Raw genomic sequence first — 72,089 nt, forward strand, 5'->3', positions numbered from 1 at the left:
GAGTAAATAGAATTTGATGTACAATCCATCAACATACTTAAATATCTTAGTGGTTCCAGTGTATGTTTACTCCACAATACAAAGTAATCAGAGGACATATTTAGAACTGGAAGACACTGAGGTGTGATCATGCTTTGCTCTCCTCATCAGGTGCTGGAATACTAGTCCTCCCTTTTTCCTTTGATCTCATCCTTGCAATTTGAAAGCCAGAGGAATGATAAATGGCCATGAAATGCAGACAAAGATTCCTTTTGTTTGTCCCACAGAATAGGAAGATGGTCAAATTGATCAGCCATCAAGGTATAAGGACCTAAAATAAATACCGGCCTCTTTGATGTCCTTAGGATGCCAGCATCACAGAAAGAGATGATTCTTGTGACTTCCACATAATTGAGTGATTATGTCTGTTTGTGAATGGGCTGCCTTAATTGCTAACTGGTAATTTGGCATCCTGACATGAGTGTATGGGAAATGTGATCCCTCACCCTACACAAGGGAGAGAAGATTTAACTGAGAGGCATGAATGGAAAGAGAGGCCTCCAAATTAGAAGTAATTGGAGCAGAGAGCAGGTGATGAGAAAAAGGCATAGAAGTTACACCACCTTCCATCAAAGAAATGACACTGATTCATTCGGGCAAGGCCATAGTCGCAATCGCTGACAGATGTGGATTTGTTTTTAGAAAACACCAAGCAAAGACTATAGCTTAGGGGATGTTTCCATTTATAAAAAGGATAAAACCTGAAAGGGCTTTACCGTCCTGATGTGGTGGACGCATTAAAAGCCACCTGACTTGCTAAGTGCTGGGCATCTGAAAAAGTCAGGAAATACAAAAGAAATATTAAAAAAGAAAAAAAAATAATATATTGTAATACTGTAAGTGTTATTTCTAGCAAATATTGTTTTGGGGACCTGATACTCTTATTTATTTACTGTTCTACACTGGGCAAACTAGTTAGCTTTCTAAATCCATCTTCTTTCTTACTCCCAAAAAGATGACGATGGGACACAACTGGACCAAGCCTATGAAAGTGGTGCTTCCCAGGAAAAAGTACTAAGTGGCTGCTAGTTCTTGCCCTTCTCACCTATCATTTAACTCCCAATGATTGAATGTTTGCAGTGTCAACATTTTAGCAACCCTTAAAGGCCAACCGGTAATCCCCACTTATTCATAAATACTCTCTTGGGGTATTTAGTCTTCAAAACATGATAAGCTTCATTTGATTCATGTTATTTCTTGAATTTCAGGCACATAAGTGTGATCATTTCAGACTTTGTAGCTTTTTATAAACATACTTCCTGATCCTTATCTCTATTCCCATCATCTCACTATTATTTGAACATTTTCAAACTTAGAGACCTTAGTGATAATACACATACAAACTAAAACTACATTTTTTCCAGCCATTACTAAGTATCGTCCATGAAATTATATATTTGGTTTATTTACACATTTGTCCTCTGATTAACCAACCCCAAATAGTTTTGCAGTACGTTTTAATGTGCCAGTAACTGCAAGGCACAGAATGAGGTCCATTTCCTACCTTTATCAAGCTTACTATCCAAAGGAAAGTCTAAAGAAATATATTACCATAAAAAGAAAATTGTGTTAAGATCTATGAAATAAAGTTAAAAGCTATCAAGTGGACATTTGATAGGGAGAACTTCTGTGGTATTTAGGGGTGACTTCTTTACATAAAGGATATGTGATCTGTAAGGTTTTTTTTTTTCTTTTTTTTTGTGTGTGTGATGATATGAAGACAATGCTGATGTTGCCCCAGGCAGAAGACTAAGCTTGTGCAAAGATTCTATAACTAGAAGTAAGATGATATATTCAAGTGAAAAATGGATCAGCATGGTTAGAAAGCAAGCTGCTGAAAGGATTATGGGAGGAGATGAGGTTGGTGACATGAAACAGATCCTCTCTGAGACCCCTTTTCCTCCTCAAGTGCAGGTGACTGACAGTGACACTCGACGACTTCCTCTCCCTTATCCTCTGGGCACTGTTACCAAGATCTGTATAATGTGCCTATGATGAGCCTCTGAACCTTTCTTGTTTCTCTCCACCCACCTTACTATTTCCTCAAACATTTGCCCCAAATTAGATATAATTGGAATAAAGACCAGGTGATGATGTACAGCATAATGGGTCCCCTTCCCTTCAGCCATTTCCTGGCCTCGATTTTCATGCAATCGACCTAGTGGAGTCATTGTCTTAAGAAACAAACAAAAAAACAAAAAACATGCTAGAACTATCATTTTGGTGCCTCAGACAAAATTCTCAATAGCACTTGAGGTATTAAAGATAGAGGCATGAGAGGAGAGACAGAGGCTTCTTCCTAAAACTGGATACAATTAGAAAATTTAATTGGCACAACTAATCCTGAGAGAGCAACAGGAAAGAGGACTGCATCAGACTACACACACCTGGAGAAAAGAGCAGATCTCACCGAATGGGGTAACGTACGAGAGCTGTGGCTCCGTGGGACCCGAGCCCTTCCCCCACCCCAGCTCACCAGTGGGAGGAAGAAAAACGGAGCAGGGAGGGAGTGGAAGGCTTGGGAGTGCTGAATACCTATCTCCGGAGATCTGCGCTGGGAACACAAATCTACATTTCATGGTGCTTTCATGAGACTCGCATGACAACCGGGTTGGAAAGTTAATACAGGCAGAGTTCCTGGGGAGACTGGGATTGCAGCTGCTTGTGGAAGCAGAGATCCATACCAGCTGCTCTGGGACAAAAACTTATACCTGTGTGCTCGGCCCACTGGCTCAGAAAATGGAGACAGGCACAGCAGCCAGGAGGTGGGGAACAGCTCTTTCCTACCCCCAGGCACCAGTACCACTCACCTGCGACCCCTGACATTGCTTAAGGGACTGAGCAGCTCCATAATAGAGATGCACTAGAGGGCACCATATACAAACATGAAACGCCAAAGGAACCTTGTCCAGAGTAAAATTATTAAAACAACTCCAGAGAAAGATTTAAATGATATGGACCTCGTGACTCTTCCTGAAAGGGGGTTCAAAATAAAAAATCATCAAAATTCTAATGGAGGTATGGAAAGACATCCAAGAACTCAGGAATGAATTCAGGTCGGAGATCCAATCATTGAAGCGCACGATGGAGGGTATTAAAAGCAGGTTGGATACAGTGGAGGAGACAATAAATGAAATAGAAACTAGAGAAGAGGAATAAAAAGAAGCTGAGGCACAGAGAGAAAAAAGGGTCTCTCAGAATGAAAGAATATTGAGAGAACTGTGTGACCAATCCAAGCAGAACAATATTCGCATCATTGGGATACCAGAAGAAGAGAGAGAGAAAGGGATAGAAAATGTCTTTAAGGAGGTAGTTGCTGAAAAATTCCCCAATCTGGGGAAGGACATAGTCTCTCAGGCCATGGAGATCCACAGATCTCCCAACACAAGGGACCCAAGGAAGACAACACCAAGACACATAGTAATTAAAATGGGAAAGATCAAGGATAAGGACAGACTGTTAAAAGCAGCCAGAGAGAGAAATAAGATCACATACAAAGGAAAGCCCACCAGGCTAACATCAGACTTCTCAGCAGAGACCTTACAGGCCAGAAGGGAGTGGCATGAAGTACTTAATGTCATGAAGCAGAAGGGCCTGGAACCAAGATTACTTTATCTGGCAAGATTATCATTTAAATTTGAAGGAGGGATTAAACAATTTCCAGATAAGCAAAAGCTGAGAAAATTTACCTCCCACAAACCATCTCTACAGTCTATTTTGGAGGGACTGCTATAGATGGAAGTGTTCCTAAGGTTGAATAGCTGTCACCAGAGGTAATAAAATCACAGTGAAGAAAGTAGAAGAGCTAATTATGAAGGAAATGCAAAATTAAATTAGCTATCCTCAAAGTCAATCAAGGGATAGAAAAAAGTACAGAATTTGATACCTAATATATAATATATAAAGGAAGAAGAAAAAGGAGGAGAAATAGAAAAGAATCTTTAGATTATGTTTGTAACAGCATACTAAGTGAGTTAAGTTAGACTCTTAGATAGTAAGGAAGCTAACCTGGAACCTTTGGTAACCACAAATCTAAAGCCTGAAATGGCAATAAGTACATACCTATTGATAATCACCCTAAATGTAAATGGAATGAACACACCAATCAAAAGACATAGAGTCAGTGAATGGATGAAAGAACAAGACCCATCTATATGCTGCTTACAAGAAACTCACCTCAAACCCAAAGACATGCACAGACTAAAAGTCAAGGGATGGAAAAAGATATTTCATGCAAACAATAGGGAGAAAAAAGCAGGTGTTGCAGTAGTAGTATCAGACAGAAAAGACTTCAAAACAAAGAAAGTAACAAGAGATAAAGAAGGACATTACATAATGATAAAGGGCGCAGTCCAACAAGAGGATATAACCATTATAAATATATATGCACCCAACATAGGAGCACCAGCATATGTGCAACAAATACTAACAGAAATAAAGGAGGAAATAGAATGCAATGCATTCATTTTAGGAGACTTAAACACACCACTCACTCCAAAGGACAGATCCACCAGACAGAAAATAAGTAAGGACACAGAGGAACTGAACAACACACTGGAAAAGATGGACCTAATAGACATCTATAGAATGCTACACCCAAAAGCAACAGGATACACCTTCTTCTCAAGTGCACATGGAACATTCTCCAGAATAGACCACATACTAGGCCACAAAAAGAGCCTCAGTAAATCCAAAAAAGATTGAAATCCTACCAACCAACTTTTCAGACCACAAAGGCATAAAACTAGAAATAAATTGTACAAAGAAAGAAAAAAGGCTCACAAACACATGGAGGCTTAACAACATGCTCCTAAATAGTTAATGGATCAAAGACCAAATTAACATGGAGATCCAGCAATAAATGGAAATAAATGACAACAACTGCACAATGTCCCAACTTCTGTGGGACGCAGCAAAAGCAGTCTTAAGAGGAAAGTATATAGCAATCCAGGAAAATTTAGAGGAGGAAGAACACACCCAAATGAATAATCTAATGTCAGAGTTATCAAAATTGGAAAAAGAAGAAGTAATGAGGCCTAAAGTCAGCAGAAGGAGGGACATAATAAAGACCAGAGAAGGAATAAATAAAATTGAGAAGAATAAAACAATAGAAAAAAAATCAATGAAACCAAGAGCTGGTTCTTCGAGAAAATAGGCAAAATAGATAAGTCTCTAGCCAGACTTATTAAGAGAAAAAGAAAATCAACACACATCAACAGAATCAGAAACTAGAAAGGAAACATCATGATGGACCCAACAGAAATACAAAGAATTATTACAGAATACTATGAAAACCTATATGCTAAGAAGCTGGAAAACCTAGAAGAAATGGACAACTTCCTAGAAAAATACAACCTTCCAAGACTGACCCAGAAAGAAACACAAAATCTAAACAAACCAATTACCAGCAAAGAAATTGAAGTGATAGTCAAAAACTACCCAAGAACAAAACCCCCGGGCCAGATGGATTCACCTCGGAATTTTATCAGACATACAGAGAACATATAATTCCCATTCATCTTAAAGTTTTCCAAAAAATAGACGAGGAGAGAATACTCTCAAACTCATTCTATGAAAACAACAGCACCCTAATACCAAAACCAGGCAAAGACCCCACCAAAAAAGAAAATTACAGACCAATATCCCTGATGAACGTAGATGCAATAATACTCAACAAAATATTAGGAAACCGAATTCAAAAATATATCAAAAGGATCATACACCAAGACCAAGTGGGATTCATCCCTGGGATGCAAGGATGGTACAACATTCGAAAATCCATCAACATCATCCACCACATCAACAAAAAGAAGAACAAAAATCACATGATCATCTCCATAGATGCTGAAAAAGCATTTGACAAAATACAGCATCCATTCATGATAAAAACTCTCAACCAAATGGGTATAGAGGGAAGTACCTCAACATAATAAAGGCCATATATGGTAAACCCACAGCCAACATCATACTGAACAGTGAAAAGCTGAAAGCTTTTCCGCTGAGATCGGGAAAAAGGCAGGGATGCCCACTCTCCCCACTATTATTCAACATAGTACTGGAGGTCCTAGCCACGGCAATCAGACAAAACAAAGAAATACAAGGAATCCGAATTGGTAAAGAAGTCAAACTGTCATTATTTGCAGATGACATGATATTGTACATAAAAAACCCTAAAGACTCCACTCCAAAACTACTAGAACTGATATTGGAATACAGCAAAGTTGCAGGATACAAAATTAACACACAGAAATCTGTGGCTTTCCTAAACACTAACAATGAACAAATAGAAAGAGAAATCAGGAAAACAATTCCATTCACAATTGCATCAAAAAAAACAAAATACTTAGGAATAAACCTTACCAAGGAAGTGAAAGACCTTTACCCTGAAAACTATTAGACACTCTTAAGAGAAATTAAAGAGGATACTAACAAATGGAAACTCATCCCATGCTCTTGGCTAGGAAGAATTAATATATTCAAAATGGCCATCCTGCCCAAAGCAGTATACAGATTTGATGCAATCCCTATCAAATTACCAACAACATTCTTCAATGAACTGGAACAAATAGTTCAAAAATTCATATGGAAACACCAAAGACCCCGAATAGCCAAAGCAATCCTGAGAAGGAAGAATAAAGTTGGGGGGATCTCACTCCCCAACTTCAAGCTCTACTACAAAGCCACAGTAATCAAGACAGTTTGGTACTGGCACAAGAACAGAGCTACAGACCAGTGGAACAGAATAGAGACCCCAGATATTAACCAAAATATTTATGGTCAATTAATATATGATAACAGAGCCATGGACATACAGTGGGGAAATGACAGTCTCTTTAAGAGATGGTGCTGGCAAAACTGGACAGCTGTATATAAGAGAATGAAACTGGATCACTGTCTAACCGTATACACAAAAGTAAATTCGAAATGGATCAAAGACCTGAATGTAAGTCATGAAAGCACAAAACTCTTAGAAAAAAACATAGGCAAAAATCTCTTGGACATAAACATGAGTGACTTCTTCATGAACATATCTCCCTGCACAAGGGAAACAAAAGCAAAAATAAACAAGGGACTATATCAAGCTGAATAGTTTCTGTACAGCAAAGGACACCATCAATAGAACAAAAAGGTATCCTACAGTATGGGAGAATATATTCATAAATGACAGATCCGATAAAGGGTTGACATCCAAAATATATAAAGAGCTCACACACCTCAACAAACAAAAAGGAAATAATCCAATAAAAAAATGGACAGAGGAGCTGAACAGACAGTTCTCCAAAGAAGAAAGTCAGATGGCCAACAGACACATGAAAAGATGCTCCACATCGCTTGTCATCAGAGAAATGCAAATTAAAACCACAATGAGATATCACCTCACACCAGTAAGGATCGCCACCATCCAAAAGGCAAACAACCACAAATGTTGGTGAGGTTGCAGAGAAACCCTCCTACACTGCTGGTGGGAATGTAAATTAGTTCAACCATTGTGGATAGCAGTAAAGAGGTTCCTCAAAAAACTCAAAATAGAAACACCATTTGACCAGGAATGCCACTTCTAGGAATTTACCCTAAGAATGCAGCACTCTAGTTTGAAAAACACAGGTGCATCCCTATGCAGCACTATTTACAATAGCCAAGAAATGGAAGCAATCTAAGTGTCCATCAGTAGATGAATGGATAAAGAAGATGTGGTACATATACACAATGGAATATTACTCAGCCATAAGAAAAAACAGATCCTACCATTTGCAACAACATGGATGGAGCTAAAGGGTATTATGCTCAGTGAAATAAGCCAGGCAGAGAAAGACAAGTACAAAATTATTTCACTCATATGTGAGTATAAGAACAAAGAAAAACTGAAGGAACAAAATAGCAGCAGAATCACAGAATCCAAGAATGGACTAACAGTTACCAAAGGGAAAGGGACTGGGCAGGAGGGGTGGGAAGGGAGGGATAAGGGCAGGGAAAAAGAAAGGGGGCCTTTCTATTAGCATGTATAATATGGGGGGGCATAGGGAGGGCTGTGCAACACAGAAAAGACAAGTAGTAAGTCTACAGCATCTTATGCTGATGGACAGTGACTGTAATAGGGTTTGTGGGGGGGACTTGGTGAAGGGGGCATTTAGAAAAAAAAAAACTTCTCAATAGCTTTAATTTAAAATTGCAATTTCTACACCAGAACATGGGCCATTTCACAATCCTCCTACTCCTTCTACCAAAAGAACTAAATAAATGTGCCTTAGGTGAATGTATCAGTTATCTCCAACTACCTCTTCCCCCTCTTACTCCCAGGTACCTACTACCCGTGGTTCTCAAACCATGGGGTTCTTCAGAATATGCTTTGGAAGTCATTATATTCAACTATACAGACTTCTATTTTTGAATTTTATGTGTAAAGTCAAGTTTAGGTCCAACAATAAGAATGTTTCACAAATGTATTCTCTGTTTGCAAACCAAAATTTGAAAACTAGTGCACTATGTGGATTAACAAACTCTTGTGCTTTCTGAATGAGAATTTGACCTTTGGTTGACTTTCTCTGCTCTCTTGGAGATTTGATAAAGTTAGATTGTCTAGTGTGTTATTAGGCAGTGTTGCTTATGGTAAAACAACCCCTGATTATTAGATTGTGTCTGGATTGGATTTCTGTGTATGGATGATAAAAATTTGATGTGGAGTGATAGCTGTAAAATTTCATAAGGAGGAAACTCTTGTAACTGGCGTGTCTCATGAAGGGACCTGGAAGCTGTCCTAGGACATGGTTGCTAGATACTGGCTCCTGCTGGGGAAAAGGGTTCTAAACTAGGATGGATCTTGGACCTGCAAGATAGACGGTTTTTTTTTTTTTTCTTTGACTTGAGTTTTCACTTGGTAGAGATAAGGGGAATGAGCAGAAAATAGCTCCTGGTTAACTCTGTGAACAAGTACATGAGCTTCTGCAAGGACACATTGACTGACTGGTATATTCCTGACCTAAATCCTTCTGAGTAGCTGGAACCAGACATGGTCTGTAATAGTCTTGTAAATCTTAATATTTATTTGAAGCTGAGAAGAAAAGCACCTGATGAGTATTGTCCCAGACAATAATAAGTGTGCTTTCTCCAACTGTGTGCAATTTCATGCCTTCACATCTTTGCTAATAGCAGTGTCTCCTCCTTAGGAATAGTTCCCATCCTTCTCCACTAGATAAGACTCAACCCATGTCACATCTCAAATATTCCTTCTGGTTCTTCCGCAAAGATGAATGTCTGTTGCCTTCTCTATGCTCACACAGCACCATGTTTATGTTCTTTTTTTATTAAATTATCACTGATATACAGTCTTATGTTGCTTTCAAATATACAACACAGTGGTTCAACAGTTACCCATATTATTAAATCATCATCCCCACTAGCGCAGTGACTATCACTGTAGTAAGATGTTACAGAATCTTTAACTGTATTCTCTGTGCTGTACTACTGTCTCCATAAACAACTTACATTGTGATTGGAAATTGTTGTGCCCCTTTATCCCCTTATTTTAGTAGTTACTATCTGAGTTGCACACATCTTTGAAGTGTGTATGTCATCCATCCTCTTGGGGGCACAGCGTGTCTATGCATTTTGCATATCTGCTGTCATGCATAATTATTGGAAAAGAAGAAAATGATCAGCTGTTGGCTAAACTCCACTAAATCTCAGGGATGGAGATGGATGTCTTGGGATCAAGTATAAATTATATCACTTCTTCAAGATTCAAGCAATACCTAAATTCTTCCTTAAGGGATTATTTTCCTAAAACTTTTTATGTGCCTCCCCACTTGGGATTTAGTCTCTGTCTTCTAATGACTGATACTATTTTCAATTGTTGTATGGTTAGATTACCATCATGACTGTACTTGAATAAATTATTATGTGCCTAATTTTGTCCCTTCAGAATACTGTGCTCTTGAGAGAAGGAGCTCTATGGTTTAAAATAACAAAAATGAGAAGTGAGTGCAAAGGAACATGCAAAGGAAAGTTTGTTAAAATACATTAACTGTAGATTTATAACTTAATAATTTAGATTATTATTGGATGGGAATCTGCTTATGTAAGTTGTTAAAATGGGTCTGATATTAGTGACTTTAAAGAAACATTTTGTTTTGTGCTATAATCATTATTCCTATTTAAGTATCAATTTGCAGTTCACAAACCACTTTTATGTGCATTATGTCATCTGATCCAGATACTAGTACTTTATAAATATGTAGAAGGTGCAAAATAAAGGAAAACGTGCTCATTTAGAGCCACACAAAACTGTGTTCAAATCTGACTCCAACACTTGGACAAGCCATGTAGTTTCTCTTGCAGTTTAGTATGTGAAATGAAGGTAATAAAGTTTGCTGTTATTGATAATATTGTAAAGTTCTGTCAGTGGTTATCTTCTTTTAGAAAGTAAGCAAAGAGGACCATATTTCAGCCTACTTACAATTACAATTACTTGGATGAAAGGAAAAATAATAGACATTGCTGACCACAAGAATGTTTGAGTCCCTGGTGTTAAACAATGGTGTTCTGAGCATCAAGGAACTTTAAAAAACAGGAATTAGAGTCCTACTTCTATTATGCAAACTTGAGATCCTAAGTAGACAAGATCACAGCACTGTTTTGTGAGATGACATTCTTGGAAGAGGGACCCTAATGAGGAGGAGAAGAACCATACTTCAGTTGAGAAGCATCAGAGTTTACACTGTCAGATCCAGTCCTAGGTACTGGAAAGGACTCTTAGTTACGATGATCCTCTGAGATCCTCTGAGATCCTCAGATCCTCTGAGGGGAATTCAAGACCCCTAGCCTTTCCCTGTTAACTTCAGCTGAAAATGGAGATTTAGAATTCGCTATTCAGCACACCCTTCATTTACAAAACTAACTATGCTTAGAAAATTAGAGTATCATGTCTACAGTATAAAAATGAGAGATTAGGTGGCCCAAATGGTAGATGTTATTTCTATCTCCTATGTTCAATTCATCACAAATGAAAAAAAATATTTGAATTTCAGAATCTAGTGTGAAGAATGCATAATGAGAAAGAACACCTAATTTGATGGGCCCATGTGGGTAGGCAGTGAGAAATAGTAATGCCTGTTTCCCCTACCACTCTACCCCTGAAGCACCTGTAATTTACACAGATAGGTAGATGCATAGGCTGGCAGGTAGCTAGCTAGCTAGCAAGGACAGACAAATATAAAGCAGCTGCCAGAGTCATTGACTTTCCCTCCCTGATGGTCTCCAAGCTGTTCATGTACCAGTACCTTGACCCCTCTCACACACATACACTCCAGCCTTAGTGTTCTTGCTTCATCTCTGTTACTGTTGTGCCCCTCCCCCACATGCTTCCTGGTTTAGAGGGTGCATCATTGCTCTAGGTCAGTTTGTTTATCAGTTTGAATATAGCTCCATGATTCATCCTTTAACATTTAAATAAATGTGAGCCAGGCAGGAGGGAGATGACTTCAAGCAGGTTTTTATTCCACCATCTTGAAACAACTTTGCTATTTTCATAATCCACACATTTGTAATTAACAAGTATGAAAAGTAACAACCTCTACTTATCACCCTCTGCAGATTTCTCTATAGATATTGAAGATTTATTTATTTATTTTGTTGGGTTTCCTACTTGTGGTTAATAAAATATTTCCCTTTGCAGTCCCACAAAAATATGGAAAGTAAATTCTCTCAGTAGTCCTCCAGCTGAGAAGTACACAATGCTCTCTTCATGTACATTGAACTAGTCAATTATCTGTTTTCTGTTCTCATTTAAATTTATATAGCTAGTTTTTTTTTAGATCTGAGTGAATCTAAAGTTTAAGATTTGATTAAATGTATTAAACATATGTGTAAGATGTTCCTTCAGTTCTTTAGTGTTTAAGAAAAGAAAAAAATGTGTGTTTCACAAAATGATACAGGAGTAATGTTAATGAGTGTATTATCTACTGCTTGCTTTAATTACAGCTATCCTTTTTTCCTTTTTAACTTCAAAGTAATTTGTATCAATGATAATTAATTGGAAAGGCCATTGTAATTCTTCCAGACAGAGAAATGGAAAGGAGATTTGATTTAAGTTTTATCTCTTCATTGGAATTCAAGTCAACAATTTACATGCCTCATGATACTTCATGGCTTTGGGAAAGTTATGTCCAGCTTTTATACCATCTTGTATGTGCATAGAGCATAATAAATTAGCCATTTAGAAAAAATACTTGAAACAAATTTCAAGAGACAAATAAAGAAAAATGAATGGAAAAAACACCTTTTGACATGCTTCTGAACACAGAACTATCGACAGGAGGAAACAACTATCAATGTTATTTCATTCATGAAAGATATTGGATTCTCTGTGACATTTCTCAGTCTTTAAAAAAAGTGAAGAAGTGTTGCATAGAATGCTATATAATGTTATGAGCTGTATCCCCTATGCTTGTTTGGTGATAGATGGTAACTACACTTACAGTGAGCATTTAATAATGCATATAATTGATAAATCACTAAGTTGTCCATCTGAAACAAATATAATATTTTATATAAACTTCATTTCAGTAAAACACAGTTTTAAAAAAGAGAATCCTATGTAATGGATGGAAGTTAGCATGTGTAACTATTTTCTTACCATTGTGGACATTCAGTTTCATCCCAGTTTTGCTATTGACAGGACTCAATAAAATGTCTACTTGTCTTTTGTTACACATGGACAAGGTTTGGGGTTGATTTTTTGTTTTTATTTTCATTGATGTTCTTATTGTTTTTTTTATCTTGGATAAATATCTGTGAATATAAATACTGGACAAAAGTAATGGATGTTTAGAATTCCTACAGATGCTGAGAAATTTTGGTTTAAAACCACTGGGCCAATTTATATTTCCACTAAAAATTTATGATACTATGCTATACCTCATAGTGCTTCTACTGCTGGGTATTAATATTTCCTCCTTTTTTTAAAATTGTACCTATAATCAACAATAATGAAGTTTAAATATTTTATTATGAGAGTAGGTCTTAACCACACTAAAACTAAATTTTTAAGTTTTAGGAAAAAAATTGAAGAAAAAGAAAATCAGTGTACTGTCATTATATTATATATTTCTTATTGTAATGTTACTGAAGTTGAACCTCTCAAATGTCTATGGTCTTTTGTATGGCCTTGTCACTGAATGGACTGTTTATATAATATTTTCCATTTTTATTGGTGTTTGGCTCACCTTTCTTTTGATTTTTATGTGCCCTTTAAAATTATGTTTACTAGCCAACCAATATCATATATATTTAAAACACTAGCAGAGGGGTGAATCTCCTATATACTAATGTTTGTTAGTCCGTGTCCCTGTTTCCTATAAAATGAAGTCTCATATTTTTACTCTTTCATGTAGGCCCTTCCATGATCTGACTTTATTTTTATTTTTAGATTTTAGCTTTCTCTTTTGTTAACCTTACTGAATCTTTTGATGTTTCTAAACTCACTTTTAAATTCTACTTGGCATGAACTTAGGATAACACTGGTTTGTAAGAAATACTCGCTGAATTAGTCAACTCAAACTGGCCATCCTCTACTCAAGAGGAGGCCAACATTCTCCCAGGTAGTGCCCAGCAACCAGAGTGGGCATGCCTCTCCCACACATCCCTGTCCCTGATGTCTGTAGGAATTTTTCATAATGACCAGAAGAAATCAGTTGTTCTAATATAAATTACTCTGAGTAACACGTGTAAAAGAAGTGTGATAGCACAGTGTTCCTCAAAGCAGGAAATGTCAAAGGCAGTCCTTATTAGATGATGTACCTAGTGACGGTGATTTTTCATTCTCTTATCTTTAAAGAAAACCCAACATGTAGTGTTTGACACAGGACATGGAAAACGAGTCTCACAATCAATGTTACAAAGCATCATTTTTATAAATAGAAAATCATTATTATTATAGTTTTTGACAGCTTATTTTTGCATATATATTTAATTCCTCCAGCCCCTAATCTCATGTTGATGAAGTCTACATTCAAATGATGTGGTCTTGATCGTGTGACTGCTTTGACCAATAGGGTGGTGCAATCGTGATGCAAGCAGAAGCCTCGTTTGTGTTTGTACAGTTTGACTTGGCTTTTGCACAAGTGACCCACCATGAGAAGAGTATGCCCCAGGCATTGGCTGGCCCTGCATTCTGGGCCCTAGAACAAAAGCTCTGGGAGCAAATCTGAACCCAATCCAGAACCTAAAGCCATGCTGACCTGCATGTGCTTCCTGAAGCAAATCCACCCAGCTGAGATTTAGACAGGCTCAGCCAAATCACAGTTGACCTATAACTCCCTGACTGTAAAGACAAATGCTTATTGTTCTAAGCCAGTGTGTTTGGGATCATTTGTTATGCCAATTGTGCAGTAGCTAACAGGTATATCACTGATGCTCAGCAGCATCCAAAATAATAGCAATAGATTGCCAAGTCTTTACCACAGCTTGTTTCATTCGATCTTCCCACAACTACAGACTGGTTTTTATCTTCAGACATGGAGAGTTTAAATACTATGCTCAAACGCAAACATAATAAATAATAAATCCAGGATTTGAACCCAAGCTTCTTGAATTTAGTATCTGTGTTCTTTATGACCGTAACATATAGCCTCTCTTAATGTCCAAAATTTGACTTTCCAAGATAACATAAAGGGTTTTAAGGGCTTTGCAAACATGTCAGATATTCTTTCTCTATGACTGGGATTCTGACCTAATCTGACATTAAGAATATAGGGTAAGTAGTAACTCCCAAACCCAGCCACCAAAGTATTACCCAGTGACCACAGTTAGGAGAGAGAAATGAGGATATTCAGGGTCCAGCCTGAACATTCTAAAATAAAGCTCCGTGAATAGAAACTATGGATATTTATTTGGAATATGCTCATAGGCAACCTTGAAGGAGCCAGATCTGGATTTCTCCAAGGGGCTCAGGCTAGGAATAACGATCTTCATTAAGAAAATAAGTCTGTTTATATTTTTATTCCTAAATGTCAACTTGTTTGAATCTGCAATTTTACTTGGAATGGATGTCATGCTGTGGGCAAAATTGCAGTATTTCCAGAATCGCTCACCTGGCCTTAGTCCACCTCCTTATCAATAGGTGATCACAAGGGGGGTGGAGAGTGAGCTTGCGCCTGGACAGAAGTTATAGGTCAACTCTGATTTGGCTGAGCCTGTCTAAATCTCAGCTGGGTGGATTTGCTTCAGGAAGCAGACACAGGTTAGCACGGCTTTAGGTTCTGGATTGGGTTCAGATCTGCTCCAAGAGCTTTTGTTAATTTCTAAGTTATGACCACACCCTCAGTTCACAGAATTGAATTCTTCTCAACAGAGTAAAACATCTTTCAAAAAAAAACCCCTCTGATTTCAGTGTATCCAAAATTTTGCAAAGCCTTATGAGCTTTGGCTTAGTCCACCCACTGACCTTTTATTATGAGGTGGAGGATCTCATGACATCATATACAGCTACCTATCAATGCCTGTGAATGAACAAAGGGCTGAGAGTTGCCCAGTATCTGCTTCTCCATTTTTTTCTTTTGAGTGGACCCAGGTCTCTCCCAGCCCCTGGAAACTAGAGACGGCCAGAATGAGTTATTAGATCTGAGACCTCAGACCCACATGCCTAGGATCCTATAGACAGGCAAGGATCAAGGCTGAGACAAACAAGATGTCCACACAGACACAAAGGAAAATAGGACCTTGGCCCACTTCCTATAGAAGTCTTTATTGCTACCTCTCAGGAAATACCTCAGATGAAGTATCTAGGGACAAAACCTTTGGAGCAGGTATGAGAGAGATCATGGGCTATAAACAGTAAAAATAAATGAAATGAGTGAGATGCCAATGCTGATTACTAGGAAGTGAAACTTATAATGAATACAAGTGTCTGTCAGAAGGAAAATAAATCAGGGAATTAGGGTTTGAACTGAGCTTAGATGGGTTCGCGAGACGTCAGATCAGCAGTCAGTCAGTGGCAGAGGTTGGAGCGACATAACACTATGATCAGATGTGTTCAACAGGTTCTATGCTATGTAGGTACTGGTTTGTGTGGGTAGGATGGCTGCATAGAAGTAAGAATATATTTTTATTTCATAATCTGCACTGTATTCAACATCATTAGTCATAATGGAGGGCATGGAAACCTATGGGAGAAAATATGTGACTCTCAAAAGAAATACTTTGCCTTCTCCATCAAGATTATTTGGAAAAAATAATGAAATAAAGTGTTGCAGTAAAAGTTGTGCACATTCTTATGTTTGGTATCTAAATGTCCTTACTTCAGCAATAGGTCACCCTAAAGAGATAAGCAAGGAAGCAAGAGCTCTTTTTCTGGAAGAATTGAACAACAAATGAATACACTGCATTTGTTTAGTCAAAGGGAGGCAGCTGCTTGAGGCAAGGACTTCACTTTGGCTGGGACCGTAATCTGTTGAGCAGTATCTTAGAATAATTTTTGCTCATGTAATTAATTTTTTTAAATCTTGATGCCACTGATTTCCTTCTATCTTTCCAAAACTAACTCACTGCCACCACCATTGGGACCTAGTTTCCTCACTAATAAAAGAAGGGCTTGTTGTTGATTTCTGAGATCATAAGCTGTCTACAATAGGCCTTGTTCTTGGCAAAAGAGACACAGGGCTCTATGAAAGAAAGACTTAAATCTCCTGTAAAATTATTTTTGCTTTCAAGTGCCATGACTTCAGCTCTGGCTTCAAAATATTTCTATGTCTTCATATAATCACATTCAATAATCTTTTTCTTTTTCTTTGCATGCCTACTGTTCTGTGTCCTTCATTTTTCTCTGCACCTAATTTGATGGCAAACTAAAGGCAGGACTACAGAGATTCATCCTCCAGCTATTGCATTAATTGATGTCTGGGAGTAAGGTAACGCTAGCTAATGAGACTGAATCAAGTGATCAGTGCAAAATACTGATTTTCAAATACATTTTATCTAACCATTTGAGCTGCCTTGAAAATTGGCATAATTACACAGTCTGAGCCTCTAAGATACGCTAATTCTTGATTCAGATATTTCATCTCACAAGAGAGGGAATGAGAAGGCAAGGTTTGATGTGAGTGACTTCAGTACCTATTGACTGTCACAGACAATATTTTTCAAACACATGAAAGAAATGTAAATTATTAAATTACCTCAAGTGATTCTGAACAAGTAGACCCACCCTAACATCTCCAACTAGAAATAAAGCCTTTCTTTTTGTTTTTCTTTCTCAGAAAAAGAATCTCATAATCAAAAGACTATGAATATTCAGGATAAAAATGGGATTTGAACATTTATGGTGCTTATATAATGAGAGGAAAGAAATGAGATTTTTAATTCATTGGGTCACGTCATAGCCATTTCAGCTTCCATGGTTTGGCACTTAATCCTCACAACAGAGGTTTCATTATGATGTAAAAGCAATTTTAGAAATATATTTTACTGAATTGTGGCAAAAATCACCATAAAATGACTGGGAGTTAAAAACTGAAATAGTATATGTGCACACACATGCACACATTTACACATCATGCACATGTGGATGTAAGAAGCATAGATGAGATGCAGAAACAATGTTATGAATCCTATTTCCAAAAAGCAAGCCAGGTTGTATGTGACTATAATAATAAGGAGGGAAAATCTCTTTCAAAAATGAACATCATTATTGTCTGGCTACTTGTTTCAGCAATTGGGTGGTGCTATAAAGTGAGCGCTATGAAGCTGACTATGCCGGTTTCTGCCCAGAAGAACTTAACATGCAGAGGATGCACACATGTAAAAATATCAATTCAATATACTAAAAAGATATCATGATATATTTGTCTCATTCAGACTGCTATACCCTGGGAATTTACTTGAGTCTAGGGTACCACTTACAATCTACTTATATTTCATCATTTTCTAACCTGTCTCTCATTGTCTTACCGAAGTAATTATTTTTCATTGATGTGAAAAGTCATGGAAAATGACTATGGGAGAGAATTTATTTTTCATATTTTCAGCTCTTCCACAGAAGAGAGTGTTTTATATACAGATCAAAAAATATATATATAAAACCTTAAAATACTGTTTTAGATTATCAAAATAAGGTATTCCTTAGAGCACATCACCTCCTTAACACCTCTTTTGGAAAAATGAATCTTGTTATGGAATTTTCTGAAACTGTGCAGGCACTGCTGATGAGTCACACACATACACACACACAAAATGAATTTCAGTTTCTGAGAGAAATAACTATTCTCTTTCCTTCTCAATATTAGAAAATGGTTTTGTGTAAGGCATTTGGTACATGGATTTGTAAATCAAGCTATTGATTTTTATCCTCACAAACAACACTATTTATGTGATAACATGAAGAGGAAGAAACTGATTTTTCATGGAAAAAAAAGACCATAAAGTCACGGAAAATGACTATGGGAGAGAATTTTTTTTTCATATTTTCAGATCTTCCACTGAAGAGAGTATTTTATATGCAGATCACAACATATATATATATATAGATATATATATAGATATATATATATAGATATATAACCTTAAAATACTGTATTAGATTATCAAAATAAGGTAATCTTTAGTTAATATTACATCAAAAAGCATAAGTTGCAAGAAAATCATAGTATTCCAGATAGTGTCCAAAACAGCAAAACTAGAGCTCAGGAGAAAAAAAATGATATTGTTGAAAGGTCATAATTTTAAAATATGTCTAGAGATTCTAAACCCAGACACATCACAGACTGTTAATTATGTGCTAATGTTTATGAATAGGAACTGAACTATAATAAGAATATAACTGACTTATATTTCATTTATCATTGAAAACAGACATTAAAGTGGAAATGAGGTCCTAAATGTAACTCTTTATATGTCTTTCCAATCTTTTTTTTTTCTCTTTTCTCAGTTATGTTGATATCTTTTTATTCTGTATTTTTGGAGCATCCCTTCTCTTATTTTCTGTACCAAATATAGGCACTACAAATTCATGTCAAAAACCATTCCTGCTATAAATCAGACTATGAATGCTTATGGCAATAAATATACAGTCATTAGTTTATGTTACACTTTACAAAGAATTAAAGGACAAGAGAGTTGCCCTGTGAGAAAAGAAATGAGAGGGAAATGTAAATGCAAAAAATATACAGTCATTAGTTCATGTTACACTTTACAAAGAATTAAAGGACAAGAGAGTTGCCCTGTGAGAAAAGAAATGAGAGGGAAATGTAAATAGATCACAATTACTTTGTGTGGATCAAAGACAATTCAGAGCCGTTTAAGATTCATCTTCTAGTCCAGTAGAGATTACAACATAGACAAGCTATAACAAGGATCTGTTCAATTTGGCACACCCAAAATGAAATAAGGATGATTTTTTTACATGAAAAACTTAGTTTACATTTATACTTCAGGGATAATATTCTGAGAGATTTATGAGAAATATTCTGAGAGAAATGAATATGGGAAGGTTATGGTATTCACTACAGAAATGTCATTGTGTTATATAGGCTTACCAGCATTTTCAATGCTATTATGTTAAATGTTCCATTCTTTCCTTATCTAAACATGTATTTATTATCTACTATATGCTACTATTGTCTATATAGCACATATATGAACACCTGTTCATCATTTCAATATTCATTTGATCACTCACTCTTTCAAAGATATTAAATAAGCTCCACTATCTCATGACATAAATACACAAAGAGAAGTACAAAAACAAGTTCTACATTTGATAAATTCACAGATTTATTGGAAGACAAATAAAAATTGTTTCAACAGAGAGAAATATGTGGTAAAATAGGGTTATATTGAAGGTGGTACAAATAGTAACTGTTAAAAGAGTCATAGAACACTTCACAAGAGCATTAGCACTAGATTTAGATGGACAAGTAAGAATATGTTAAATAGGAATATGTTAAGTGGATGCAAAATTAATGTGTAAATGGTTTTATGTGTTTCAGGATATATATGAGTTCCATGAAACCAGTGTTAAGATCAGTGGTTGTCAGTGAGGGAAAACTTTGTGCCCATGGGACATTTGGAAATCCCCATAGCCATTTTTAATTGTTATGACTTACAGGGCAATGCTATGGGAATCTACTGAATAGATGCCAGGTATGCTGCTAAATACCCTTCAATGAATAGGACAGGTTCCCTATTCAATATTAAAAATTACTCAGTGCAAAATGTTGATAGTGACTTAAAAGAGTAGGTCAGAGAGCAATAGAAAAAGAGGTCAGAAATGAAGTCAAATACCAAACATGGAGCTTTACCACATTATTATGGGTAATATAGATGTAAGAGGATGATTACTTTTTATCTCTGTTTTTAAGAAAACTATACAAATTAAAGTATGGAAGATAAATCTGTTGGCACTGAAATTGAATGCTGTGATACCAATAATTAGGCTATTGCAGTGATTATTGTTTAATTCTGATAAGTAATTACGAGAGTTGAAATAAGACCATAGACTGGAGAAAGACAAGTAGCAAATGATTTTACTCATTTGTGGAGTAAAACAACAAAGCAGAGCTGAAGGAACAAAACAGCAGCAGACTCACAGACTCCAAGAAGGGATTAGAGGTTTCCAAAGGGAAGGTGTTGGGGAGGGTGGGGAGGGAAGGGAGAAGGGGATTAAGGGGCATTATAATTATTATTCACAATGTAGGGGGGTCACGGGGAAGGCAGTACAGCACGAGGAAGACAAGTAATGACTCTATAGCATCTTACTACACTGATGGACAATCACTGTAATCACTGGGGGGGTCTTGATAATATAGGTGAATATTGAAACCACAATGTTGCTCAGGTGAAACTTTCATAAGATTATATATCAATGATACCTTAATTAAATAAAATCAAAAATTAGACCATAGACATAAAGCAAGTTCCAGAATAAAAAATCATAAGAAAGTACACAACAGAACCTAGTGGAAAAAACAAGTTTGAGAAGTGAGCTACTTCACTCTGTGCAAAGTGCATGAAAATATTTACATTTGAAGCAAGACATAAAGAAATGCATGTGCATACAGAAGTAACCTAACAGGGCTTACATTCCTTGATCTGCAATTTTCCATTTATGATTCTTTTAAAATACTTCACATTCTAAAAACTTTAGTTTCCTGGCAATTTGTTGGACTGTAGCATCACTGATGGTACTATAATTTAAGAACATTTGTTAACATTCTGACTCCAAAGTGGGCTTGTTAGCCTACTATTATTAAGGAAATTCTCCCATAAGTTAATGCCTAATGTTCAGAATGTAATGTATTCAAGTAGACATTTAAATTTGACAGAGACAAAAATATGTGCATGGTCTTCTCCTGTCAATGTTTAGTATTTTGCATTTAACAAATTTTTCTTTTCGTATGAAAATTTTGAAGCCATTCCTTATTCTTTCATGTGCTTAAGCAAAGTAAGTGTTTGTGTCTCTTTTGAAAGATGCTTTACAGATGGACAGGGCCTCTGTTTTTTGTGTGAAATAGAACCAAATGCCACACTACATTTGTACAGCAATGAACATTTATGCAAATCTGAAGAGTGGGCAGGTGCAAGAGCAAATTTCTTAATGCCATTTGCTCTGAAAATTATATAAAGCTTTTAAATCTATGCTTTTTATAGCAGCAAAAGGAGTTTTGTTTGGTATTTTTAAACAATAACACCTGCTCCAGGCAGAAAACTAAGTTCCCAGGCAGCAGGAAGTGGGCTGCTTTTGGTGGGGAGAGGAGACCCAGAGCTTGTCTCCAGTAAGTATTGAGACAATGAAATAAAATGCATTTTGAAATGGCTGGGGTGGGCGGTAGAGGTAAAAGTAGGAGGATGGGAGAGGAGATACTTTGCCTTTTGCACTAACAGATGCAGGCAAATGGCAGAAATTCAGCCCAGCCAAGGAGATGGCAGAAGTCCACAGGACTCCATCTGGGGCCTGTTTCTTTGGCCTCTGAAACCTGGCAGCAACTTTCTTCCGGTGGACCAAAATTTCCTGTTCTCTTTCCACACTAGCTTAAAATGGGAAGACCTTCATGTCGGATTCTCTGTCATGAACCAGAGGCTGCCATTTCTCTTTGGCTTGAGGAACTTGCCTCTGTTATTTTCAACCTAATGTCACAGAGTCAATAGCGATTAGTTAAGTTCAGTGATTTGTTTGTCAGGATTCCTTTCATCAAAGCTGAATTCTCCCTGACGATACACTTTGGTAACCTCCTTATTTCCTAAGAAATAAGACACAGAATGTCTGTTTTTCTTTTTTTTAACATGATTTTAATACATGATTTCTTAATGTATGTGCCTGCTCTTGAGGATGCTAGTTGTCCATTCACATATTCATCCTAGTTGTGTCACTGAATTCCTTCACTCCGTTACTTAATGTACTTTTATTGATTTTTTCCTGAATGTAATGTCATTATGGCTGTGGCAGTTATCACCCCATTCATCTCCAAGGTTTGTCAGCTGCTGTGAGCTTCTGGATTGATGCTTCATTTTCTTTAATGTATCCATTTACATCTCCCAGGAAACTATAATACATAATTTTTAGGGGGAGGTGGGTTAACTATTCTGTAGCAAAGGTTAAACAAGGAATAAGGAACTTGCTCTATACACACGACAGTACGAGGTGTTAGAAATTCTGAAATGAGTTACATTTAGCCCAGAATCTTGGGAAACTTAAAAATACTCTTCAGATATAAACAGCAATATATAATGATAATAAAATAGAATGTACTTGTTTATTATACCTAAAGATGGAAAAGGCATTCTTGTGGAGTGCTACTACAGGAACTACACTACTTATATTAACCCTGTGGCCTTAAGCAAGATACCTGTTGTCCCTGGGTATTACTGTCTCTTCCATTTGCCCATCCAGATCTGCCCTTTCCTTACTCTCAGACTTGCTGTATTTATTATTATCCCAGGTCCTTCCCTGCAGGGGACAGTTGAATCAACTGTTTCCCTCAACAAACAGCCCAAGCCTTTCTCAATGTGGTCCTCTAGGCTGTTCTCCCAAGTTCTTTCACTTCCCTTGTCCCATTGGAGTCAAGGGTAACATCAACTCTGCCCCACAGTTCAGGAAGATATATGCATGGTATTTTCCATATATTCTATCTATACCTTTAAAAATATTCCCTTTAATAAGCCCTGCTAAAATTATAATGACTGTAGTATGTTATAAGTTTTTTCTTAGTCTCGTCATTAATGTATAACTTAAGCTGAAACTGGTATAGAGTTGTCCATGGAGGAATAATATTCCAAAAGGTAGCATTTCATAGTCATAAATGTGTAGGACATATAAGTAGCTGAAGGGAAGAGATAATGATTTGATATCTTAGGGAAGGTTACTACGTTAACAGCCCCAGAGATGGAGACTTATGTATTAGGAGTGTCCTCAAGGTAGCAGAATGAAGGCAGTGAGGCTGCTCAGAGGGAGGAGTGAATTGTGATTGATTTACAGTAACTTGGGGAGCTCTGGTAGTAGGTTGGGTCTTCAGAATTGTCCTGTCTTTGGGGAAGAAACCAAACCCCACAAGGACCACTCAGGGGATGAGGGCTACGTGAGTGGGAGGCAGCATCAGCTTGGGTGAGGAGGCTCTCTCGGACTAAGGGCAATTCCCCAAGAGAGACCAGCTGAGAATCTTCACCTGTCTATGCTTCTAGCTGCCTCCAGGAGAGAGTGCTTTGGTGCAAAAGAGATCTGAATGACTGGTACCACTTAACATCCATTATTACATTTGGCTCTGGAAGGGTTTTAGGCTGCATTTTCGGGAGTATCAGAGGAAAAAGGAGAGACATTAAAAAGTACCTTGAAAAGTCTTGTTAGCAGAGCTAATTAATCATAACTCTTAAAAAGTTATCCATTTGGGGATGCATTTCACCATTAAAAACAAAATTATATATCTGAGATGTTCAAGACCTTAACTTTTTTTGAGCATATGTAGTTGCAGTTCTTATGTATGTCAACATGAAAATAATAATTACAAAGTCAAGTACATATTCACTGATGTCCTTGAATGAGCCCCTAACTAGCATTCCCAAAGAAAACAGGAAGTTACTTTTACTAAATGCCCATACTAGGCCACTCACTGCGCTCTTTTCCAAACTGTTTAAGTATTTTGTGATATTATAGAGTGACTTTTGTCCCTTTTGCATTATATAATTATATGTGCACCTTTTTTTTAAACAGCTGTGCTGTCAAGGTAAAACCATTGAATATTTAGAAAGACTGACAGGGAATAAGATTCTTATTCTGCTAGTTAGTTATTATGGGACCCCTGACTGATTCAGTAAGTTAACTCAACCTGTTTCTTCCATGTAAAATAGCAATTTTTTTTTCTAAATTCTATAATGTATACAAAATGCCCTGCAGGGTGCATACAAGATAAAAGGTACTCAATATTTTACATCACTTCTACCTCGTCTTGTTACATGCTTTCATCTTTCAGGCCCTTTTATGCTTCTTTCTTCCCCAGCTTTCTCCTTTCTTCCTTTTATGTTCCTTGAGAAAAGAGTATGTGCATTAGACATCTTTTTACTTTGGCTAAATAATGTCTGATGCTTAATGTTTCTCTAAGTGCAGTCTACGGGCACCAATATCAGAGTCATGAGGTGTTCTGAATAAAATGTAGGACCACCCTTCTTAGTTCACACAACGATTCAGAATATGGGGTGGGGGGGCAAAAGTTGGGAACCACCAACCCAGAAGATTTGCAATAAATACTTGTTACATAAATATGTGTGCTGTGGTATCAATGTTCTTCTCTAAGGAAATGAGAGTAGTCAGAAATAAAAAGAAAGATAAGCATGCTTCATATAAATGTGCTGGCCCTCTTGTATTAAGTCTCTGAAGATGGAATGATGACTAGGCATGGTCAAGTTAGGTTGGGTTAACTGGGTGCTATGAATTTATAAACCAGAAGGATGCTGGAGTCAATTAGAGTCCCCACAGACTGAAGCCTCAGCCAGACAACAGGAAGAATTATTGACTTCTTCTCAAAATGTGGCTATTTTAAAACATGAGAAATTAAACTTCCTGCGGACTTTGGCACTATCCTAGATGATTCCATTTCTTCTGCAATAAAGACACAGGCTACAAACTGGAGAATTACAGATACTCATATAATTAAAGATCTTTGCTAATAGTGATTTCTGTCATCACACTTAACCTTTTCTCTGCTATGAAGATCAAGGGATGGTTACTGAAAATGCTTCTAAAATCTTGATCCATTGTACTTCTGGCCCCTGAGGTTTTTAAGCTTTGGATTTAGAGGAGTGTCAAGGATAGCCCTCCTTGTATACTCTTACTGATTTCAATCTAAAATTGTATGTGATATACCTTGGCTTATCTTCAATCAAGAACTTAAAAAAAAATCTTGACATGTAATGGGTCTGGATCTGTCTTATCATCATTTGTACATGATCTCTGGGAATATAATTCTGCTGCATTTGGGATTGGGTTGTTGTTATTTCCCAGCTAAATATACCCTTGCCTTCATTAAAAATAATAAAAGGTTTATCTTTCCAGTATTCTGTGGGATTTTTAAAACCAGGGAAGTTCTAGCAACTAGTAATGAGAACAATCTCGGCTGAACAATGGACTTACACTGTAGCTCTTCCTCAGCAAAATGTAGAAAAATGTTTTATAATAAATACAAACAAATGAAAACTTTGTTGTCAGAATCAGGAATCTTCATTATGAATTAAGTTAGTAACTAATATTCATCTCTAGTCTCCAATATGTTTTTGATCATTTACAGAAGCAGAATATACCTATATATATGCCTTTTTTCTCTCCAGATTAGGAAGCATTCCTGCCCAAATTTATTCCTAACCTGCCTTAATTTTGATTTCTTAAGTAGTGTTTGGTCTATGGTCTCCAAATTGCATGTCTCTATGATTGGTACTTACTTGTATTTTTTCTAGTATGTAACTTATCTTTCTTCTTTGGTTTACCTAATTCCTAAGATTTCCTCCATTCCTCAGCCTCAGCTCTATAGAATGCAACCCACATTTTGGTTAATCACTTAGTATTCAGCCACAATTGCTCCAGCTATTCAAATAAGATTGTAACATACATGACCAAATGATCTTCCTAATCATCTTTCAATGTATGATATACATAGCTAGACAAACTTAAAAGAGCTTCTTTATATATTATTTTTCTTATGCTAATTTTTATTTGAATGCAAAGTACAAAATTTCAAAATTCATCTCTGAATTCTGTTGTCTCATGTTGTCCTCAAACCTCACATTGGACTATGTCAAAATCTAGCCAGATAGTTTAGTATATGGATTGTTAAGGCAAGGACAAGATTGACCTTTGGTATTCTAGAGGACTCCCAAGTGGTCTAGATAATTTGATGAAACAAAGTTAATATGATAGGAAGTCATTACAGCTTACAGGGAGAATGTCATTCTGGATAATTATATTTCCTACATGTCAATTTAAATCAAAGTAGACACACAGGTTGTGTATAGTTTATAAAAGAGACTTCAACAGTACTGAAAACATAAAACAAAACACTAGAAACAAAGAAATCATGATAGTATCTTAATACATCTTTCTGTTGTTACTACTTCATTTCTTCTAAACAGTCTTTAAAAATAAATTATATTTCAAACCAACTCTATGAGAAATCTTCCAGGAACTAGACATTAAAAGAAAAATGTCTAAAAGGAGAAGCATAGGACCAAGTTTACCAGAAAACAGAAATACAAGAAAATGATTATAAATGCATATATGCATCTGCTTACTTTATACATATAATGTATGTATATAACTGCAGCACCAAATCTATGCTGTGAGTTGTAGTTGGTAATCAGACTCACAAAACAAAAACTCTAATCTAATCTTATGTTTAAATAGCTTTATAAAAGTATAGTGCAATACATAAAACAGGTACAGGATTTTTACCTCCCTGAGAGACTCGACAGCTGCCAACAGCTTCTGTAGTGAATACAGTCTCTTTCACCTCTTTGGCTGCACTGGCCGTACATGGCTTCCATGAGCAAGACCCACAGTGTCTGTGGGTCACTTTGATACAGAGAAGGAAACCTCTCAGTTTCCCACCAATCTTTTATACTATTTGAGTCATGTACGCCCAAGACCTGCCTGATAACTCAGCTCCACAAAACCAGGAGTGTTCCCAAACTGTGACTGAAGGACAATATTATATGTTTACCTTAACTCTAGAGTTTCCAAGAAAACATTACTGTGAGATGAGGAACACTGAGGTCAAGGTCCTTCCTGCCAAGCCTGCAGAGACTTGTCCCAATATTATTCCATCACTCACAAACATAAAACAGTGCAATATGGCAAATGCTAATATATAGGCATGTAAAATTCTATGAGAGAAAGGAAGAAAAAGAATTTAATCCTAAGTGGAGTACTCAGGAAAGGTAATATTTGAGTTTTTTTGAGAGAACGAGGAGAATTTTTATGGTGAGACAATAAAATGAAGAGGAATTTAGACACAGGTAAAAGTTGGTAGGAAAAGAGGACTTGTCATTTTAGAGGAAGGAGTTAGAATTTCAAGATGTTGGAAATATTTTGAGTTTAGAAGACTAGAAGGAAGGGGAGACTAGAAGGAAACTGATTTGACCCTGTTGAATTAAAACATCAACACATTTTTCTGTAACTAATTTCATATTTAAAATTGGCTTCCTTTACATTTACATTTATATCATAACCATATCAAGACTGATCACTATCATGATGCTAGTTGTAATTATGGACAACAAAAAAAATCAACTAAATTAACACAAAAGATGAACATCAAACTTTACTACTTCCACTTGAAGGACTGTATACTTTCATTGACAAAGATAGTATATGATGTATATGTGTAATAAAAGCTAATACTGCATAGTGCATCAGGCCTTTGTGAAATAAGAGACAATTAGAACTAGACCAAGGAGACTAGAAGCTACCAAAATTTCCAAATTGGGATATACTGTCCCTGATACATAGATGTCATTCAGGAGTTCTGAGTTTTATTTTTTCTGATATAAGCTGTCTTGGGATAAAATTCAGAGTTTTGTACAAACTGGATAATATCTGCTCAGCCCCCAAAATATTTTAAAAGTGTTTTTTTTCATTCCTAGCCTAACAATAACATTAAGCCAAGTTCCTATGATTTCTTTGACAATGTTGAAATAAAAATGTGTCAAAGGGAGAAAAAAGACTGTGAGTTAAATCCCAGGGAATTAAGGTGATTTTGTTTTGAAATCTCTTGCATTGTTCTATTAGTCTCCCATGTCTTTGAAAATTTATATTAAACTGATATGGTTTCTTATGAAAATGATTTGATAAATGATTTGATTCTAAGAGATAATACTAATATCAGTGCATTAATTAAGTATAACTTAGAGGGAATTAGGATGATACCTGTTATATTGTTATTATCCATGGTTCTATGACTAAAGTAAGTTCTGTCTTACAAATAAATTATATATATATATATATATAGTAACTGAGAGTTGTTCACTTCTTTAACAGTCCAGAGGCAGATTAGTTTAGATTATTACTAAAACAAATTCATCCCCTTGAATATATTTAAAAAATATATTCTTAAATGTGTTTTCATTTTAGAAATGAGAAAAACATGTGTACTTTTTCCAACAATGAATTCTAAGTTCATTATTGACACAGTTTGGATTTAAGTAAAAGATAATAGCACTCATGGTTTACAGCTTGGACACAATCACCTCAATAGTTACATGTTTCCTTTTAGAAATTTGCACATTTTGAAATGAATATCCTGATTTTTTTCCACTTAATATTAAACATAATTTTTCACTGAAGTACTACTAATGATTTTCATGAAACTACTTTGGGACTTACATGATATTCTAGTTGTTAAACATATCATGCTTTATATATGATTTTTAATTTGTTAGGATTTGTAGGCTATTTTCAGTATTGAGTCAGTTGTAGTGAATACATTTCAAAATATACATCTTTTTGTTTCTTTTCTGTTTAAAAAGTTTCCTTAGCATTTATTTTTTTTAATCAGCCAAAACAAGAAAATCCATTTTTATCACAAATGAATGAAAAAATAATAATTTAAAGAAATGCCATTTGTCGCAGAGTAAACCCTTTAGTTGAGGTCTTTATTGTTTAAATTACTTTTACTAATCCAATTGCTCATTTGAGATGCTTAAATACAATTGAGTATAACATTTTTACTTTATGAATAAAGTTACACATATTTCACATTGAATGCAGCTCATATAATTTGCTTGAATGTTCTAGAGGATGAAGAAAAGTGATTCTAAGAAAAATCTGAATGAAAACATAATTTTTCAAATAAAAAACACATTTTCTAATCCCCAGGTAAACTCACTCAGGTTAGTCAAGGTCTTAGCAGGAGGAGGAGGAAGAGATGGAAGCTGGGTAATTTGCAACAAGTTTAATACAGTCTCTATTTATGAAGATATGGTCAGAGTATAAGAAAACAAAAATGGACAGTGATAACCTAGACCTAACAGTAGCAGAAAGATATGATAAATAACAGAAATGAGAAACAAGAAGAAGGTGATCACTGGAATATGGAGAGGTGAGCTAGGTGGATGGAGGCCTGGTATTAGGCTGCGTTAAGGGACACTGGGGTACACAGTGAACCAGAATGGAAGCATTTGTGGGAAACACACACTCTGAGCTGAGTCTCACCCCACCCTCTGACTTCATTTTGGGGTTTCCCATTGGCTCAACCTATACGGCAGAGAGCAAAGGAGATACCCACATAGACCAGTTTCCTGGAACAGAACAGGGTAAAAAGGAATCAAGAGAACATCTGGGCTGGCAAATGAAATCACCCTTATCCTTAAAATGATTCAAGGATAAATCCTTTCAGAGGACAGTTTACTGTTTTGTGAACAAATAATCACTCTGTGTATTCTTTGCTTTATAAATATGAGTAGAACTATATATTATAAAGCAAAATAAAAAGAAAACATTTAAAAAATGTCCTGTTGAACCTCAGTTCTGGGGGTTATATTAAATTGATGCTAACATTACAGCTTTTATCATTTATTTGTTCTGTGCTTGCTATGGACCAGATGCATTGCTATGTGGTAGGCATGCCCTCTTTCATTTGATTTACTGTAAGCATTAGAGAGTTTAAGTGTCTTTACCACAGACACAAGCTAAGCAGAGGCAGATCCCAAATGTGAGCCTAAGTAGTGTCTAGTGCTAGCACAAATGGACTATCGTGCTCTATGTACATTTGATGCCATTCATCTCTGAGGGAAGCCACCTTCCCTATGTTTTATCACTGCCCTTTCTGCCTGCATTTACCCCACCTGCACCAAATAAAAAGCAATGATCATATTTTTTTTTTGTTTCTGTTGTTAACGGTCTACCTCTCCTCATTTCAACAAACCCTTCCCTACAGGCACATGTCTCAGATATTTTTCCTTGGAAAGCATATTCCAAAGTTGAATAACTATGCAGGATTTTTACAAGATGTTAATTCTTAGAATTAACATCTGAGAAAGAAAGATGTTGCTCTGATGGAGGGCTGTATGTCTGTTCAGATTTGGGGTTGAGCTTTTTTATCTTTGTGGTGATCACCTGCAGCATGTAGGGCCCCAGAAAAGAAGCCTGGCTCTGGATGTTGTTTTCTTCATCTGAGTCCACAAGGACAACTAACAACTGAGGGTCATGGGTCATCTTGGCAACACTCCCATCATGTGGAAGAAGAAGCCTTTGATTTCTAAAGGGGACGGTGCGGTGTATCACAGCATCCACCATAGCAATTATGAATCTCTTTTTAAATTTATAAGCAAAATAATATAAATAATTCACACATATGCATATACACATGTATTCTCTTATATGCATAAATGTATTGTTATGAATAAATAAGGAGATTGCAGTGTAGTTGATTAGACAGTACCTGCAGTAACACCTTATAAAAATTTTAACATACATACTTACATATACAAAAATATATGTAAATTTCTTAAAATGCATTATTCTGAGGTAAAAAAGGCTCATTGAGAAGTTTATGAATTGCTCAATGGCAGAAATCAATGTATTCCTATGTAAAATTTATTTTAGATCCTTGAATTAGACCAACTGATTGCTGCCCATTATAGACACAATTTCTGAATTCCTACATCTAGATGACTAATGTTATTGTAGATTCTACATGTATATAATTATTAAAGAAAAAATATATGGTCCCCCCAACACCGAGCTCAACAGAGGTTACTGAGCTGGTCATAAAGGCAGAAGCTCAAGCAAACTTCCCAAACAGACTAAGACCACTACAGATGCCAGAAAGAAAGGCACTGCACCCATGGCACACTGAAAATTGGGGCTCCAGCAAAGTAGAACCAGGCACTGAAGAGTAAATATCTTGAGCTTCCTGGCACCATAGCATACCTTTTTCATATATCTACTACTATTTAGACCAGAAAGCATAGCAGAGATGTCTAATACAAAAGAAACACAGTATCTCCGACAAAATGAGCAGGCAGAGGAATTTGATCCATTCAGAACTACAAGACAGGACTCCAGAAAGAGGGCTAAATGAAACAGAAATCACCAATATTCTTGATAAAAATTTCAAAATAAAAGTTATAAACATGTTCACGGATTTAGAGAAAAGTATTCAAGATCTCAGGGAGGACTTCAACAAAGAGATAGAAAACCTGAAAAAGAGCAACTCAGAGCTAAAGAATACAGTATCTGAAATGAAAAATACAATGAAGGGATTTAAAAGTAGATTAGATTATGTGCAGGAAATGATAAATGAAATAGAAATCAGAGAATAGGAAAACAAAGAAGCTGAGGAACAGAGAGGGAAAAAGGAATGAAATAATAATAAGAGGACCATGTGACCAATCCAAATGAATCAGTGTTCACATAATAGGGGTACCAGAAGGAAAGAGAAAGACAGAGGGATAGAAAGCTCTTTAAGGAAATAACTGTTGAAGATTTCCCCTATTTGGGGAAGGAAATAGACACTTAGGTCATGAAAGCACAGAGATCCCCTAATAAAAGGAACCACAACAAGACAACACCAAGTTATATATTTAAAATGGCAAAGATCAAGGATAAGGAGAGAGTGTTGAAAGCAGCCAGAGAGAGAAATTAAGATTACTTATAAAGGAAATCCCATTAGGCTACCAGTAGACTTCTCAACAGAGACTCTTCAGGAAACAACAGGATGCCAGGATTTATTTAATGTACTGAAATAGAAGGAGCTCCAACCAGGAATCCTCTACCCAGTGAGATTATCATTTAAATTTGAAGCAGGGATTAAGCAATTTCCAGATAAACAAAAGTTGAAGAGATCTGCACAACTAAGCCAGTCTTACATGATATGTTAAAGGGATTGTTATAGATGGAAATGACCGTAAGACTAAATAGCTCTCACCAGTGACAATAAATCCACAGTAAATGTAGTAGACAACTAATGACCAAGCAAGTCCAAAATTAAGACAAAACAAAAGAAGTGAAATTAACTATACACAAAATCAGTTAAGAGATATATAAAAGTGCAGATTATGACATCTAAAATGAAAAATGTGGAGGAGGAAGAGGAAGAAAAGGAACTTCAGATTGCATTTGCAATAGAGTAATCAGCAATTTAAGGTAGACTATTAAATAGTAAAGAAGCTGTCCTTAAACCTGATTACCACAAAACTAAAGCCTACAATAAATACACATACACAAAAATAAATAAATTTTTGAAAAAGAGAGAAATACAATTACAACACTAAATAAAACCATCAATAAAAAAGAAGAATATAAGAGAGGAAGAAAGGAACAGAGAGGAGATATTTCAAAACAGCAGAAAACTATTAATAAAATGGCAATAAGTACATATTGATCAATAATCACCTTAAGTATAAATGAACTGAATTCACAGATGAAAAGACATAGAGTGGCAGAATGGATAAAAAAATAAGACCTGTCTATATGCTACCACAAGAGACTCATTTCAAATCCAAAGACATACACAGACTAAAAATAAAGGGATGGAAAAAGATATTTCATGCCAATAACAGGGAGAAAAAAGTAGGAGTAGCAGTACTTATATCAGAAAAATAATTGATTTCCAAACAATGAAAGTAACAAGAGACAAGGAAAGGCATTACATAATCATAAAGGGATCATCCAACAAGAAGATATAACCATTATAAATATTTATGCACCCAAGATAGGAGCACCTACATATGTAAAATAAATACTAACAGAATTAAAGGAGGAAATAGATTGTAACACATTCATTTTATGAGACTTTAACACACCACTCACATCAATAGACAGATCAACCAGACAGAAAATAAATAAGGAAACAGAGGCACTGAAAAATACATTACATCCAATGGACTTAACAGACATCTACAGAATACTCCACCCAAAAAGCAGTAGCTTACACATTCTTCTCAAGTGTACATGCAAAGTTCTCTAGAATAGATCACATAAAGGCCACAAGAGGAGCCTCAGTAAATTTAAAAAGGTGGAAATCACATCAAGCAGCTCCTCAGAACATAATTATGAGACTAGAAATAAATAACACAAACAAAACAAAACAAATTACAAACACATGGAGGCCAAACAACATGCTTTTAAATAATCAGTAGATCAATGAACAAGTTAAAACAGAAATGAAGCAGTACAAGGAGAAAAATAAAAAAATAAAAACCAAAACAACAGCTCAAAATCTGTGGATGTGGCAAAGGCAGTTCTAAGAGGAAAGTACATAGCTATACAGGCTTACCTCAAAAAAAACAAGTATAATCCCAAATAAATAGTCTAAACTCACATTTAAAGAAACTAGAAATAGAAGAACAAATGAAACCCAAAGTCAGTAGAAGGAGGGACATAATAAAGATCAGAGCAGAAATAAATAAAATAGAAAGAATAAAAGAATAGAAAAAAAATGAAATGAAAGGGTTATTTGAGAAAATAAACAAAATAGATAACCCCCAGAAAGATTTATCAAGAAAGAAACAGAGTGCATACACAAAACAGAATCAGAAAAGAATGTATAATCACAACAGATACTGCAGAAATACAAAATTATTAAAGAATACTATGAAATATTATCTGCCAATAAATTGGACAAATTAAAAGAAATGTACAACTTCCTAGAAAAATAAGACCTTCCAAGACTGATCCAGGAAGTAATAGAAAATATCAACAGACAAATTATTAGCAATTAAATCAAACTGGTAATCAAAAAACTCCCCCAAATAAAACTCCAGGTCCAGACACCTTCACAGATGAATTCTATGAAACATTTAAAGAAGACCTAGTGCCCATCATTCTTAAAGCATTCCAAAAAAGCAGAAGAGAAGGGAACACTACCAAACTCATTTGACGAGGCCAGCATCACTCTAATACTAAAACCAAAGACACCACAATAAAAGAAATGTACAAACCAATATTCCTGATGAAAATAGATGCAAAAATCCTCAACAAAATATTAGCAAACCAAATCCAAAAATACATCAAAAAGATCCTCCATCATGACCAAGTGGGATTTATACAGGATGCAAGTGTAGAACAATATTCATAAGTCCATCAGTATCATACACCACATTAACAAAAAGAAGGATAAAAACCACATTATCATATCAATAGATGCTGAAAAAGCATTTGACAAAATTCAACATCCATTCATGATAAAAACTCTCAACAAAATGGGTATAGAGGGTATGTACCTCAACATAGTAAAGGCCATATATGACAAACCCACAGTCAACATCATACTTAACAGTGAAAAGCTGAAAACGTTTCCCCTAAGATTGGGAACAAGACAAGGATGCCCACTGTCCCCACTTTAATTCATCATAGTACTGGAGGTCATAGCCACAGCAGTCAGACAATACAGAGATAAAAGGCATTCAAACTGGTAAGGAAGTTAAACTCTCACTATTTGCAATGACATGGTATTATACATAAAAAACCCTAAGGAAACCACCTGAAAACTCCTAGAACTAATAACTGAATACAAAATTAATACACAGAAATCTGCTGCATTCCTATGTACTAACAATGAACTAGCAGAAAGAGAAATCATAAAAACAATTCCATTTACGACTGAACCAAAAGGAATAAAATACCTAGGAATAAACCTAAACAAGGAGGTGAAAGACCTATATCCAGAAAACTACAAGATACTCATGAGAGAAATTAAAGACATCAAAAAAATGGAAACCTTTCTGGTGTTCATGGATAGGAAGAAGTAATATTGTCAAAATGACCATCCTGCCCAGAGTAATTTACAGATTCAATGCAATCCTTATCAAAATACCAACAGCATTTTTCAATGAACTAGAACAAATAGTTCTAAAATTCATATGGAACCACAGAAGACCTTGAATAGCCAAAGCAATCCTGAGAAATAACAACTGGGAGGATTATGCTCCCTGCCTTCAAGCTCTGCTATAAAGTGACATAATCAAAACAATTTGGTACTGGCACAAGAATAGACCCTTAGATCAAAGGAATAGAACAGAAAGCCTAGATATAAACCCACATATATATGGTAAATTAATATATGATAAAGGAGCTATGGATATACAATGGGAAAAGATAGCCTCTACAACATCTGGAGCTGGAAAAACTGGACAACTACATGTAAGAGAATGAAACTGGATTACTGTCTAACTCCACACACAAAAGTAAACTCGAAATGGATCAAAGACCTGAATGTAGGTCATGAAACCATAAGACCTTTAGAAGAAAACATAGGCAAACATTTTTTGAATGTAAACATGAGCAACTTTTTCCTGAACGCATCTCCTCAGACAAGGGAAACAAAATAAAAAATGAACAGGTGGGACAACATCAAACTAAAAAGATTCTGTATGGCAAAGGGCACCATCAGCAGAACAAAAAGGCATCCTACAGTATGGGAGAATATATTCATAAATGACTCATTTGATAAGAGGTTAACATCCAAAATAAATAAAGACCTCTGACAATTCAACACCCAAAAAGCAAATAACCTCATCAAAAAATGGATGGAGGACTGGAACAGACATTTCTACAAATGGCCAACAGGAACATGAAAAGGCGTTTCACATCACTGATCATCAGGAAAGTGTCAGTTAAAACCATAATGAGATATCACCTCACACCAATTAGAATGGACACTACACAAAAGACAAGAAATAAGAAATGCTCGTGGTGGTGCAGAGAAATAGGAAACCTCTTACACTGTTGGTGAGACTGCAAATTGGTGCAGCTGCTGTGGAAAGCAGTATGGAGGTTCCTTAAAAAACTGAAAACAGTAATACCATTTGATCCATTTATTCTGCTCCTAGGTATATACCTGAAGAAAACAAAATCCTTGATTCAAAAAGATATGTGCACCCCTATGTTTATCGCTACACTGTTGGCAAAAGCCGGGATACAGAAGCAACCTAAGTGTCCATCAATAAATACCTGGATATAGAAGATGTGGTGCATATAATGCAATGGAATATTATTAAGCCATATAAAAAAAGAAATTCTGCTATTTGCACCAACATGGATGGATCTAGAGGGGATTATGCTTAGTCAAATAAGCGAGGCAGAGAAAGACAAATACCATATGATTCACTTATTTTTTGATTAAAAAACAAAGCAAAACTGAAGGGACAAAACAGCATTAGACTCATAAGCACTGTGAAGTGACTAGTGGTTACCATGGGGGAGGGGAGTGGGCTGGGGCAGGGGAGGGGTAGAAGAGGGGGACTGTTTCACCATTGTGATGTAAATTTGATAAAAATAATTTTTTAAAAAGCTAAAAAATATACATTTAAAGCCTCCATGTGGCCTGGATTTTCTGCCCTTAGACAAATTGTTCATTTTTATATTCAGGGCCGCAAACTGTCATATGGAGACTGACTCCTCCCTAACTATGGATCTCAAATGCTTTTTTTCTGTAGCCAAGGAAATTATATGGAGAAGTCAAGCTGTTCTTCTAAGTGAGTTCTGGGAGGCAAAACCAGATCTGACTAAAGCCAGAAGAACAGAGATTATAGAGAAAAAGAAAGGAAACAGCTATATATTTTATTTATTTTAATCTTTGTAATATACCCTAATAAAGAGGTATTTCCAAATGAAAAATCTAAGTTAAAGACTTTAGATAAAGTTATTCATAGTCACACATGAAATAGTTTTACAGAGACAGAATTTAAACCTTGTTCTATTGACCGAAAGTGCAAGTTTTAATTCACTATTCTGTTGCACCTGCTAGAAAGCTTTTCAAAGGCAGGCATGTCCACCTGGAAGCTCACATGTGATGAGTGCACGAACATAACAGCATTCTTTATTTCCCCATTTTCCCTCCGCAATTCTTGATGTGGATTTGTGACATCCCTCTTTGGGAGACAATGTATATAGATGTATGAAAAACATGAACTCTTGGAAATGTTAAAATTTAAAGCAAATGAACCATTAAAGTGTTCAGATAAAAGTAAAATGAAGCTCCTTATAATTCACTTGGAGATTTGGTTTAAGATTTTTCGGTTTCTGGACAAGCCTGTACCTGTCCACAGATTCTGCTTTTCCGCCTTTAATAATTCAGCTGCTGACAGTTGGAGCTTTGCTTCTGCTTCATTAATCTGCTCCGGGGAAGTAGTATTTTCTCAAAATTTTGGTGACATTTTCATTTCTCATCTTTAAAGGATCCCACTTCGCCTCTTCCAGAGGTCACAGATTTCTACCATCTCAGACAGATGGACTCTCTCATTCTTATTCAACCTGGCAGCGTTTGAAATCTAGTGCTCATTTTTTCCTTTTGATTTACCACTCCTCATTTACATCTTCACCCATTAGGCAGAAGTGTCAGTCTTTTTCCTTTTCTTTTTGTTTCTAAACCAAAATTCACATGCATCCACAGAGACGTTTCAGATTTTTCTAAAGATGTACAGGGCTCTTTTAATTTTATCAGTGAAAAGTTAATCAAATGAAAGTAGAAGTACTATAAGGTAGTGACTCCTCAAAACCATTTGGAATGAGAAAAGATCCTGGCATAGTATAAATACATATTTAATTTTTTTCCTGTTTTAACAGACAGTCTATTTAAATACTCTGTCTTTTCCTCTGTCCTGGTTTAATTCTGGGCCCCTGCTCGGATGTCAATGCATCCAATTCAGGTAGCTAATGTTCCATTTTTTGTTTTTTTCTTCCCCAAACTCCCCAATTGTTACCCATATTGAGTCATATTTATATTATCAATTACATCCTGATGTGGTTTTTCATGAGTCAGAATATCTGAAACGATGTCAAGTTCGAGAAAAAAAAAAAAAGGATGAGTTTGGAGCAAAAATGATTTAGAGCAAGGCTTTGACGCTTAACTGATTATGTGACTCAGCCAGTAGCTTAGCCTTTCTAAACCTCTTTTTTTCTCATCTCTAAAATGGTTCAATCATCCATACCTATCTCATAGCACTGTTATGAGTACCAATTGAATCACTGTACATAAAGAGGGTGTGAAACATCAAAATGCTTTCTGTTGTGATTGATAGGAAGAGTTTGGGAACATAAAACACAGAGGTTTCTGATGACATCTTGATTATCCACTTTGAGTGGATGAAAGTGTTTTCATCTTTGAATTGAGAAAGAATATGCTTACTGTTTATTGGCTGACTTAAGTCCCCCCTAAATTTATAAACTGAAATCCTAAACCCTCAGTACCATATTTGTAACTATATTTGGTGATATTTATTTAAAGAGGTGATTTAATTAAAATGCTGTGTCCAAAGTGGGCCCTTGGTCAATATGACTGATATTCTTGTTAGGAGACTGAATCAGGGCCTAGACAGACACGGAGAGACAGCCTTTTGAAGACCCCGTGAGAGGGCAGCCATCTGCAAGCCAATGAAAGGCCTCTGAGGAAACCAAAGTTGCTGACACCTGAATTTTGGACTCTTAAACTCCAGAACTGTGAGAAAATAAAGCTCTGTTGTTTAAGCCATTCAGTCTTAAAGCCACAGAGTTCTACCTTTTGTGGTAATCCTAGTAAATTAATACATTTACCTTTAATCATAAAGTATAGCATAATGCTGATACAGTGCAAGAATTTAATAAATATGTTTTTTCCTTTCCTCCAATTCTGAAATTTAGGACATTCTTCATTTTATAATTACTTGTGCAAACGTATTTCTCTCTTAGAGCGTAATTTCTTGAAATTATATTAGAAATTATATTTGAACATAACTTCTTGGAATTATTTGGATATTTCTTCTATAATGCAGAAATCATATAACACCTACTAGCACCCTTCCTTCCATAGCTGAAGTCAATGAACTGCAACTTGTATATTGATGATTACCAGTTAAGTAAATAAATGGATGTATGAAAAATAGTGCTGCTGAATTATATACAGAAAAACTGAAATTCTGGTTGGACCTCATATGGTTAAATTTAAAGGCAACTTTATCTCCAACAGCCTGCAATTGCCAGATGGTTGTCGCCATTTTAACATAACACTAATTGGCAGCCTAGAAGCTACACATTATAGGAATATTTTCCTATGCAACATTCCTTATTTGGGCAGGGGAGAAATGTTTACCTCTCACTTGCCTTAAAGCCACATGAATATGGCCTATTTAATGTTTTATTTATGTCCTTTTCTTTGTTATTTGGAGTGAGACTATTAATGTGGCATAAATAGTTTATCTAAATATTCTTACCAGACACAAAATAAATGCAAGCACGCATAGATTAATAATGCCTTACTTGAAAAATATCACATCTATATTTTTTTACAGAAATTGTAGCGATTTGTGCAATGTGTTCGAGGCAACAAGGAATACCAGCCTAGCTGATGCTGTGCCTCTACACGTAGAGCCAACAGGAGGTTAGGAATGCCGATACACAGGCAACTATCTAGAATGCGGTAGCGTGACGGACTGAGTTCCCACTGTGGGGAAATCACAAACTTTTCAAAATGATTCAGCATGCCCATCTGGACATTGTAATAGAGGTATCTGATTTCAGAAGACCATAAGTTGGCCTTGCCCATTTGCAGTTCAATTATCTGCCCATCAGTTCGTTTTGAGTTAAGCTCCATAGAAACTTTATAATATAGGAACTACAACGGCATTTCCTAACGTGCATCCTGTAGAATACTAATTTCTTCACGTGTTAGTAAGCAAAAATAAAAAAGAGGTAATGGAATATTCTTTCATCAGTTCAGTTTGAGAGACCATGACTTGGAGTTAAATTGAATTCTGATTTTTATTAATGTGCAGAAAATTTAATGTCTGAACCTATGTTAAGATCATCCAGACATACGATTTTCAAAACTTACTTGACGATGAAAGCCTAAATCTTGAGAGTAAATATATTTTACTTATTGTACAACACACCAAAGACACTGCTGAACACAGCAGTAAACATTACCAACTCAGACATCAGAAACATAACATTTTTTGCATAGTGAGGAATATATGCCAGAGGGTGACTGAATCTTAGGAAGAAGAAACCTTGAGAGTTTCTAATAATAAGTCCAAGGAATTAACATTTAGAAGATTTCCCCTTGGCTTTGACATAAGACTGTTTGGTGTGTATGTGTTTGATTTTGTTCTTGTTTTTTGGCTCAGATTTGAGTTTACAGATAATTCCTTCTTTCTGAAGGACATTTGAGGACAAATACGTGTTCTTTGGTTAATTATCCGAAGTGGGAATTAAAGCATAATCCTAAACCAATTAACAGAGGGAGATAAAGGACTATGGAACAGGGTTGCCTACTAATAAAATAAGGTTTCCCTCAGTGGTTGAACTATTACTCAGTGTGATATAACAGTGATTAATAATTCTAAACTCTAGGTAATTATTCTAAACTCCTCCTTAAATGGATTCATCATCCCAATTGCTTAGCACACTGTTGGTATGTTATTTATATATGTGTTAAAAGATTTATTGAGATGTAAATTTAGAATATTTTCATTACCCAAAAAAGAAATACTGTACTTTTTAAGTGTCAATCTCTAAATTCCCTCTCCCACCTGGTCCTAGGCAACCACTTAGTTACTTTCTCTATTTGGTAATCTACTTTCTCTATATATAGCTTTGCCTATTTTGAATACATCATGTAAATAAAATCACATAATATGTGATCTGTGATTGTTTCCTTTCACTTAGCATGATGTTTTCAATGTTTATACATTTTGTAACATACATAAGTACTTCCAGTTTATGGTTGAATAATATTCCATTATATAGGTATGTCACGTACTATCTATCCATTAGTATGTGACATATTGCTATCATATATGCATATTGCATTCACATAGCATTATTAGGAATAATGCTGCTATGAACATCTATGTACAAGTTTTGTTTTTATATTCACTTTTATTTCTGTTTGGTTTATACCTGAATGTAAAGTTATTGGTCACATGATTCTGTGTTTAATTTTTTGAAATTAACAGATTGTTTGCCAAAGTGACTGTATCATTATATACCCATCAGATGTGTATAAGAGTTTCTCCACATTCTCACCACCACTTACCTTCTGTGTGTGTGTGTGTGTGTGTGTGTGTGTGTGTGTGTGTGTGTAATAACCATCCTAATGAGTGTGAAATGGTATTTCATGGTGATTTTGATTTTCAGTTCCTTAATGATCGGTGATGTTCAACCTCTTTTTGTGTGCTTTTTGGCTATTTGTATATCCTCTTTGGAGAAATGTCCATTAAGAGTCCTTTGCCCATTTTTAAAAATTCAGTTGTTTTCTTACTGGTGAGTTCTAGTTCTTTTTGTATTTGGATATTAATCCTTTCTTACAGCTAGGACTTTTAAATGCTTTCCTTTATTAGGTGCATTTTCACATGTTTGATGGTATCCTTTAAGGCATGAAAGTTTTTCATCATGATGAAGTCCAATTTATCTTGTTTTTCCTTTAGTCACTTGTGCTTTTATTGTTATTTTGAAGAAACCACCACCAAATCCAAGGTTACAGAGATTACACTCCTATGTTTTTTTAAAGAGTTTTATAGATTTGGCACCTTTATTTAAGTTGATGATCCATTTGACTTAAATTTTGTGTTTGGTGTGAGGAAAGGCTCAACTTCATTCTTTTGCATGGGGAAACCCACTTGTTACAGAACTATTTGTTGAAAAAAACATGTCTCTCCCCATTCAATGGTCTTGGCACTCTGTTGAAAAATCAATCACCATAGATATATATGTTTATTCCTGGGCTTTCAATTCTATTCCATTTTATATATGCCTACCTGATGCTAGTATCACGTTGTCTTGATTACTATTATTTGTAGTAAGTTTCTATATCAGGAGAAATAAGTTCTCCAGCTTTGTCTTTTTTCAGATTGTTTTGGCTATTATGGTTCCCTTGAGATTCCAAATTAATTTAGGATCAGCTTGCACATTTACATATAAGCTAGCTGGTATTGCAATTGAGACTGCATTGAATAAGGAAATCTGTTTGATGAGTATTGCCTTCTTTACAATATTAAATCTTCTAATTTATGAGGATGAAATGTGCCTTCCATTATCTAGCTCTTTAATTTCTTAAAATTTGTGAAGTTTTCATTATGAGTTTTGTACTTCTTTTGTTAAATTTATTCTAAGGAATTTATTCTTTTAGATATTACTGAAAATTGAATTTTTTAGTCAATTTTTTAGTCAGTTGTTCATTAAAAATATATAAAAATGTAGTTGATTTTTGCAATTGATTTTGTATCCTGCAACATTCCTGAACTCATGTAATAGTTTTACAAAAATGGATTCTTAAGGATTTTTTGTATATAAGATCATTATTTTTGAATGAAGAGATTATTCTTTTTTTTTCTAAGTAATTTTTATTTCATTTTCTTGCCTAATCAATGTTGTTACAATCTCCAGGATAATGCTGAACAGAAGTGGTGAAAGCAGATAAAAAACAGATACCCTCTTCTCATTCTTAGTATGTTTGGTATGGGTATTTCACAAATGATTTTTATCAAGTCAAGTCCCTTTTATATTTAGATATTTTTTTCTTTTCAGAAAAGGTATTTATTTTCATGAAAGCTTTTTCTGGATCTATGAATATGATCATGTAGTTTTAGTCTATTAGTACGATGTATTCCATCATTGATTTCTGGACGTTAAACCAATATTGTATTCCTGGGATAAAAATCTCACTTTGTCATGTTACATAGAACTTTTTATAGGTTGCTGGACTTATATTGCTAGCATTTTGTGATGTTTGGAAGTAGTTTTAAAATTACTAATTCAATCTCTCTACTTGTTCTAGGTCTACTCAGGTTTTCTATTTCTTCTTGAGTCACTTTTGGTAGTTTGTGTGTTTGCTTGCCTGTTTTATTGGCATCTTATTGTACAGACACAGTTGCCTGCTTTTCTCAGCCATGACATCCCTGATTTGGGAGCTGGGTAGTTGGTGGAGGGGAGGCAGTAGTAGCCTCTGGTTTTCTCAACTTATCTCCCCAGCATAGGAAATCCACTCTAACTAATGAGCTGAGTAGACATTAATCAGGATTCCAATATTCTCAGTGAACCATGTCTAAAGTAAAGCATCCATCCCATGAGTGGAGGCTAGAAAAATGATGCCTCCCTTTCTTAGCCACACCCACCAGAAACTAAGACTCTTCAACAGATGTCTGTGAGGCAAGATGAGTCATGCTGATGACCTACTATTTCTCAGAAGATACTGCAGAATTCCACAGGGAGAAGAAGGTAGAGGGAACCCTGTGTTCTTGTCTTCATCTAACAAATAGAACCAATTTTGAAAGGCTGAAAAGGAGCTATCAGCTAATTAAATACCAACGAAATACAATTAGACATTGTTTAAGGGAAGATGACATGCTCCAGATTCCACACAACTTATTACCCCCAGTGCCCTACAAATAATAATGCATAAAGGTTAAGCAGAAAAATCAGTTATAATAAAAATAAGTCAATAAAAACAGACCTTAACATGACTTAAATGTGTGGATCTGAAGAAAAAACATTAAAATAGATACTGTAAATATGGTTAAGGACTAAAATAAATACAGTCTTAAGATACTATAAATGGAAAATCTCAACATTCTTTGTTGCTTCTAATCGAATAATCTTTAACCTCAGTTCTGCAGTGTGGCTCTAATTCTAATGTGTGATTCTTACTCCTAACCTTTGTCTTTCATGGGTTTCAGTGGAATGTCTAAGGTGCTCAGAAAGATCTCCTCAGCTTGACTGGGTCAGAATTTCATTGTTTTGATATGTGCATTTATTCTGGTGTTTCTGTTAAGCTCTCAGCTCTTTATCAAAATCTCTTTGAAGTGTCCATGTGATTGGACCTATGCAACACCACAGCCCCCATTCTAGGACCAGGGAACTAATGCAGAATTCTACCCCTTCCCTTCTTAGTTTCATTTTTCTACGATAATCTGATCAAATTGTCTAGCTAAGCTACGTAAGTAGCTCAGAATGTCGATCTTAGCTTTCTAAACTATACATGCTTTGCCTAAGCTCTGTCACCTTAATCTAGAATCTTTCACATGCCCACAGTCAGAATGTCAGTAAAAATACTGAACTCATCTCATGAACTTCCTCTCAAATTGCAGTCATGTCCTATTTGTTGTTTATTACCTGTTATTTTTTAATTATGTATTTTTCCAAGTGTATGATTTCTTTCAGTATAAGGGCAAATCTTGAAACAATTACACTGTTATAGCAGGAAGCAGGTGACTATTTTTTTTCCCTGTAACTAAAAGAAATAACTATTTCCACCCACAGACTTCTTGGAATTCATGAAAATATTTGTTGGGCAGGTGCCCAAGAAAAGACTGGGCTCTATGCCAATATATGCTGGTAGGGACACAAAGTCATTATAGTTGGATTAAATAAATAAATAGATCCTTATTATGTGCTCCAAGCTCGCAAATCAAGGCATTCATGTTACACCAACTTGGATGATTTTGTCCATGGTGTTTTCACTCACTGAGAAAATGGCTATAAAAGATAGAGCTGGTTTGGAGGAAAGCATCTTCAGTTCAAATTTAGGGGATAAAGCATTTATAGTAGCTTTGGTGTATCCAACAACCGTGTGTTTTAGTTGTAGGAGTGCTATAGTAAGGTATTTTAGGTCAACTAGGAGGACATCTGTGACCAAAGCTCAAACAGGTACCAAGGGTTCAGCCAGGCACATAAGATCAGACCAGTGGTTGCAAAATCATTCTAATCCACACTGGATATTGGACCAAATGTATGGTTTTAAACGTTGTCCTGTCCTGGTTAGCTTTGTTTAAGAAACTGGGCAGAGAGAATTTTGAGGAGTCATGGGATGATGACACTGGATAAGATGAGGCACTAAACAGAACAGGGACTGATATTTCTAATGAGCTGCTATTTAACTGGTCAAGATAAGAAAGCATTTGATGGAGAGTCTTGTTCTGTGGCTGAGTACAAAATGTTGATGTCACTGCATTTAGGGTTTCCTGTGAAAGTCGGTATGATTCAGCGGTACACTTCAAGTGAAATAGCCATGTTCTGTTTGCTGGAGGAACAAAATAACTATAGGTTCCTATAATTTTTTGTCTCTTGAGGGTAGATGTTTCTGATGAACAGGCATTAGTGTTTCTTCCATTAGGAACTTTTAAAAATATAAATTAATGTCTTGGCATTGTGGCCTCTGTAGTGGTCTCTTGTGTTTTAAAATAGCATGAAACAGTTCACCAAGGCTAGAGCCCTCTCACACTGTGAACCAGTGAAATTAAGTTTGTGAATCTGAAAAGCTGAAAAATTACTCCTGGGACTGAGAAAAATGTGAGAATAAGACAGAGAAGCCATGATTCCCTATCCATCTTCCTACACACTTGTATCGCCTCTGTCATCTGGGAAACGAAGAAAGGTTTTCACCACACTAGCTAAAGGCTGTGAATGTGACCTAGAGAGTTCTTGAAAAATTTAAGCTGAAACACTTCTTTTAATGTCTACTGAAAGGAAAAACTAAACCTTTATTCCTTAGAGTGAAATTGTGGTAAAACAAATGTATTGAAAAAGCTAGATTGACATGAAAAAAGACTGCACTTCCAGGTAAGCTGTCTGAATATATCTGGTCATTCTCTAAAACAGTCTTACCACGTTTAAATCACTGAAAGTATTCTGTGTGTGTGCATGCACATGTGTGTTTGTGTGTCTGCACATATGGTGGTTTAAAAAATAACCAAACATTAATCTTGGCCATAGGAATGAACAACTTCTCCACAGAGATAAGAAAATCTTGACATTCAAGAAATACCCAATTTGAGATTATAATGCTATACATAATTTTCTCACCAAAAAAATGGAGAATTTTATCCCTTCATAGAGTTCTCCTTTGCTACTTATCTCAAGACAATGAATTATATAATAATTTTAATAGTCTTAGCTTCCTGTTTCAATTAGAACAAGAACAGAGGGTAAGCAGGATAATGGCCTGGCTCAATGCCTAGACCTTTTATAGATACCCAGCAAAATTTTTGTGAATGATTAACAATTAGTATTGAAACAATATCAGAGGAATAAAAGTTGAAGAATCCTGAGCTGTCCAGCACTTAAAGGTATACTCTGTGTTGGCATTCCAATTACCCAAAGTTTAATGGGAGAGAAACACTGGGCATGATTTTCCCAGCACCTAAAGGGGGTTTTAAAAGAAGGAGAAGTTTGTCTCACTATAAAGAAAAACAATAAGAACTGTCCTGCAGTAATCTAATTTGTTGGCCTCAATTCAGTAATGCAGTTCACTGATTAGAGAGAATGAGAGAAACGCTCTTTGGAGATAGTCTTAACTAGGTGACCTAAAAGGTTTCCTCCAGTACCAAGTCTATAAACACTTAAATATCTCAAGATTTCAATTAGTTTGTTCATTCATCCATTAATTCACATTTAATTTTGAATATCTATTTTATTTCCCTAATTGTGTTTGTTACTAACGATCAGAATTTTGGAAAATACACATTGCCCTTCTCCCTTTATAGCTCCAAGATTAGCAGGGAAGACAAGAAGTAAACAGCGTCAATATCATGTGATGCCAGCTATACCCGAGGAAGGAGAGCGAGCCATGGAAGCTGAGAACAAGGGACTTGCATCCCTAAAAGTATCCCCAACAGTATGGAGTGTTCTGGCACCAACAAGGACATGTCACACATCTGAAGATACTTCGGTCAAATATCTTGGGACCAAAATGAAGTTTGGACAGTCAGAGAATCAAGAAGTCAAGGTCATGTTTAGAGAGAGGGAAGGGGGAGAACAGAAAGCCCACTTTCACTGAGGGCTCTACCATTCAGTTAATTTCCCTGGAGACTACTCTAGTGTAGTAGTATATTTTCTTCATAAGTTACATACCATCCATCATTATACTCATTAGTGAATTCCAGTGATCTAGAAAATGAAATGTTGGAAGTCTGGGGTTTAGCTGCACGAGTGTATTCTGGGATTTAATAGACTCAACATTTGAGATTTACCCAATTAACATTATATACCTCAGAAAGCCAAATAATAGAATAACGTCAACTTTGGAGTCTCCCTCAAAAGATGGAGAAAGCTACTTTGGCTTTTCTGCAACTATTTTCCTAGAAATGATTGTTTCAATTGTGATAGAATGGTTATTTCCACATGGTGGTATGCAATATATCAAGATAAAAGAGGCTTTTGTCCCAAAGAGCAAGAAGTAACAAAGTAGAAAGACTATAGGTGTATTGGTCCTGTGCACACTCCTTGTACACTTACTTCTTGCTCATGCGAACTCTATTTTGAAAGAGTTGTACTACACATTTTTATAAAATACAGCTTCAGAAGTCTACATGAGCACACTATAAATAACAGTGCAAGGCAGATTTCTATTTTCTCAATTTCAAAGACTGTAGGTATGTGAAACTAGGTTGGTAGCTTAGAAAGTTTATTTTACAATTGATGATCAGACTTGTGGAGTGGGGAGAATGATACACACATACCCCTTATATTAAATTTGGACAAAGTTTGCAATTCATTAGCCAAGGATATAGAAACAGATGAGAGAATAGATAAAGCCACATTTATATGGTTGTACTCAGGTGCAGAATTTCAAGAGACATCAGTCAGACATGCTATCCACAGAAAGGAGGGTCAGGGAGAGATTAAATCATCATATTTATTGCTTTCTCATGTCCCTTTTACATTAAAATTTAAAAAACATATGCATATCACTTGAATCATTAATTGAGAATATTCACAAAATCCAAAGCTCTCTCTTCCTTTCTTTTACTCCAGTTTTACTGAGATACAATTCATATAACAGAAAATTCACCAATATTAAGTACACAAGACACAACCATATCTATATCCATAAACCATTTCTATCCACTGAAAAAATATTTAAAAAACATTAAAAATCACTTCCATTATCCTCTCACTCCCAATCATAAGAAACTATGAATCCACTTTGTATCTGAATGGATCTGCCTATTATCAACATTTCCTGTAAATGAAATATATTACATAGTCTTTTGTGATTGTGTTCCTTCATTCAACATAACAGCTTCAAGGCTCATCCATCTTGTAACCTATATCAGTAGTTCATTCTAATTTATAGCTGAATATTTCATCACATGAAGCACTACATTTTTATCCACTCATCAACTGTGGATATGTGATTTGTTTCCACCTTTTAAATAATAGTTCTATGAACCAGTGAGTACACATTTTTTTTGTGGAAATACATTTTTGTTCCATTTTGGTATAAACCAAGGAGTAGAACTGCTGCATTATACTAATTAACATTTTGTGGAACTGCACAGAATGTTTTCCAGATTGGCACCATTTTACATTCTGACCAGTATAGGCTTCAATTTCTTCACCTCATTGTTAAGATCTGTTTTGTCTGTCTCTTTTTATTGTGCAATCATAGAGAGTGTACAGTGATATCTCAGTATGGTTTTGATTTGTATTTCCTTAATAGCTAATAATATAGAGCATCTTTTCTTGTGGTTACTGGATACCATATACCTTATTAAGAGAAATGTCTATCCAAATCCATTGCCTATTTTTTATTTGGTTCTCTATTTTTGTAAGATATTTTTATATATGCTACATTTAAGAGCCCTTTTCAGATATATGGTTTGCAGATATGTCCTCCCATTCTTTAAGCAGTCCTTCTACATTCCTCATGGTATCATTTGCAGCATGAAAGTATTTAATTTTGATATTAAACCATTTACATGTTTTTCTTTTGCCAATTGTGTTTTTGAAGTCATATCTAAAAACCAAAGCCTAATCTAAGATCACAATAATTTGTTCTAACGTTTTCTTGAAATAGTTCTTCTAGTTATAGCTCTCACACTCAATTACTGCTTCATTTAATTTTTGTATATGGCATGCTATAGAGGTCATCTTCATTACTTCACATATAGAAAAACAGTAGTTACAGACAGATAACCACACTGTTTGTTGAAAAGACAAATCTTGCCCCATTGAACTGTCTAGGCCCTCTTCTCAAAAAAAAGTATTGAACAGAACATTAAGGGTTAATTTCTGGACTTTCAGTTCTATCCTATTAATCTCTCTGTTTATTCTTAAGCCAGAATGACACTGCATTGATCATTGTAGCTTTGTCGTAAGTTTTGAAATAGGAAGTATGGCTCCTCCAAGTTTATCTTTTCAAGAAAATTTTGACTTTTCTAGATTACTTGCATGCCACATGATTTTTAGTATAAGTTTTTCACTTCATGCCAAAAATTTCAGATGGGAGTTTGATTCAGATTGCATTGAATCTATAGCTCAAGTTTAGATATGTCTCCATCACTTTGTATAGTCTTATGTCTTGCTAAGAAGCTGAGCACAGCATAGAAAGTAAGCACATATTTGTGGAGTTTGTTATGTTAACCTTTTCATTTACCATTTCTAGTTTCTGAATTTTGTGTGTTTCAAATGTGAATTTGAATTTTCATCTGGTCTCACTTCCTTATTCCAAAACAGTTTTTTCCTACCCACTACCTTTGTGCTTTTACTCAATATATTGTAGTTGTGTAAGTTGTAGATGCAACATATATTATTTACTGCACTATTGTTTAAAAAATCATTTGAGAAGAAAGTCAAAGAAATAGATAATTATACTTTTTATAATTAATTTATATAATTATCTTCACCAGGGTTTTTTGACATTGACTCATATTACTGTCTGATGTCACTTTCTTTCAGCCTGAAGAAATTTCCTTGCTATTTCTTTTAAGCCAGATCTTCGGCTTACTAATTCTCTCAGGTTTTGTGTATATGGGAATGTGTTGTTTTGATTTCCCTTTTGAAAGAGGTTTACTGGATATAAGAATCTTAGGTGTCAGTGTTTTTTTTTCTTTTTTTAACTCTTTGAAAAACTTGTTATTCTATGTCTAACTAAGACAGTGGTTAGCGGTTTCCTAAATACCTCAAACAGCAGAAAAGTGAAAGAGGAAGAAAGAGAGAGAGAGAGAGTGCTAGAGGGAGAGAGGGAAAGAGGAAAGGAAAAGAAAGGAAACTTCTTCAATTATTTGCAAATCGGCTCTGAGTTGAGGCACTTCTCCATGTTCAGCCAGGCCTTCATGCCACGGCATTTGCCTCACTCTGTGCTTTTGCTGAACCTGAAAATCAGGTGGAGGTTAATGCTCAGGTACTTCTTAGGTTTTTTAAGAAGATGCTTCCATACTTTCTGGGTATGTATATAGACTTTCGATCTTCTGTATATGCAGGAGAATTTCATAGCCTTTATTCTCCAAAGTATATCACTCTCCAGCTTTTCTTCCCAGGCTTTTAGCATGTCTATTGTCTGACCCAAAAGGTTGTCTTTTGTCCCAAGTGGCAGCAGCTTGTTCCTTCGCTTTTGCATAATTTTGAGGACCACTTTCACGTAGTGATGGTTCATCCCGAGAGAGCCCTGATCTAAGTGAAACAGAGGCGAGTCCTTTGCATGACCCCTTAAGGGAGCCCCAGGCATATCAAAGCAGAACACCTCAGAAACAAAGTCTGCGCTGTCACCTCCAGAACCGGAGACCCATACTGGGAGTGGGGGTCACTTGGAAGGTGAACTGCCACCTTCAAGACAGCCACCGAGGTCGGGAGGAGGTAAGGTAAAGACAGGTCAGAAATGCCATAGAGGGCTCCTCCCACATGTCAGTCACTTTCCTCCTATCTCAGTGTTTCCTTGGTCGTAAACTTTTGGCTGTTTCCCAGAGTTCTGCAGAATGTGGTTCTGAGAGTTTTTGCCCATTTTTCTTCCGTGTGGAAGGCCAGGCCTTGGAGTTTCTTTCTGTACCACTTTCACTCAGTGATTCTTCTGAAGCCTCAGTGTGTCAGTGAGGTTTTACCCTTTATTGATGGATTTGTGTATGGCTTGGGCAATGCTTCACATCTTCCCCATATCCTTCTCTGGTTGTTCCTGAGTGGGTACAGCCTAGTGCGTGCATACAGCCTCGGGGCTCCCAGTTTGTGTGTGATTCTAGGAAGCCTCTTAATGGCTGTACCCCTAACTGTCTCTTGTCCTGACTTCTCCAATTTTTTGCTGGTTGTTCTGAATACCATGAAGCTACTAGTCCCCTATTCGTTGTACTCTACCAAGATCTCCACTGTTTCTGATGATTCCCTCAGGCACACATGCAGTTCTCCAGGTAAGTTCCAAATGCAGTCAGTCCTTTTGGGGAAACAGATATCTCTCCATCCATAAATCCTGCCTCCCTCCATGGGCACAACCCCTGAATAACTGCACCAGATCCGTGGGCAGAGACACTGGACTCCTCCTCCCAGAATGACATCCCGGCTCTAGGAGGTGAAGCCGGGACATGATGGCATTCTTTGCCCCTGCTTCTCCGCTTGCCCCTCCCGGCCTAAGCCGCTGCCTTAGAAGAATATTAGGGTGAGTGTAACCAGAGCCCCAGTATTCTCAGATCACCACACTTAGACTATAGTTTCCACTCCAAGTGTGGGAGCTCCATCAGGTGCAGGGAGCTCCATCTTGGCTGTTCCCACCAGGCCCAGAGCTTCTGCATCCTGAGGCTATGGGTAATGAGAAGCCTGCAGCAGCCTGCCCTGCTCTGCGCAGGGTGGAAACCAAGCCCTGAGCCCTAGACTGTGAGCTGGGGTGAGCTGGAGCTCTCATATCCTCACCACCCCCACCTAGTACACGGTTTCTAATATAAAGCTTCCTTTACCGGTAGCTTGGAGGGCTGGAAATAGGAGCAGTCTCTGGTGTACAAATGACAGATTCCCTCTGTCCTTACTGAGATTCATTAGATTATCTTGAATAAAACTTTCTCCACTTGTCTGCTTTTAGGAAAATTTCTAGAGGACTTAGATGATTGTGATTTTGTTTGTGTGTGTGTTTCTTTTTAAATTTCTCTGCTTACATGGTTGTTTTGATGGGAAGAGGGTTCACTGAATTAATTATTCTTTCTTTCTGGAAGTTTGGTCCCTTCCTTACCAACCCTGCCCTCCACACACATACATACTTTTTACTGCAGCTATGCTCCTTTCTTGATTCAAACTCAGCATAAGGATGGAGATTTTGGGGTAGAGGGAGCGAGGCTTAAATTGAATCTAGAAGACTCTTTACCAAAGCAACCTTGCGAGGTGATTTTTCAAGGTGACCTTGAGCTCTCCAGCAACCTATAATGACATTTCCTCACAGTGATCAAGCCCTGGCTATTAAACTACTGCTGTAAATACGTATTTTAGTATGACCTGTTATATATTTACTTTAAAAGATAATAATAACTCAATTCCTTTTGGATATCCATTTGTCTATTACTCTTCATTCATGGATTTTCCATGAGATAACCCTCACCCATTATAATAATAATGACTTTTACTTATTCAAGATAGCCTTTGTAACAAGTGTACTAGGCAATTTCTATGAATCAAACACATACATAATTTTATAAAACAACCCATGAGCATTTGTTTAAGCAAAGGTACTGTTATTATTAACTCTATACATTCAAACTGGAAGCAAAAAGGGTAAGTAACTTGTTCAAGGCAACATTGTTATCAAGGTCATCAAGATAATATAAGTTATCAAGATAGCAAGTTATTAAGATATAATATTATCAGGGGAACCAGGGTTCAAGTCAGAAAGCAGAATGTTAGAGACTAAACTATGGCCTAACCATTCAGAACCTTCATTTCCCTTAAAACTTTAGAATAGGCTTGTGTCCAAATCAAACCAATGGGGCCAACAGATGTTTCACTTTCAGGAAAAGAGAATCTCTGAGTATGTCCGGATTCATCAATTCATCTCGCTGTTCCGTTGTTGAAGAGAGTAAGGCTGCAGAAAGGGAGGCGACTCGGGTGGGAACTTGAGACTTGTTTCCTCCATGTGAACCATGAAGCCAGCTGAGCTCCACCGCATGAATAGCTCAACAATCAAAAGTTGCAGAATACATTTACTCCAGTTTTTTTTCTGTTTCTTGTTTATTTTAATTAACATGGCATCATTCACAGATTCCAATGTTAACTGAGATGCCTTTAAAACAGAATCTGGTGCCTTTCACCATCAGTGGTAATATAATACTTCAAAATTACATCTTGGTAACACCTTCAGTTCACTTCAGTTTCATACGTGCATGTGTGTATTTGTATATGAGCACTTATTTAAGCAAATGTACATTCAGTCATGATTCTTGTTTCATCTTAGTAAGAGAAAACGTGTGCATTTACATATATGTATGTGTCTGTGTTTATACAGAAACATAGATGGGTCCTGCTTGTTTTCTCTTGTATTGGCAAAAAATAAAGTTCAGGTTCATGAGATTGTGAACACCAACACTCCCCCACACATCCAAGAAATATATCTTTTCTGGATGACATACAAAATTAATGAGGCCTATTAATACAAGTTGAAAGCTTGGTAGTTTCAGTTTTATTATGTAAAATCATAAAAATGCAGTTCATAAACACAATTTGTTCTTTTTTTTAATTTATCCAACACAAGAAAATAGGACTAGTAAAGTGGGACTACAGCCCGGAGTTATTTGCTTATCCTTTCATGGAACATTTAATTTAAAGGTCTGTATAACTCAGAGAGAAACCTCCATATTTGCTCTGTTTGACTTCTGATATGTCTCCTAATCTTGACAACAAAAATACGGTTGTAGGCAGATCAACATACAATGTATATAATTTATCATACTACTTGCCAGTAACCACAGAAACAAGGAACAATCGATTGCCATCTCTGATTGCTACCTCTTTCCCTCTATGCAGTCTAGTAAGACTGTTGCATGCATACAAATGTTTGCAACAACCTGAGGAAACCTTTAATAGAGACATAAGCAAAGTATTATTAAACTCTGTATATCCCACAATGCCTCTCTCAGGGGCTTTTACAAAGACAGAACTCACTGAATGTTGGTTGAATTAGTATTTGTAAAATGCAGTGGGTTGCCTCACAATTTGGGTAACAATCTATTACAATGATAGACCTGTTTCTATGTCTAAGAACTTCATATGGAGTAAAATCTATCTATCCATCTGTATACCTGTATCGATATATTTATCAACATCTGAATCTATATATCTCAATTTGGAAGTTATTTTTTTCCCTTAAATTTGGAAAATCCTATAAAACAAAAGGTTTCTTTTCTTATCTGTGTATCTGAATTTCAGTCCATAATGCAATCATCACAGGAAGTGTCCCTCACTTGCTTTCCCTTCAGCAGACAAGAAATAAATATATATTTACACATAGGGAAAGAGAGAGAGGGAGAGAGAGAGAGAAAGGTGATTCAGCTGTCCCATTACATTTCCATTTCCGTATTTTATCACCAAAACATTCTCCTTAGGCCTTATATTTCTTCTCTTGGGTCAAGGACAGTCTTATAATCTAATAGGCATTCAATGACAATCCAAATGCTTTTTATTATAATTCAGGTTTCTCTTTTGATCTCACCCAAGGATAGCTCAGACCTTCAGATACAAGCACCTCTCTCTTTACCACTATAGTTATTAAAAGGGGTATTATTACCCACAGGGGACATGGCATAAGGCCGTTATGCTCCAAAATTTCATTCTTTAAAAATTATTTTTGCTGTCAATTTACTGGAGTCAGATTTCTAAACTTGGAATAAAGAAGAAAGAACATAATGTCAGCTTCACACAAAAAGGATCATCACATATTGCAAACACACTTGACTGGATGTCAGCACTTCTAGAATCTAGTATTAATCCTGGCACTGATTCACCAGGGAGTGCACAAGTCCCTGTCTCCTAAGAAAAGAACACTGGGCCAGTGGCCAGATAATCCACTGTGTGAATCCTCCATTCTTTTAAAGAAGAGGACAAATGACCTTGTAGATCCTTTCTCCATATTTTGATATTCCAAACCTTTAATAACTTCCATTATAAAATGCTGGTAGTATTTTCTACCTCATTGGTTGGGCACAATTTGTTCTAAGATTCAAGTAAGATGATGGATATGAAATTACTCTAAGAACCATAAAAGCTGACTTTGTTTTTCTAATTGTAATTTGACAGCAAAAATAATTGTTACAGAATGAATAAAGACCTGATTCTTTTTGTCTCAAAATTGTGTAGCAAGCAAAGATCTTCAAGATAATACAATAAAGTGTTAACTGCACAACACTTACTGCACTATGCCAAGTCACTGAGTCACACGGAGGCATGCCCAACATCGCTTGTTTGTGCATTCAGGCTTCGGCTGAGGTTTGTAGGAATTTCCATCCATCTGTCAGGCAATGGCCTGGAGTAAAACATGCTCAGGATCAGGGTCTTTGCCAGGTTAGGCTGCCGTAATGCTTTCTAGAACAGCTGGAATATGTTTTCGAAGAGTACACAATAGCACCTAAATAGCTGTCTCTCTGTGATTTAGAGATTTTAAATCCATCTCCATGTTTAATTCATCATACAACTCTGCTCTGACATTTTAATGTGCAGGGTTTTTGTGTTTTTTTTTATGTCTTTCTTGCAAGCTGTCTTTCCCTTTTGGTATATCCTGGGATGGATCTCCATAAGGAAGCCAGATTTGGATTCCTTGCAGAGGCGTTACAGACAACAGAATGAATAAGGCGGACAGCAAGGCTGAAAGACCCAGGGGTAGAACACCAGCAACCCCTGAGGGAAAGGAAAAGACAAGTATCCTAGCATACCGGATTTTTTAAAAAGGCAAAACAAAATTTATAATTCCAGCTCCCCTAAAGTCTTGGGTGTCTGTATAAGTTGAGATAGAAAGTAACTGAACCCCAGACTAACTTCAGCTTAAATTAATAGGGGTTTACTTGTCTTAATAGAACTATAATTTCCAAGGAAGCTATCCAGAGCTAGAGCAGGGATTGAATGGTATTGCCTAGGACTCTAATCCTTCCAATCTTTCTGTTCCATCATTCTAAGACTGATGGCCTTACATCTCTAGGATGCTTACTTCACAGTTCCATGAAGCTGCTAAAGACGGTTGTTGTGCCTCTGAATATATCCTTCTTCTATAGTGGGAAGGAGGAGGTATGGTGAAAGGGCAATACAATTTATTCTAGGAAGAAGTTATATTCCTATATCAGAAAAGAAGTCCTCCCTGGCTAATTTATTATTGCTTTTTAGCTAGAACTGGGTAAAATATGTATCCTTAGACTGAACTGATCAAAAAAAGCCAATTTCCAAAAACAGTATAGATTAACTGTTCTTTGGGGCAAGGACCAGAAATCTATGTTTTAACCAATTCTCTCAGTGATTCTGATGGCCACTAAAGTCGGAGAACCACTAACATATGGCAGGTTGAGTAGGGTCTAGCATCCCCAAGTCAAGAACACTTGTACTTAAGATCTAAAAAACCAGGAATATGATGACAAAAAACTGGGGGTGGAGAGATGCTGTCCACTGGAAACGCAAATCCGAAGTATTCTTAGAAATGTCCCTAAACACTTTAAATCTCAGGGTTTTGCCTTATTTGTGTTTAGTCCTACCTAACATGGGATTAATGTCACCTACGTAATATTATAAGAATGGATAGAAATAATACAATGGTAGTATATTCAGTATTACCATTGAATGATGAAGCTCGAAACAACAAACAGGAAAAGAAACCAGACTTGGTACGACAGTGGGGTTGTGAAATATAGGTGAGGATCAGGGTGAGATAGACAGATGGTAAAGATGGCGCACAGTAAGTGCTATGGCATGCAGCAATTTTTGTTGCTGTTGATAAGGAATGTATCCTTCAGCCTAAATAAGATTCAAAATGTGACTCTCCTCTACTATGGTACAACACATACTGTCAATCAACCCAAAATCAAGAGAAAGCAATTAAATTATAGAGTGCAGCCTTTTCCTGAGTGAATAGGTGTGCAAAGAAATTTGTTAAATTAATTAAAGAAGCAAACATCCACAGAAATTAGTTGATTGAATACATTGACAGGGAACATTTATAAACTGTGCTGGAGGTTAAGAATGAATTTCTAAGAGCAATCAAGGCTTTTAAAAGTAAAACAATAAAACACAGATGGTATGGGAAAATAAACTCATGGGGTACAAAAAATTGACAGAAGAACCTGGACAAAGGAACTGAGACCAGACAGTACCTTTTTGAGACATATTGCTCTAATATCCCCATTATTTCTTTAGCAGAGGTAGAATTAACTCTTAATATCAGAACAAATTGGATAATGTTAAAATTTTGTATTCTACAACTACACAACATTAAATGTATAGTGGATTACATCTGATTTCCATTCCAAAATGCAAGTTAGGTCATTCTCAATTTATAATTTTGTTATCCTTATAATAGCATGATTTAAAGAACCTCTCCAGAGAGTACAGGTAATAAGAGAGTAGGTGAATACTGAGCCAAAATCTAGGTGCTCAGAAGGGGTAAATAAAGAAGAACATAGCCCCTCCACACCCACCAGAATGTTGTTTGAACAAGGATTATTTCTCATCAGACTTTTTGGATCACTTAGTAAATTTTAGAACACTATATGAGACATAAACAGTTAATACTATTTATAATGCTATTACGTGCCAGCATAGAAAGTAAAGAATCCCCTTTGTGTTCTTTCATGACTTAGGTAATGCAAAGAATCCTATGGGTAAGTGTCTTTCTAATTATTTTCGTCAGAAGGATGGTTTACACCTCATCAGCTTGGTAACTAGCAGGATAAGAATTCCTTAGACACTGTGGTACTGGCTCTATTTTGTGCCTGACCAGGCTAATTTTGTCAAGGCCAATAAATCTGGTCACTGAAGAGAAACAGGGCATGTCTAAGAATGACTCAAAATATATTTGTAACTCAGAGCTTATACCTGTCAAAAGGGATATTCTTTATAATCATCTCATTGTTGCTCTGACTTAAATTCTTTCCACAGTGGAACAAAAATATAGTAATTTTGAAAATGGCATTTTAAGTAAGGCTATTTATTTATATTTTATATTATTGTGTGTGGAAACCCAAAAAGAATCATGTGGTAATAAAAAAGAAGGCAGTATGTTTTCTGGGAAAAAAATGCATAGAATATGACAATATAATTTTATGGATAGGAGTATGGGATTGTGAATTGCACAAATATGTGCAATACGCCACAGCAAGTTACAGTGGGAAAAACCTCTATAGAATCCCCAACATCACAATTATGCTCCTATCTATGTCATTGTCTTAATGATGCCTTAGGGGAGGCTGCATTGTTAGATGAGAGGACTGAAACCACATAATTCTCAATTATTCCAGATTTGAGTTTATGAATTGTATTTCTTAAAATATATGTGAATGTGTGTGCTACAATAAATTTGTTTTTATAAGAAGTTTCAAAGAGTAAAACAAGAGGTTGTTATATATATATATATATATATATTAACATCCTAGCAAAAAGTGGGTGAAACAAGAATTACAAGATTTTGAGAACGTCTTAATAGAGACATTATTTCAACAGATGCAGAAGGTTTAAGTTATGCAAGGATAATGCATCACCCTAAGATTTTAACCACCCTTAGGCACAAAGAGATAAACTAACACAAGGAGTTAATGGAACGTGAAAAAAGGACATCCTATATTAAGGGCAACCTTGAAAGGAGTTCTCATTTTATTCAGAAACAACCAGTCAGAGGTGATTCTTTAATGAGGGAGCAAATATTCTGATCACATTCCCTTCCCCTCTCTCTCAATTCTGGTATTACACTCAATTGGCCAAAACCAATGGGAAGCCGGAGTTCAAAGGATCTCTATGCGCAAACTTCGTATCTGTCACTCTCAGCGGTGATAGAGCAAGTGGCACGGGGAGCCCACAGCACATTGGAAAAGAGTGGGCAGTGGACCTGGAGACACAAGAGGCAGATATTTTGCTCCATTGGTTTTGTTTTCATTTAAATGTAATGATTGGACTGTATCCCAACAGACCACTCATATACCGAATTACTGTTTCCTTACCTACAAATAGTCTTTGTGTAAAGATTAATTAGATACTAGTCTAGTTTACCTTGGTGATTAATGAGGTATATTCATATTATCCCAATCCCATTTGTTTCATAGTAAAAACTACTATGAGTACACAGAAAAGATCTTCCTTAAAGTCTTCTTTAGACCTAATAACAACACCTTGCTTAGACACACACACCCAAACATGAGTGCATCATATATACAGATCACATACATATACAAACACTTCAAATAAACTTCAAAATCTGTGACTTTATGCTCTGGATTCAGATTACCAGGATCAATTCCTCCCTTTGCTATTTACTGCCTGTGTGTTCTTTGTCAAATTACTCAGCATCTCCAAGCCTTAGTTGCCTTATGCATAAATTGGCTATTTTGATAATCCTAATTGGTTTTGGGTAGAGGAAGGAATGACATGAATTGATAAAGGAGCTTAGAAAGAGACTGGCATGATTCAGTTTAAGGGATGCTAGATTAGTTAGCATACGAGTAATATTTTTTTCTTTCTCCTCACTTAAGTCCTCCTATTTGTACAACTAATTTTACTGCTTCTTTGTGTGAGTAAAGAAGCTAAATTATGGACACGTGTGTTAATTCCACTTCCGTCATAATAAACACTTGTTTAAAAGTCAGGTAAGACAATAAACGTCACTCTCTTTCCCTATGTGATTTACTGAAATCTGGCATGCAGTTAAAAGGCAGTAATATGGAAATTCCATATATTGGACACCAAATGAAAATACAGGATCTTAGAGTAGATTATACCAACTGAAACAATTTCCTTTATATATTGCATGCTTTAAAGGCTGAAGAAAAAACTCTAGGTCACATTGTACATTCATTTGTTTACTTGAAACTCTTAAGTGATCTCAACAAGAGTATTGAATAAAACTGAGATTAACACCTCTTTAACTAGGGAACATTTTCTCCTAGATTCCTTTCATAGACTGATGCAGAAGATGAGGGATATTCATGAGATAATTGATATTTTTCTTTTAGAAATGAAGCCAAATAAAACATTAATAACAAATTCTATATCACCCAATGTAATAGAGGACATTGACTTCTAATTACAGAGCAAAGAAAGATTTGAGCTCTGAATTTCTTTTCCAGCTTACTGAACTGGTAGTTTATGTTCAAACGGAAATGGAGGTCATATAGATTTATGTACATATTTGAAATATGGAGATAGCCCAGTGCATCAGATCTTGACATGATAAGCTTAATTCAATTATGGGAAGGATTATTTTTCTTCTCTCTATTTCCTCTGCAAAATCTATTCTAAACAGTAATCAATATAACTAGAGACCCTTTCTCGAATCGAAGAGATTTACTAGTTTAAGACAGTAAATAGAGCAACAATCACTAAACTCCTTAAGAGGAAGTTTAGAAGCTTAACCAAATAGTAAAGGTATATCTCATTTGGCCTGTAGTTAAAAATAGGGAGACCTGGATTCTTACCCTTTCAGCCTTTTTTCCTCTCCCAAAAAGGAGGCTCTTAACAAAGAGTACTTAAATAACCCACACGTGCCCTACAGGCACTACTGCATTCATTAGAAGGTCATGGGATCCGTGTCAGACACAACTGGATTCAAATCCACGTTCTACTACTCAGTAGCTGTTTGAACAAAGTTGACTAAGGTAAACTCAGTGATTCATTTTCTAATCCATGAGGAGAGATAAAACTACAGTGGATATTGAGAAATTCAGCAAATATAGAGAAATATTATAACCACATCTAGCATTATACATTTCAGAACAATTTCCAAACAAAAATGTTTAAAAATGTAAGGTCATCTTCTGGATCCATGAAGATGGAGCAGCCCTATTCCTCCTGTCTTCTCCTTACAACAAGTATGCTGTGAATAACCTAAAAATCCAAGACTAGACATTCTGAAAGGTGGAAAGAAGTCTGGCTGCCTAAGGAGCTTGCAACTTGAGCTACAATGCAGCAGACCTGGGTTTCTTGATTACCTTCTGTATATCTCACACAGGGAGCTGTAAGAGACATGAACCCTGAAACATTAATAGGCACTGGGAAAAAAAAAAGTATAAGCAAAAGCCTTTTCTCACCAGCCACAGAATGGAGGAAAGGGTAACGAAAAGAGAACACCTTTTTTGGCAGTACAAGTTCAACTACAACCAAGTACTGCTGGCAAGCTTGAAATCAAATGGGGAGTTGAATTTTCACCCCACTTCAGCACCCTCTGCATAAAATGGTAGCAGTGCTCATATCTCCCAATCCAGTGGTGTCAGCAAGACATACTATATGATTACATTTTTATAAAATTCCAAACAGCAAAGAAAACTGTGGTGATAGAAATAAGAGTAATGGTACTTGTAGCAGGGCAAGCTTGGCTGGAAGGGGACAGAAGGGAAATTTCTGAGATAGGTGAGGGAAATAGCATATATCTTGGTTGAGATTGTAATCACACAGGTGTGTGTGTGTGTGTGTGTGTGTGTGTGTGTGTGTGTGTGTGCGTGTGTATTTATCCATACTTATGAAATTTGTGCAATTCACTGTAACTTTTACTGGATAAAACAAATGAAGAAATGTTGCAGTAATACTGAACAATCTGCCTGCATTTCTATAATAAATAAAGAACAAAAATTAAAAAAAAAACAGTGGCCAAAATGTCACTAATGTTTCTTGCTGTGAACTTACAAATTCAATGTTTTAAAGTATACCCTTCAGAAACAACATACTGTATCTGCTGTGATGAATTTCAGCTCACTGAAATAGTTTGCTCAAAGCAGACATTCTGTTTGCTGTATATTTCTGGGACAATCCCTACTCTAATACACCTAAATAGTCACTGGGAAGATAGTAATAACCAGCCAACAAGTTTCAAAGAAACTTTATTTTTAGCCCCTTCACATACCTAGTGCTGATTTCCCCTACTACCAGGACCCCATACTGTAATACATCCAAACACCCCTACCTCTGGCCAGCACTCTGCCTAGTCTCCCCAGGAATAGTGCCCCCTCAGTGACAGGGACAACAGGAGCGAACACTGAAGCATGTCAGTTCACGACCTATCTTTTTCTCCTCATCTGTGAATTAATTTGTAAGTGATGTCTTAAAGTTATGAGATTAAGTCACATTTATCTATACTATTGTAGCAAAAATTTCCTAAGCACTATAGGCCAGGCATTTCACAAAGTGACATTATCTATTTTGTTTTTAATTCTTGAAACAAACTTAGTTTTCTTTGTTGTAAAGTGAGAGTAATGCATAGACTTTTGTGGGGATTAAATATGTAAAGTGTTTTAAAATAGTTGCACACACATAATAATCGCAAACATTTATTGTCACTATTTAACAGAAGAGGAAACTGAGGCTTACAGAAGTCAAATAACTGCCCGAGATCTCACAACTAGGAAGTGGTAGAACCAGAACTGGAGCCCAAGCAATCCAGAACCAGACCGACCTGCTGACCCCTACCTTCTTAGCACAATTATCAGGACAGTAATGAAAAATGTCCAAGGAGTTCACAACGTAGAATTACACTATGAATTCATTCATTCATTCATTCATCAAGTATTTATTGAGCACTGAATAGTATACCACCAATATTTAATGCCCACCTGAACCTAAGAATGTAACCATCCTAATTTGGAAATAGGGTCTTTGCAGACATAATTAGTTAAAATGAGATTATACTGGGTCATGGCAGGCCCTAGATGCAGAGAGAGTCCTTATAGGAGACAGAAAAGGACAAGCAGAGACACAGAGAAGGCAGCCAGGTGAAGATGAAGGCAAGATAAGAAAGACGTCAACAAGCCAAGAAAAGCCAGAAACTGATACCTACAACCAGAAGCTGGGAAAGAGTTATGAATGGTTTCTGTCTGTTCAGAAGAATTAACCCCACTGACACTTTGATTTTGTACTTCTGGCCTCCTGAACTGTGAGAAAATAAATTGCTGCTGTTTAAAAATAAATAAATAAATAAATAAAAATAAAGTATACCCCTCAAGTTCAAATGTCTATGTAAATGTTTTTATCAAAATTGGACATGGAGATTCTGCCTTTTACCTTGCTGGAGAAACTCAGAGCTTTCAAAAAATGTAAATCAAATATAACTCCTTTCACCTTTATTTAGGTATAATTGACAAATAAAGTTGTAGTATACATACATATATATATATATATTTTTTTTTAAATTGGGTTTTTTACACATATGATTTAGAATAAATTTCTGCTTATTAGCCCTATTTTAAAAGACCTTTGTAACTTTGCCAAAATAATGACTCACTGTGTTTAGATTTAGACCCATATTTAGTATCCATGATAAACACTGATTGATTATAATTCAAAATAAAAAAGATCATGCATTTTATGAATGTTCTTAGTTGTCTATACTTAAGGTAAAAAATAACCACAAGGTGCACATCGGACATTTCCAGGTCTGCTTTGAAAGTTGAACATTTATTTTTCTAAGACTAAGACAGTCCTTGACTTTTAATATATTTCAAAGTGGCTTGGCCCAATTTTGACAGAATTTGAGCTGAACTTAGAAGCACCTTCAGCACTTTCATTCTCAAATCTCTAGACTGCCTGGATCTTTGAGCACCAAACCCAAATGTTCAACTTAAAAACATGTAGATACCATATGTCACCATGCTTCCATCAGCATATCTGAAAAGACTGTCACAGGGCCCAGTACTTTAATTTGCTGTTCTTGAATCTTTCAGCAGAAACTTAAACAGGTCTGAGGTCTAAATATTTTTCATCAATGAGATACTAGAAAACGAAAACATTTCCATGAGAAATCAGTACATTTTGAAATGTTCTCAAAGTGTTCTATTATCAGTTTCTGGAGAAGTTTAATTATTTTAATTACTATTCAGGAGCCATGGGACACCCATTCACATGAGTGATTTTTTAAGAATCTATTTTATACAGGTGATTTTTCAGGGCATTCAGGAAATGAAATGGTAGCACAGAACTTAGGTCCATTTAGTGAATAAACACCATTTCCGGGAATTGACAAAGGCTATTGGTTGAGGTGGTGGTGGACGTGGAGCATGGGAGTGACAGTTAGTATTACCCAATATTCACCTTTACTTTCTTCTTTTCATTTCATTCATTAATTTAGTCATCCGTTTCTTCTTTAGCACCATTAGACCATCCTCTTCAATACATTAAACACACATTTTAGAGAAAAAAGGCAAGTTCAACATTTCTATAGTTGTTACATCCATCTTTCCTTCTTTTCTTCAGTCTTCCCATCTTGCTTTAATATATTCATTTTTCTTCTAACCACCAAACATTCCCCTTCAATTTTCCTAAAATAGAGTATGTTCTAAATAGGGCCAGGCAATATAAAGATTAGATATGGTCTCTGAGTTCAAGATGTGTATGTTTCAACATGTTTATAGATATATAAAATGGTATGCACTGCATACTATGATATTCACGGTAATAGATTTATATGCAAGGCTTGAGAATCCAGAGGTATTGAGAGAAGCATTTAGGGTTACACAGATCCAGGTTCAAAGCATGTATTCCTGACTGGGGCATGTTACTCTCCATTTCAGCTCATGGAAGTGTTTTGAACAATCATTGATAGGATACGCTAGGCTTAGAGTTCCTCTCCTTTTATACAGAGAAGATAAAGTGATTAGACAAAGACTTCATATAGACTTCTGACTTTAATCTCAAGCTTTAATTGAATACTTTCTTGCTTGGTCCTGAAAATTATGCTAATTGATTGATGTCCAAGGAACAGTATATATATTAATATAGGTGGTGGCTACGTAAGTTTCTTCATGTTAAATCATTCTGCTATATGCTTAAGTTTAGTGGTCCTATGTGTGTGTGTTTGTGTGTGTGTGTGTGTGTGTGTGTGTGTGTTTGGTTTTTGTTGTTTTATTTTGTTCTGTTTTGTTTTTGTGAATGTTGATCTGAGAGAGAGAGAAGGCATAGGAGGTGGAGGAGGAGAGGAAGAATAGAAGAATAAAAAAGACTTGGTGGTAAATATGAGTTTTGAAACATTAAGGATGGTTGAAGAGAAACCAGACACCATTGGAGTTGATTTAATTGAAAGCTAATATGGATCTTTATGTAGTTAGAATATAATGACATGTGTGAACTGTGTTGATATTATCTTTAGATTTGTTTTTTGAGTCAAACATGAAAATCAGACTTCTTTCATGGCTTTGTCTCATTTGATTCAATCAATCTTCCCACCAGCCAGGTACAAGAGAGATTAATATCTTTATTTCTAATTTCATTCATGCTTGGGGAGATGATAATAGAGGAAATGACAAGAGGTGACAATATCTGGGCTGGGAAATTACAGTGTTGATGGAGAAGTGCAGGTAGCTTATCTCAGCTATCATGGAATAAGATGCATTCATTTCATCTTTGTCCTCCTTAGGGTCAGACACTGAGAGTCCCTTATATCCTATGTTTCCTGGGTCTTAGTTCAAGGAGAAATTCAAGTCTACCTTGAATTTTGTCCTCTGTATGTCTCCTATTCACTTTTTAAAAAGTGCATGAGTATTTGTAATTTTTCCCTTCAGCCTGGAATCTACCATTTTTAACAAGACATGTCTAAGTAGTTGATTTCCTCTCACAGATTCAAAGAGTCATGGGATTCTTCATCTCTTGGTTTGTCACTGGTCACGAAGAGACAAGGCTGTTCTCTGACTTCTCTTTCTGATACTTTGAAAACAAGCTTTTCACATACAGCAGTTAAAAAGGATGTGTCATTGCTGTGCAGTCACACCACCAGTCTTAGAAAGTGCATTGTAAAAATAAAGCTTCTTTTCCCAGTTATTCTAGGTCAACATCTGAGAAGACTCCTTCTGTCCTTGGTTTATGCAACTGATCTTGAACTAATATTTGAATAAACAATTACAATCAGGAGAATGTAGAGTGTATTTTACCAGGCTCTATGCCTGTCCATCTCCTCACAGAGCTAGATAGGTTGCTAAGATTGTCAGCTCAATTAGGACCATATCTAATGGGATAAAGGCAGTTTTCTGAAAAATGAAACATTGAGCAAATGGAGTAAATATGCATCTACTAGTATCTAGAATGTACACTCCTTAGGTTCATTTGCTTACTGATCAGTAGGTTCTTTTAATATGCAATTTTTTAAATCTGAGGGTGTAATTTCTATTATTTCTTTAGGTATTCTTATCTTCCCATTCCCTCTGACCTCTGCTTTGGACATTAAAACCCATCAGTGCATTAGCTGCCCTGGGTACATAGTCTATGTTTTCCCTTTTACTACTGTTTTTAAAATATTAACTTTATTCTCATAGTCACTGCCAATGTCCTAAACATAAACATTTTATTTGGATTGGTACAATTTATTCTCTTTCTCTTTTCCCCTTCTCTCTTTTCTTTTCCTTTCAAGAAGAAACTATCAGATGTCTAGCAAAATGCTACAGGAACTAATAAGTTTAGGGGGACAGATAGACATGAGTTCAATCCTGGTAATTTGCTTGCTGAATAGCCTAGAAAAATGCACTTTATTCTCATTTATAAAATGGGAGAAAATAATTCTTATATTCAGTTATTTTTTTAAAGAAATAATCTAGAGAGAATATCTAGGTATTGCTTTAAGAATACCGATATATCTATATCTGCTATATATATTTTACAAATACATATAATGTTTACTGAATTGATCCACTTTAAAGACAAATGTGTTTGTTTCTTCACTCACCCCTGACACTTTGGATAGTCCCAAAAAACTATAGATAGGACAAAGTTATAGCTTCTTTGCATGGCTTATAAATGGGCTGCTCAATTAAATGGCACAATATTTTGTACTCAAGACACCAATAAATATCCATTGCTGCATACCTCCTCTTTACCTTTAAGGGGCTTTTGTGTTTGCCTGAAATATTATTTGCCTTCATTTTGCCCAAATTCTTGCTTGCTCACTCTTCAGCCAGATTGTCTGACATTTTTTTTTCCCCAAGAAATGTTTTCTAATGTCCTAATTCTGTTGCAAGCATTGGTGCTGGGATACTGGACACATATCTTAGAGTAGTAACAATTTATATAATATTTATTTGTGTATATGGGTATCTCTACCTTAGGTATTATGTTTCATTTATTTTTATCAAGTGTCCTTCACAATATATTGTAGTTTAGAATATGATTTATTATTAGACATAGTCTCCACAGTGATAGAAACCAAGTATTTTTGCTTAATACAGTAAATTTGTATTATTCAACCCAGTACCTTAAATAAAACTAATTTTCAAAAGTATGCTGCACAGCTAAATAAGAAGATGAATGCATGAATGAATAGACAGATGGATAGATGGACAAATACCTAATTGGTTAAAATAGCTTTAGGTATATGTATTCATTCAGTAAATATTCATTAAATTTATATTGTGAAGTAAGCCCTGTTTTTCTCTACTGATAAAACGTATCCTTACCAATGCACCATGAGATGTCTCTCCTTCGAATTGTTTTGGGAGATGAATCCTTTTCAAAATGTTCATTCAGAGATTTCCTCAGATTTTGTAGTTTCCCACCTGCTGTGTCTGTCACTAGTTTGTGTTACTCATCTTGGTATACACATATAAAGGTTTCTCTTTTTGGCTTTTGGGATGGTAAGTAGCTGCAAGCATTCAGCCAATGGCCCCCTGATTCTCTTTTCACCAATGCCCACAGTGCTGGGCAATAATAGAGCCCAGGCTTCTTTTGAGTCTTTAGGGAATCTTTTGAGGCTACTTTGCCCTGAGAAGTCTTACCCAAGCATGACATACTTCTTATTTCCTAAAAGGATATTTCACACAGAATATATAACTATTAACAAAATAAGAAAAATTAATTTCAACACCAAGCAATAGCTTTATTGATTGATTAATATAAATCTATATAAGCACATTACATCTAGCATGCATTTATAGGCAAGATTAATAAGTTCTTAACAGAAATATAGTAAAAGCTTTCTTAATTTCAGGCAGAATAATTTATGACCCTTTAAAAAAATAAGTCTCTGGAGAAAAATTTTAAAAGATAATTTATATTTTGTGGATCATGGGTTGGCCAATAAAGACTCTCTGAAAAGTGGAGTAGAATATACTTGATGATCAAAAGCTGGGTCCTCAATGTCACACTTCTGTCACTGTAACAACGTGTGTATATCTTGAACTGGATCCGTATCAGCCATCAGGCATTCTTATAATTGTGTGGTTTCTGAGTATGTGAGACAATGATTCATTCATTCTTTTACTTATTAAATCAAGCAATATTTACTAATGCCTAGTCTATGCTGAGAATTATCTTAGGTCATTTACGTATAGTAATTAATAAAAAAAAGATCACCCTGACCCCATAGAACATAATCTTCAGTGAAGAAGTAACCTCAATACACAGGTCAACCAATAGTCATTTGATTAGATGGTGAGAAATTAATGCTTGATGTTAATAAACAAAATACTACTCAGATGGAGATTAATTAGAGAAAGTTAGTGGGGGTAGTTTCAGTTTGAAAGACTTGATAAGAGAACAAAAAAAGTGAATGGAAGATTTATAGGACAAGAGGGACATGTAATTCCAAGACGAATAGAGAATACGCACAAAGTATCTGAAACTTAAAAAGTGTTACCTTGAATATTGAAAGGAAAATTTGGGAACTATATTATATGAAGGAAGGAAAGAGTAGCTCAAATTTTTGATCTCAAAAGTTTCAAGATTATACTAAAATTCACTGGCCTGATAAGGAATACTATTTTAAGTTCAGTAGACATTGAGATTCTTATTTATGTAAAATCAAATAACAGCATGATCTAATTTCTATTTTAAAATATGACCTTACTCCTTTGTAGGAAATTATTTAAAAAGAACAACCAAAACCAAAAAGAAAGGGGGGATAGAAGCAACAAAAATATCAATGGAAAGGATTGGGTCTATCCCCAGAGATTTCAAGGTCAAGAAAAGGACCCCAAAACATTAGTAGTCCAGCCCTTGGAATTTTTGCTTCTGGAATATAGTTTAGAAGGGATATTGATACTGGGATGAAACTTAATAAAATATTGCTAACCTGTATCTTATATATATATTTTTTGTCATTTTTGAAATTCAGTCATCAAGACATTTCTCATCTTTAATGTGATCAAAGAAATCTGTTGTGTTTCAGCAGTCTCAAAGGGATCTGGATCGTCTGAGTAATTCTTGAAAATTTAGAGGGCACACTTTCTGGAGAGAGAAGACTAATACTGGAAATAAATCATTATCTGAAAAAATAATACATTTGTGCTTCCATAGGACATTTTCATATATATCAATGAACACAAACAACTTAGTGTTTATATACTATTTGTACATTGTATACACCTTTGGAAACTAAATTTATCAGTTAACAGAACACAATCTTTCAATTGTTAGACATTTTAGAAAAGAAAACCTCAGATTCAAATGGCACCACATCCTGTTAGATTCCTGTTGTCAGGTATCAATTATAAAGTTATATTTTGAGCCTTTTAGGATAACATAACTAGCTGTGTCTTCTTGCATATGACAATTAAAACTCAGTCTCCTCTAGTTTGTCCTTTTAACCAAAGAAAGGTTGGTGTTGACAATACCTAAAATTTCACTAAGCTTTTTTTCTAAAATAAACATGTGTAAATAAACAAGGGCTGGTTTCTTTCCTTTTGTTTATATTTATTGTAGTATCATTAATATACAATTACATGAGCAACATTGTGGTTACTAGATTCCCCCCATTATCAAGTCCCCACCACATAACCCATTACAGTCACTGTCCATCAGCGTAGTAAGATGCTATAGAGTCACTACTTGTCTTCTCTGTGCTATACTGCCTTCCCCGTGCCCCCCCTACATTATGTGAGCCAATCATAATGCCCCTTACTCCCCTTCTCTCTCCCTTACCACCTACCACCCCCCCAGTCCCTTTCCCTTTGACAATTCTCAGTCCATTCTTGGGTTCTGTGATTCTGCTGCTGTTTCGTTCCTTCAATTTTTGCTTTGTTCCTATGCTCCACATATGAGTGAAATCATTTGGTGCTTGTCTTTCTCCGCCTGGCTTATTTCACTGAGCATAATACCCTCTAGCTCCATCCATATTGTTGCAAATGGTAGGATCTGTTTTTTTCTTACGGCTGAGTAATATTCCATTGTGTATATGTACCACATCTTCTTTATCCATTCATCTACTGATGGACACTTAGGTTGCTTCCATTTCTTGGCTATTGTAAATAGTGCTATGATAAACATATGGGTGCATATGTCTTTTTGAAACTGGGATCCTGCATTCTTAGGGTAAATTCCTAGGAGTGGAATTCCTGGGTCAAATGGTATTGCTATATTTAGTATTTTTGAGGAACCTCCATGCTGCTTTCCACAATGGTTGAACGAGCTTACATTCCCACCAGCTGTGTAGGAAGGTTCCCCTTTCTCCACATCCTCGCCAGCATTTGTTGTTACTATTCTTTTCTATGTTGGCCATCCTAATAGGTGTGGAGTGATATCTCATTGTGGTTTTAATTTGAATTTCCCTGGTGATTAGCGATATGGAGCATCTTTTCATGTGCCTGTTGGCCATCTGAATTTCTTCTTTTGAGAAGTGTCTGTTTGTATCTTCCACCCATTTTTTAATCAGATTATTTGCTTTTTTGCTTTTTAGGTGTTGAGGTGTGTGAGTTCTTCATATATTTTGGATGTTAACCCCTTGTCAGATATGTCATTTACAAATATATTCTCCCATACTGTAGGGATGCCTTTTTGTTCTGCTGATAGTGTCCTTTGCTGTACAGAAGTTTTTTAGCATGATGTAGTCCCATTTGTTCATTTTTTATTTTGTTTCCCTTCCCAAGGAAAAAGTTGCTCATGTTTATATTCAAGAGATTTTTGCCTGTTTTCTTCTAAGAGTTTTATGGTTTCATGACTTACATTCAGGTCTTTGATCAATTCTGAGTATGCTTTTGTGTATGGGGTTAGACAATAATCCAGTTTCATTTTCTTGCATGTAGCTGTCCAGTTTTGCCAACACCAGATGTTGAAGAGGCTGTCATTTCCCCATTGTATATCCATGGCTCCTTTATCACATATCAATTGACCATATATGCTTGGGTTTATATCTGGGCTCTCTAGCCTGTTCCACTGGCCTATGGATCTGTTCTTCTGCCAGTACCAAATTGTCTTGATTACTGTGGCTTTGTAGTTGAGCTTGAAGTCAGAGAGCGTAATCCCCCCTACTTTATTCTTCCTTCTCAGGATTGCTTTGGCTATTCTGGGTCTTTTGTGGTTCTATATGAATTTTAGAACTATTTTCTCTAGTTTGTTGAAGAATGCTGTTGATATTTTGACAGGGATTGCATTGAATCTGAGGATTGCTTTAGGCAGGATGGCCATTTTGACAATATTAATTGTTCCTATCCATGAGCACAGGATGTGTTTCCATATATTGGTATATTCTTTAATTTCTCTCATGACTGTCTTACAGTTTTCAGAGTACACATCTTTCATAGCTGGTATATTTTTTATTTTACAGTTTGAAATATTTCTATATGTAAATATCCTTATCTGGGAAATCTTTACCTATAGCATTATTGAGAAAAAAATCAAGTCTGCAGAATGAGAACATGTTCTATATTTTTCAAGGCTCTAGAGAATGTCATATTCCTCATTCAATTTAACAAGCACTCATTCCTCCCTACTGTATGCCAGACTTTGTTGGGTATATGGAGACTCAAAATATAGCACCTGTTCCAAGGTGTTCATGGCCCACTAGGCATAA

General features: G+C 35.9%; 1 long non-coding RNA gene across 1 annotated transcript; it reads left to right on the forward strand.

Moving 5' to 3' along the window:
• The first annotated feature begins 15,603 nt into the window (after positions 1-15,603).
• On the forward strand, positions 15,604-47,839 carry LOC140847230 (uncharacterized). Its single transcript, XR_012127025.1, has 3 exons — positions 15,604-15,839; positions 16,884-16,940; positions 46,957-47,839. It is a non-coding gene; the product is annotated as an uncharacterized lncRNA (long non-coding RNA).
• Positions 47,840-72,089: the final 24,250 nt, after the last annotated feature.

The sequence above is a fragment of the Manis javanica genome, chromosome 17, assembly GCF_040802235.1.
Source record: "Manis javanica isolate MJ-LG chromosome 17, MJ_LKY, whole genome shotgun sequence".
Taxonomy (NCBI): domain Eukaryota; kingdom Metazoa; phylum Chordata; class Mammalia; order Pholidota; family Manidae; genus Manis; species Manis javanica.